This window comes from Panthera pardus, unplaced genomic scaffold, assembly GCF_024362965.1.
Source record: "Panthera pardus isolate Hobbes unplaced genomic scaffold, ASM2436296v1 HiC_scaffold_10, whole genome shotgun sequence".
NCBI classification, from domain to species: domain Eukaryota; kingdom Metazoa; phylum Chordata; class Mammalia; order Carnivora; family Felidae; genus Panthera; species Panthera pardus.
This window is the reverse complement of record NW_026526655.1, coordinates 68,879,076-68,951,164: the sequence shown is the minus strand read 5'-3', so window position 1 is coordinate 68,951,164 and position 72,089 is coordinate 68,879,076.

The following is a 72,089-nucleotide window of genomic DNA, read 5'->3' as shown; positions in this document are numbered from 1 at the left end:
TTTTTGCCTATTTTTTAGTAATGAAACTTTTATAGTATGTGAGCTCTGTAATATAATCATTTACTGTCTTGCTTTTTAAAATGATCTCTACAAGATTTATGTAAAATGGCATCTAACACAATTGAAAGGTTTTAGTCCCAAAGATAATAAGTAGATCTGTGTTTGGCCCCTTAAAAAAAGTAGAGAGATTATAGGTAACCTCTATGATCGTCCAAAAATGACATTGTTGATGGTTATTTCTAATTTGCCTTATCAAGAAAACCTTGAAACAATTCAATTTTAAGGTAATATTCTCCCTAAGAGAAAATTGGGGGCGAGGGAGAGGTACTCCTTGTCTTTAGACACAGTATGATTTTATTCTACCAGTGGAACCGCATTTTCTCAATTGTGTTTGGAGAACACATTAAAAAAGAAAAAGATTAGTATGCAATTTATGTTGGCTAAAATTGGAGTTCAGTTAGTATATATATACCATTTGTAACCATTTGCAAATATAAAGATAGATGGGGCAATAAATGTAGACAGAGCAGTTGCTACTTGTTGAGTTACTACAGAGGTAAGGAAGCATAGTGGTTCTGTGCACTTACCCTGGAATGAGCCTGCCTGTGTTTGAATATCACCTCCACCATTTACTGCTGTGTGATCCCGGGCAAATTGTTACCTGCTCTGTGCATTAGTAGTAATGTCAATGCCTACCTGTCAGAATTGCTTGGAAGATGATACAAGTTGATAAAGTAACTAACTAGTGGCTAGTGTCTAGTTACAATGAGTGCTACACAAGTGTGTGTTAAAAACAAAAAGCAAATAGTAAATTAAACCGGCAATGCAATCATCAATTTCCACGTGCTTTTTTTCCCTTTCTTTTTAAATTGCATACAGTAGAAAAAATGTCTATGTTTGGAGACTTTTAGAGTGGACCTTTTTACTCTGGTATACACTGTATCTAATCACTTTGTGTATTTTAGGTCTTGCTTCTTTTCATGTCTTCATTTCTAATGTTTTCACTCTTTTCTATCACATGGCCATTTTTCTAATGTGACTTTATGTTGACTTTGTTCTTTGGGATATTTTATGTCTTCCTGTGTCTACATTTAATTCTAAGTTGCAAGTTTCTCACTTTAAATTTTAATATACAGTTTTATTGAAAAAGTGGATCATGTGGCCATGTTTTGTACTTTAAAAAAAATTAGTAAATTTTAATCCAAATGAATAAAATTGAATTAGATCATAATTCTGATTCCGTTCGACTTAAATAATCATTGATGGCATATTTTTAAATTCTGCTTATACTTAAATTCACTTTAAGGGCATTTTTACATATGAAAGAAAGTAATTTCATCTTTCTCAGGCTCAAGCTAAATTTCAAACATTTTCTAAAAATATATTGTGGCAGGAAATTCCTACTGAGAATCCTTCATGCTCTGGTACATTCTAAAACTCATCAAATTTATTTTCCAAATAGTTAAAATGATAGAACAGATTTGAGCCGAAGAGAAAAATACTATTTTAGAGCCTTGAAAGTGGTTTGACACATCCTTGTTAAAATAAATTTAGCATATGGACAATGAATAATGTTTCTTCTTTTGATGTAACAAAAACATGAAATTTTTTTTTATCTGTATTATAATCACTACTATCCCATTTAAGCAAACAACTAATCAGGACAATACATACTTCAGACACTCAGAGAAAGAAGATCACCTTTGCTTATTTCCACTATGATCTAACATCCTTTCTAACTAGCTTCTCCAAAGCACTTCACAATAACTATCTATTTCTGCTATTTCCTACTGGAGCTTTCGTTCATAATGTTGTTTGGATTCCACAGATTTAAAAAAAAAAACAATGGCACTTTTGGCTTATTATCTGCCAACAAACATGCCTGTCAAACAACTAGGCAAACCAGTGACATTCTCCTCTGACATGCTTAGATTCAAATTGTTTGATATGGTTTATAACAAAGCCACTAAATATTCAATGTTGGATTACATTTGTAAATGGCCTATTAAAGTGACAGGAACATTCAATAAATAAAACCAATGAATTAGTAATATCCAATCTTCCAGTTCCTTTTCAAGTAATTCAAAGTGTTTACTTTGTCTAGTATTACTTACATGCTAAGAACTTCCTTTTATTCCATCCTTTGTTACAGACTAAGTATCCAGACACCTAGAGCAAGAGGACTGCATCAGGATTGTTCTGCACTTGAAGTCCATCAGCCCTCTCAAGGCAATGAGGCCACAAAAGGGGCCCATATCGTATGAAGCTTCCGGGAGGAAACTAAAGTGGCAGCGATGTGTCCCTGAGCCCACAGTAATGCAGCTGATTGGTTGCCATTGCTACTTTAGCCTATCTTTCTAGGCCTTGTCCTCCGATGGGCCAATGTAGCCACCGGGATGCATAGATATCCTGCTAACAAGTGTTCGAGTATCTAACTCAGTCATAATTAAACCCTTAATGGCAATCATGAAAATCTCCTTTCACTGGTTAGGTAATTGCAGACACAGAGAATCAAAGCTTAACTATAATTGTAGGCCTTGTTGCCAGCTGAATATTGAAATGTGTTAGTATCGTGATTACTTAATGTCCCAACGTGGCTTGTGGCCAATGCTTAAAGCACACTCTAGAAAACTATAACAAAAAGCATAAACAAAGCTTAATTCTCTAATAGCATCTTAATTCTGCTTACACTGAGCATATGTAAGCTTTGATATTCTGAACTTAAGCCATGGCACAGGGTAGATGCCTACAGAAACTAAGTTTGAACTAGAAATGATGTTATAAAGATTGCCCATCCGGAAATAAAATTGTCTGGTTATATATATCCTGGCTTTTGCCTTTGGCAAATAATTTTCATCGTAGTTCATTCTGTTTCCTGTTAAAGACTCTATCACTCCATGATTTCCACTTAAGAAAACATCCCAAAACTCAGTAACTTGAAACAGCCATCATTTATTCTTGTACGTGTATCTGCCATTTGGTTAGGATTTGGATGATCCTGGCTAGGCTCAGCTGGGCCGAGATAGCCTTGGTTCCAAGATGGAACGTGGGTCAAATTCTTCTCGTCCTTCTTGGAGTGGTGCGTTTCCTGGGGCATGTTTTTCTCACAGGAAATGCAAGAAGGACGATGGTAACCGCACCAACCATGCACATTTCAAGTCTTTGCTTCCTTCACATCTACTAAAATCCATTGGCCAAAGTCATTCATATGGCTGTACCTAATGTCAAGGCATGAAGAAATATATTTTGTCTCTAGCTGCAGGAACTACAAACTTACATGGAAATGAATATGAATTCAGGGATGTGTAAAGAATGAGAACCAACAACTGTCTACCATAAGCGCTTCCTTAGTGATTTTCAAATTGTATCTGTGTAGCTCTAGAGCTTTCTCAAACAATCCCTCTCTGTAGGCAGAGTTACACACATTCCAGAGAATATATGCTGTCATTTCTTAAATTAAGTCTCAATTTCCCACAGACTGACTATCCACTTTTCAGGTTCATTGTGGTGAAAATAATAAATGCACCCTTCTAAAAAAATTGAAAAAAATAAATGACAATAACTCAGTATCTAATGTAAGGATTCATGCATTGTACGGAACTGCAGTGTAACCAATAGTTGCCCTGTGGTGTCTGTGGCAACGTACAACTACCTCTTCCTCTGACCAAATGTATAAGCTGTTCCAAGTAATAATATCACCTCCCTCTGCCGACGCTTTACTTTGACAACAAAGTATGGCTCATGTCAAACAAAGGAGAGCTCAAGTGTTTCCAGATTCCAGGAACGTGATACTTGAACAATTAAATGTGGAAGGAATTTCTAGGAAAGTGGAGAGATGGAAGCATATCGCTGCTGCACTCCTTTTTGTTCCAGCCTAATATTAGAAGGGACTAGTGTGTTAGAAACAGGCGATAGGAACACACAACTTTTAACACATTTTTATCCTTTTGACACTCAATGTTTATCCTTTGTTGTTGTTATTGTTAAGTTGTTTGTAGGCTCGTGATAAAGCGGCAGTGTTCTTCTTCTTCCTGGGAACACATGTAGAACACAGTCCCCCGACTCTATTCTACATGTGTTCGATTGGTGTAATGGGGGTGATGGCTTTCTGGCCAGTAGATTGTGAGCAGAGGGGTTATGTATCACTTTTTAGACAAAGACAATTAAAATGTGTGTACTTTCTACTCACTTTCTCTTTCCTCATTCAGCTTCTTAATGTAGAAGAAAACAAAGTTCTAGAAAATGGTTGAGCCACATAAGAAAAAAACCTATTTCTGTGAAGTAGAGCTCCATTGCCGACCATACAAGATTTGGATGTCTGAAAAATAAATCTTTATTGATTTAAGATACCAAGAATTTGGAGTTGTTCATTCTAGCCATTAACAGATGCTGACCAAAAGATAAAATGATGCTGAGAAAGGGATGTTAATGTAAAAATATCCCAAAATATTCAGCAGGAGGCTAAGTAAGTGGGCCTTGTGTAATGAAGAACCAATCAATATTGGAGGCCAGTAGGCTGGAGGCTTTTCATAATCTTTGGCAAAATGTTTAGTAAAAATGCTGGCATGATACTTTGAAAGGCAGATCTTGTGCCATTGAGCAGGCAGCTTTAGAAAAGGTGGAAAGAAGCGTTGCATGAGCATATGTTAGAGGACTATTGGTGACTTTGGCAAGTTATTAAATGAAGTAGATGAGCTGGTTAACAAAAATAAATGAAACTGAACTAAGAAGATCAGAAGTTCTGGAACCCGCTTCTAGACATTAAATAGTAAGAGATGGTATGGAAACAGATTGAGGGATGGGGCCTTAAGGATAAGTATCACTAAGCCAAGTGGCAAAGGTGAGAGTTTTGTTCTAGATGGCCTCAAGTTAGCACCATTAATTTGAGGCAGAGAAGCGGGGGAGGGGGGGGTGGGTAGGAAGAAGCAAGAAATAAATCAAGCTTAAGAATTGTCTAGGTTACTGGCACATGGATTTTATTAAGGGTAGATATGTCTTATGCCTGTGATGTTTTTGCCAGTCTTTCAAAATATCATGAGCCCAGGCTTAACAAACACTTTCTTTGTTCAAGCTGTAAGCAAAGTTTGGGTCCTCGAGTTTACTTCATTAGAAGCAGTCTGCAATATATGCGTGGCCTCCAAGGAGGAAACAATCCCCAATGTCTACCTCAGATATGGTATAGAGAATAATTGACAAAAACAATGGGCAAATGAGTCCCTTCCAGAGAGCATCACTAGTGTCCAACTAAAGCAATTTTCTCAAATGCCTGGACAGATGACATTCAGTATGTCTGCCTATTGATTATGAGAAGATCAGGAAATGTATCTATTTATTTCATAGGTCCCTGTGCAATAAGGAGCCATAACTAGACGGACAGAGTACTATCCATTATTTGGATAGCATAAGCTTACATTGAATGCAAAGATTGGATTGAGTTCTTTCCTGGGGAGAGGTATGCGTGTGTTCTATACGTGGAGAAAAAGAAATAATATTTCATGATAAAAATGACTAACTGTGGTAGATGTTGCTAATTTTCACATGAAATAGATCCTCTTCTTCTTGGCATATCACTAGACTCTCTTTTCCTGATTCCCTTGCAGTTCTTTAGAACTACGCAACTGAGGCTAAGGAAAGTAAGAAGTGAAATGTTATCCCAAGATTTAGGTGGTTAAGAGAGAATGTGCCTTCTCCCTCATCTCTTTGCTGATCCATACCACTGAATGCAGAGAAAAATGAGGCCTTAGGAGATGTTGGATTACAGGAGGTAAGGGCCCTGAATCTCTCAATAATACCATGTGGCAAATGCAGATTGAACAATGACATGAGAGAACAATATATTTTAATTGTATTAAGACACTGAGAGTCTGGTTTCTAGTGTTAGGGTGGCTTGCCCCTCCTGCTTTAGTGCTTATAATCCATTATTTTTTATATTTTAGGTTGATATATTTAAAACTATGAATGTGTTTCAAATGTTGGATTTCATTTTAACTAAGCTGTGTTGCATTAAATCCATTTTGTAGCTTACTACTAGTTATGTTTATTTTACAACGTTATTTCTCCTTCTTCTTCTTCTTCTTCTTCTTCTTCTTCTTCTTCTTCTTCTTCTTCTTCTTGTTATTTATGGCTTCCTTCCCATCAAGTTAATTTCTGTATACTGGAATCCCATATGAGATATCCTGGGACCAAAGGGGTTATGTTACTGAAAACCAAACTAGTCAAATCTAGGATTCTAGTTTTATATATGGTGCATGGTGCCATTCCACTTGAAATTAGGTAATCTATATTTAGAAGGCATATATAATTTTTCATGCACAATAATTTCCATAAAATTCTGTGGAATATATTTTTAGCTAGGGAAGAAGTGCTAAAATTGAAGGGAGAGTGGTTAAACTAAGATGTTAAGTAGCCAGTGGGCAAAAATAATTATTTTTAATAACATCATTGCATTCACAATTTGGAATGGAACTCATTGACTATTCTAATGCCTTATGTGGTACAGCCTTTTTATTATTCAAATAAAAAAACTGAGCCATAGAGCAGTAAATTAATTTGCCCAGGTTCATAAAGGTAGAAAACTGAGACCCAGACCTGGGAACCAAACCTCCTACTACCTAACCCAGTGTTCTTTCCACTATAACACACTTTTCAATCCATTAGACATTGTATATCAGAGAAACTTACCAATTTTGACTTTTGTGAGATATGTTTATTAAAATAAAATATAATTTTCTTCCAAAATTAATATATATATTTAATGAAAATCCAATAAAAATCCCAAAGAGATTATTTTAGAATCTGATCTATTTTATTAGAAAGATTAAATAGACATCAATATTTAGGAAATGGTAAAAAAAAAAAAAAGACTAATAACAGGGTATCTGCCATACAAGATTTTAAACTTTACTATAAAATTATACAACTGAAACTGTGTGGTGGTATTATTAAGATAAACATCAGCTAAATAAGATAGTATAACATAACCTAGACACAGATTCTACAAAGAAGTCCATATATTGCAAGAACTGGCAGTATAAATAGGATGAAATAAACAGTCTGTGACTATCTTCTGCTTTTCGTAAGCAAGTCCAGCCAAGCCCTAGATGCTCCTTTTCTAGGTGATAGACTTAAATGAGGGAGGAGCAAACAACCTCTACAAAATCTTGCATTCAAATCTCTTTGTGTAGAAGTGCAAGTTATTCTCTTTGATTCTCTTAGAGGCTAGAGGAAACTGATTACACTCTACCGAGAAGTTCGGAATTTTCGTGAAATGTTACAACAGATTCCCCTTTTTGCTGTGACAGAGGTTCACATAAGAAGATCGGAATACTCCTCCCTCCAAAACATTGCTAAGGAATAAAGGAACAGTAAAACCTGCTTACTAGTCCTTAAGTGGGAGTTCAAAATATTCTCTCACAAGTACAATAGCCTAGAGAGAGAATTCATCCTTAATTTGCATAAGTCCTAAGACAAAGAAGTAGATATACTAAACTTATAAGAAAATGAAGAAATCACTGTAGAAATATCAATAGTTTTTAGAATATGATCACCAATCTTCTATTTACGAAAATGACATAAAAAGCAAACAATATAAAAAATACCAATATTTTTATTTAATACACAAAGTAAATGGTTAATATGAAAAAAGTTCATATAAAATCAACTAGAAAATATACATAGGCCAATAGGTGAGTAAAAAGGATGTGAAGGAGAAATTTACAAATGAATAAATATAAAGGTTATGTTACAGTAGAGAATGCACATATTTTCAAGATTTTAACAAAATATTTGAAATATGTATTGCAAGTTTTTAAAAGGTTGAAACACCTGACTATTAATTTGTTTTGGAATCTATCCCAAAGTAAAAATGCCTTAAAGAAAAAAAGATGTGCATAAAGAAAGAAAGAAAAAGAAAAAAGATATACACACATCATATTCTATCAGTAAAATTGAAATTTTAAATTAATTCAGACAGAAATCAGCCTGAATTAACCTGTATAGGAGAAATATTAAATAAATTTCAATGAAATATTATGTAATTAATAATATGGGAATTGGAAAAAGTTTTGAATAATCTTTATTTGTTTCAATTATATGGAATATATGGGAATATTGACAAAATATAGCACAGGTAAAAGCTGGAAAAATCATGTATTAGTATCTGAATTCTATAAAAGGATACATACATCTAGGAAAATATATCTGCCAACTATAACAAAGTCAATATTGCTAAACACTGTAATTATGAGTGGGTGGTAATTTCTTTTCTCTGTTTCTCCAAATTTTCAAAATATATATTGATTACTTTCAAATTCTGAACACTTTAATATCCTTGCCTTCCCCCATACAAGTCTATGCATAAATACTATCAGAGTTGAAAGCTACTTGACTAAATAAAGATAGCATGGAACTATATTCTACTGGCCATCTATTTTCAGAGTTATTAAGGAGATATCATAAAATTTATGAGTGATTTTCTACTTTTATGTCCTTAAATAATCTTTTTTAGATTAAACCAATTATTTGATTTTATAATTAAAATCCTTTTCTCTTTCTTTTCTTCTCCCATTAAACTAGCAGAACTCCTATTAAGATAGTGTTAATTGCCATCTTTTACATCTCACTGAAATAAAAAATTTGAATGTTTCACTTTGTGTGTCAAACTATGTATCTCAGAATACCCGGTGTTTTATTACCCCGTGGCAAAGCAGTACCAAAATTCAGTTAGAGTCCTACAGGAGATATGAAACATGTGTTTATCCAATCCCTGTTGATCTCTTCAATCTTTATCACATTGTTTCAAAGATGTTAAGATAACTGTACTTACCCATTATACTTATTGCTCTTCCAATTTCCTCAGGTTAGAGAGCTGATATGCAAAATCTCTAAATTGCACTGGCAACCCTCCAAGGAAATCTACTACAGACAACCAAAAGCTGGATGAGAAGAAACAGAAAGAAATTTTTCAAATAGGTATTTACAGAACTTTTAATAGCCAACATACCTTCGGTATTATTCCTAAGACCTCTTGCATGACATTGGGAGCAGTAAGAATTTCGAAGTCTAGAATAATTCACAGCTCAGTACAATCTCAAGGGCAGCTATCCTTTGTAAGATGTAATGTGGTTTTTACATATGTAAATTAAAGTTTTAAAAACTGCGTACCATAGAAAAAATAATTTGGTGAGATATGATCTGTTGCTTTGATGCAATGAAAAGGTGTTTTCTTTTGCTAGGTTAAACAAGAGTAGTAGTTGTTGCTAATTGCAAGAGTTTACAGAAATTTTAATAAGCTAATGCACATCCTAAACCTTTCCCAGATTTAACACATCATCCTCATCCTAAATTCTAATTAAAAAAAAAATGCCCCCATGTGTGTCCCCCTGAAAACGGTTAGGAAATACTTATCCTTGGCAATTCTTTTACTACCACTTTTAATGTAAAGAATCTTTTTTTTTTTTTTCCAAATTTACAACTTTTTTCAACAGTATGACTGCAAGTGATCTAGCCTGGACGACATCTACTCCCTCCACCAAAAATGATCAAAAGTATATATGGTGCGAGTTTTTCTATCTCCTAAGAGTCCTATACATTCTGGCTCTGGTTTCCTGAGACGAGAAATGGGGAAATGCCCACAAGCAAAGTGAGGCCTAACTTAAGTCACAGAGATGGAAATAACTTTCAACATATACCCACAAGGACACAGCCAGCCACCATGAAGAAGTGGATGATTGTTTAGAGTAAAAACAGTTCTAGAGAACCGAGTTGTGCCCTCAGCACACGTCACCTCCTCCTCTCTGCTTTAGTGTTCCACATGACGCCAACTCAGTCACTCTCTCTCTGCATCTACAGCTCCTGCTGTCACTTGCAAGCTGGTCCTCATTATTCTCTTCTCTATTGAGGCGTTTTCTTAACCCTGAGTCCTACATCCCCATAGTTTCTGCTTACTGCTTCCTTTCTGTGTTTCTCTCAGCAACTTTAACCACCCTATTGTCTTCAGCCTTTCTTTGAATGTCCCATTCAAACTTCACAAAGGACATGAAAATCTGATTGGGTCTGTCAGTCTCATCCATTTTAAGGCAGCTGAGTTGGCGAAAGTGCTCTCGCCAGGAAAATGTACACTCTGCTGGCCAGACGCCATGTGGGTGCCTTTGTGTCTAGCACGCACTCTGGGACCAATTGTATATGGTAAGAGTGGTGATGTCCCCCACATAAGGAGCCCCTCTGAGGGAATTTGGGAACAACAGACACCTTGGAATCTCCAAGGAAAACCACGAAACTGACAGATGGCTTAGGATGCCCCCTTTTGGTATTATTTATGTCCTCTTTTGTGCTGTCTTTAGTACATCCCTTAAACGTTTATGTTGTTCTGTGTATATCCTCATGAGGAATTAAAAAGAAAAGTTCCCGCTTAAATGTGTATAGAGTATTGGTAAATGCCTAAGAGGAGAATGAGCACAGTAGATGAAATCCTCATTGAAGCCTTAGTAAAAAATGTGCAACTAATTTGAGACACCTCCTGTAAAAGAAATTAAAGGTGTTTCTGAGGAAGATCCAGCTTAGTGAACAAACGTGAGCCATGAAATTGGATGATCAACCAGTTGCTTGAAATAATGCATTGATTAGGTACTCTTATTAATAAGGCAGGAGGTCTCATACCTCCAGTAGTATTTTTGCTGCTACGAATTGGAGATGTGGAAAGCAACGTCTGGGACTGAGGAAGATCATTTCTTTCCTTAATCCTTACAGAAGAGTAGACCAGAGATGTTGAGGCTGAGAAGATACATTACCCTCCAACGCAGGACGTCAATAAGGCGTATGCACTGAAATGGGTTGGAAACCATCTAAGGCCAAGAAAATGACAAGCAGGGAATGTTAAGAGCCTTGTGCTCTGTCATCAATAGTTTGAATGCTCGAGAGAGGTCAAGACCCATAAGATTAGCCCCTTCTTCTGTCACACAAAAATTGAAAGGCTGGTTTAAACTGTGCTTTTATAATAGCACTATAAAGTAAGGTCATTCTTCCATGTATGCCAATAAGAACATTCGCATCTGCAGCAATTTGTGCTATGGTAAGCCATAAAAGCAAAAGAGCACTTGGCCATATATATTCTGAGAGAACCCGAGTGCCTGGAATCAATGAAACAGGAAAGTCACCGAGTGAGCAAGAACGCATCTTGAAAAAGTGGCCGTGGCACGGGAATCGTGTTAATTGAGTTCCTTCTCAGGCTCAATTTGTACCACTGGTGGCAACATTTCCTCTGAGGGGGCCGGTGATCGATAACGTGACTGACAATGGTAAAGTAAAAGGAAGGAAGTGTTCTCTTCCATGGGCAGTACAGGTGTGTCCATGGTGTTGATGTTTACAGAGCCCATTTCTCTTACGCCAGCCAATCCCACACAGCCTCTGTCCTGAACATCTGGGCACTATACACACCCTGATGTGAACTTAAAAAGGTAAAGATTCACACCAGTCTACCATCTTCACCCACCGAGATCAAATCAATATTCATGTAAAACGAAAAGTGAATGTTAATGCAACTCTAAGCAATCATAGTTCCAAATGCAATCACCTTGGTTTCTAAATTTGGCAATTTATTTACACGTCAGCCAATGGAGGAATGGACTTGAATATTTCTCAAAACATTTAATACTTCTCAATATCAGGCTTATTTGGTTTTATTCTGTATTTGTGACATACCTGACAGACTGTTCAGTGCCTAAATTAACTAACATGTGTTCAGATGCCAAGACTTCTTACACATAAACCTAGGATGAAAGACACAAAATATTCTTTCGGGGGCTGAGAAGGAGTTTTCCACAAATTTATGTAAGACATAAAAAGTCTTTGATAAGATCTTTAACTTAAGACAACTTATCTGAAACGGCTTCCACGTGAGGAATATATGAGAAACGTTAGAAGCCTAACAAGTTATTCTCATTACATTTGCTCATATGGGAGTCATAGTAGAGTGAAGTTTATAAAGGAAGCAAAAAGGTGACATTTTCAAATTGTTTTCCAGATGACTCTTTATAAAGTGAGTTGGCAGCTTTAGCATAATTTGAGCTCAACAGGTATGAAGAGCACAAAACAATCCCAAACAAGCAGCATTGTTCCCTGGGATAACAGTCTTTTAACAAAGTAAAAGCGGTTCTGAATGAATTGTAAAGAAAAAAAAAATCTGTCCAGTGATCAGAACACAGAGGGTTGTGGTTCACTGGCTCTGTCTCAAAGGACCCAGGAAACTGGGAGGGGCAACCACTTTCCACACTCCACAGGCCACATGGAAGCTTGGCGGATGAAGAAAAAATCCCCAGGGCTGGTGACTGGTCAATTACGAATTGTAATTCAACTGTCCCTACAGTTGCCAGAGAAACCAACTTGGGAACTGTGGTACCTTTTGAGACACGACTAAAGAATGGCCATGGCTGGTTAGAATACAGTACTAACAACAGTGTTTGATCCATGTGCTGAACAGTACAATACGGACAATTCCTTGCACTTACCAACTGCCTTATTAGTAAAAAAGGGAGCAAAAACATGTGGCTATATCAACATGCCATGGTTCCCTCGTCCACAACTGACTGCATCTGGTGTTAAACTGAAAAACTGATACTTCAGAGACATGAATCTGCCACATTTCAAGGATATGACATCAATGAGAACAAAAATGTGAAAACAAAAAACAATTCCATAGAGCAGGTAAACACCTTGACAAATATGAAGACTTTCAATCATGTCAAACTGTTTTAAAAATGCCCACTTTGCCATCCCTCTCCAGATACTTAACGCTTCCTAACACAAGAATAGAATAAATACAGGAGAGAAATCAATACTCTGCACGTCTAAACTGTTCAAGCCTGCCAGTGCAATCAAACTTTCTTCTTTTTCTCTGCAAAGAGCTCAGAGGTAGTTTCTCAGTTCAAGGATGAAACATTCTCACTGCTCCTTCTCTAAATATAAATATAGATAACAGAGACATTAATTTCCTGAGAATTTAGCTGAAGAATTGTTTTTAGTTGTGTTCTCAGCAGCAGTTTTCTCTGGCTAGATTGAATGATTCTTTTACAAATGACCTTGTCAGTAAAGCTCCTAATAATTGCTAACTTTTTAATACTTTGTAATTGGTAGAAAAGGCTTTTCTCCTGATTTAGTGAGAAATAACTTAATGTTCCTTTTTAAAAAGGGATTATTTTCCTTGAACTTTAATATGGAAGCTGTTAAATTAGCAGCCCTGGAGGCTGGAAACTTCCATTGAGCCACAAAACCCGTAGAGCAGGAAGCTTTCGTACAAGCCTTGGAAATGGCAATGAAGAGCCTGTAATCTCCATCCCCAACTGATGTAGGCAGGAGGGTTTTGACAGATCCAGTTGGGGCAATAATTTGAAGTTTGGAAAGGAAACATACCTGTCCAGAATAAGGGCCATCCACTAATGTATTTCCAAGAGACTGTCTAATTATCGTCGGGTACCAAGTAATCTTCTGAATAGACTGGGGCCCTCCTCCTCCAACCTGCTTCCCGAGTCACTGATGTTTCCACATTCCTTGCCTTTCCTGCACTTTAGACAGATTTCATTAAAATCAAGCTGGGTTCTTTTTCTCTCTTTGATGATCAGTGCTTCTTAGCATAATATTCAGGGCCTTTGTCCTCAGACACCCTTGCAGGACCATTCCCTCCCAGAACTCTCATGAATTCCATGGCTGGCTCCAGAAGGCTGGAACTTCTGAAGACAGTCTTCATGGTTGGATGGCCTGAAACTGTTAGTCTTTTTGAAAAGAAATTTCTTAATATTTATGGATTTCTAACAATGTGATATGTGCCAAAAAGTAGGCCAGGGATATCAGCAATTTGGTTTTTGATGGGGAAATAAACCCCAGAATTCAATGTATAAAGACTCAGATTATCAGTTTTTGGTATCAAAAATTGAGAAAATTTTTCTTTGGCTGATTTACAACACGTGGGCACTTTTTTTTCCTGAATATTTATTATTCTGAAGAAATGGATCATGAAATCATATTTTTAGCAAACTTATTAATGTAAGAGGAAAACAACTTTTTATATTATCAGCTATATTAAATAACTCCTTGATTCTGTTTCTGGGGTTATACATGACATGTGCAATTTTGAGGTCATAAGACATAATATATATTCTACCATTCTTGAAAAAAAATACTATGTGCCTTCCTATTGCCTTCATTGAGTTAAAGGTTTGGATGTTTTAATTTTCCTTTAAAATATTCTCCACTAAAAACTATTTCTCCTGTAAATAAAGAATACGAAGATTTGTTATTTATTTAAATATTTTTAATGAGTGACTCTATTTAATCAGATTTCTCTAAGAAAATGAAATACAATTGAGGAAAATATGTTGAACTGATTTATTCTGTTGCTCACCTATATCCACATGATATTTTCCAATTTCCATACCAAGATACCAGAAGGCGGGTGTTATTCTTATTTAATTATTTATAATTATACATTTTCTTTGAATACGTAGTCTTCCCCCTCTCTCCCTACCTGTGGTAAAGTCTTGTATGCATATTGCAGGGAGAGTGATGGTGATAATAATTATAAGTAGGACCTAGACAGAACATTTGGTGTAATGAATATTGAAAGGGTTCACACATATTAAGATCTAGGATGGTTATTCTTTCCTTAGTTTGAAAATTACTTTAAAAGCAAAAACTAAACAAAACAAAACAAAAGCTTTCCCTTTTTTCCTCTATTTTTTTCAGGTTTATATTGTATATTTAGAATCCCAAATCAAATTTTCTTATGAAAAGAACTTAAGATACACTCTGGTAAGTAGTGAGAAGTGGCTGGAGAAGCAGAAAGAACCTAGTATACTGGGTTAAGGGGTTTCTGTTACATCTCATTAGCCATCATGAAATATTGGGCAAAAACCCTGCATATTCACATTTTCACTTTAGAAATATGATTCTTGAGTCAATTTGGAAGGATGATTAGAATGAGAGACAACAGGAAGTAGAAGTTTTTCTACCACAGAAGATAATAATCTATATCATACACTGTAGACTATACTAATTATAGACTAATCTAAGCAGGAGATGGTGAAGGTTAGGTATAGAGAGAGAGCACTGAGATATTTGAGAAGAGTCACCAGACTTGATGACCCAACAGATGTGGGGTGGGAATGAAAGGATGACCAAAGCTAATCTCAGCTAATCTCAGGTTTTGACTTGAGTGATTGGATGGAGGAACATGCTATGCAGTAAGATGAGGAAACTGGAAAGAGGAGTAGACTCATTTGGGGAAGACAACATCACTATATGGAGGTTTCAGTTGTGAGGTACCAGGTAGGATATCCCGATGAAAGCCAATAAAAGCTATTGAGTGAAGCCTTCCTTCCCTCCTCATTTGAAAATGTACACATTATTAGGAAGTGCTTCACTGAAATGTTTTGCCATGAGAGTTCGATATTCCTCCAGCTTTGTATTGGCAGAGTAAGAACTCAACAAGTGTACATTAAATTGAGAAAATAAATGAATGCGTGAAGGAATGAATATTCTCACTTTGTCATCTCCCACACTAACTGTAATTATTTCCTCATGTTCATATCTCCCAATAGCTGTGAATTTCTAGAGATGACATCCTTATAAGCTCCAAAATTTAGCAAGTGACCAGAAGATAGAGAACATTCAATTAGTGCTTATTTGTTGACAGTATGAATTAATTCGTGAATTACTGAAGGAGTTAATCAGCCAGCTTGTCTCAGAGTTTACTATTTGTAAGGGGGAGTAGTAGACAAAACCATTTAGGGAAGACATTATCTCTTTCCAATCACTGGTGTACTTGACTAGTTTGCTGAAGCTGGCATAACAAAGAATTACCGACTGGATGACTTAAATCAACAGAAATTATTCTCTCAGGATTATGGAAGCTAGAAGTCTGAGATTAAGGTATTGGTAGGGTTGTTTTCTTCTGAGGCCTCTCTTCTTTGCTTACAGATGGCTGTCTCCTTCCTGGGTGTTCACATGGTCTTCCCTTTGTATGTGATTGTGTCCAAATATCCTCTGTTTCTAAGGACACCAGTCATTGAATTAAAGTCCATCCTAACAACTCATTTTAATTTAACTACTTTGTTAAGACCCTATCTCCAAATACAGTCACATTCTGAGGTGGTAAGGGTTAATACTTAAACATAAAGATACAATTCACTCCCTAACAGATACCATTTGGAATTCCGGGAATCTATATGGCCTGTCTAGCAATTTAAAGACAGCTGACTCTATCAGACATTACCAAACAACCTAACTCTAATTCACCTTAATGTTTATATCCTTAAAATACCCTACTTCCTTGGTATTCTATCAGTATATCAGTCAATTGGAGAACCTAAAATAGTATATTGAGATGACTGCATGAATTTCTAAATACTTTTCTAAGTACCTAAAGATGAGAAATGTATATTGTGAATAATGTATATTTGAATATTTTGAAGAATCATAAATATCATGTGGATAATTGGGATTTTTCAGAGTCACTACAATTATTAGACTCGTTTTCTATATTTCAGTAAGGAAATAACTCATACTTTTTAAACAATAAATATAGAGCAATTAAAAATATTTCTATGATCAGTGATCTCATTTAGTGATAAATCATGATTGAGGCAGCAAGGGTTTATTCTGAAGAACTCATGCCATTTTTTAATGCCATTTTTTTTTAACACTGACCTCAGGGCAGACATTTCTAGTTAAGTGCAAGTGTCAGATGCAGAGCTGTTGTACTGATTATAAAACAAAGGTGAGGCAAAGGAGGAAGAGGAAAAGCTCAGTGTACTGGGGGAAGGCAGGAAGCCAAAGGAGGGAGATGCCAGACTGGGTGAGCCTGCTCATCTCACTAGTCACATCTTGCACTGTGGACAATGTTCCACTTCTCAGCAGAAGCAACCTGTGGGACTCAGGAGAGTCATGAAATTTAATCTGCAATTCCTTAAGTCCCATTTTGTCCTTAGTTGCTGATGATTCTACTTTTTCCCCCCTCAAATTAAGCAGTGTAGGCTCTTGGAACCCAGAATTTTTTTCCTATTAAAGAAATTATTCTACTGTAACATGTAAATTCCTTATATCTCTGTAATGAAGAGCTCAAACTTAATTTTTCGTTAATGTAAGATTTTTTTTTGCATCTAATTTGATGAATAATGTAAGCTTTGGAGACATATTCTCTTATTCTCGTTTAACCCCCTCATTGGGCCGACCTAATTTTTTTTTCCAATCCTTACCCATTTTACATAAACTACACTCCATGTAACAGCAAGATGGATCTAAAATCAGCATGGATGTCAGATAGGAGAATATCCATGTAGAGTAATTTATTCAGAGAGCCAATTTAAATGCCTCATTTAAATTTCATGGAAATGGTCTTGCTTGTCCAGCAACTGGCTGTGGAATAGGTTAGGAGGAGCTTATTTTCTGGCCCCTCATTTTCTCTATCTCTTTGCCACTGTCTAAAATCCAGCTTCTAGGACTCTATCCAAACAACACACACACACACACACACAAATCATTTTTAGGCTTGGGTAATTCCTTCAAGCCAATACATTTCCCTTGCAAGTTTGCAAGTTAACTGCCATTTGCTAGAGTAGATCCGGTCTAATATGCCTCAAGTCAACTTGTGTGTGGTTCAAATGGGGGTTCATATTTCTGTTCCGTGTCTACGTGCATTGTCTGTTAGGAATTCTGTCTGCTGGTTGCACAGCAACCTAACCAGCAGAAATTAGGTTGGACACCAAGGCACTGATTAGAGTTATAAAAAGCATGGATTTATTTCTGTTTATCTTAGACTTTATTTGGCTCTAAAAATCCAGTCGACTGAAGCAGAGGTTCATTTAAGTTCCTTCAGTGTGCAAATCTTATCACCAGTTTTACAGCTTAATAACTGACGATTTTCTCCTTTTGTCTTTAAATTTCCCATATTCACACATCTCTTTGAAATGGACATTTTGAAATCTTTCAAAAAGGGTGAAACATAAACCCTCTTAATGACTAACTTTATAAAGCAGAGGACAACCTTGGCTTTGCCCAACATAGATCATAGAGACCTGTGGTATGCAGAGAAGAGGTAGATAACTGGCCTTCAGCTCCTGGGAAAATGGACTCATTGGGAAGTCCCTCTGACTTCTGAGACCCAATCAAAAATGCAACTCACTGCTGAATTGGAAAACCTCAGCCAGGTCATCCTCCTGTTGTAATAAGGAAGTCTTTATATTCTGATGACCATGGTGTTAAACCTTGTTTGTACTTGGTCTTCCTTGCAACATTTTCACAGTTCATCTTATTAAATGGTTGGGCCACATTTAACTCTACACCCACTTTCTCCAGACCACAGTGTTTGATCATAGATTTATAGATCATTTAACACGAGCAACAGCTATTTCACCAACAGTCTTGCTGTCGTTAAGCAGCAGCTACTGTCAAAGTTCAGGAACAGGCCCAGCAGGATGATGAAAAGAATCAAGACACAGTGCCTTTCCAACTGTCACAACAGCAGAGAGAAGCATCTGGTGCCCAGGACAGCCAGTAGAAAGGGCGCCAGCAATGGGGGCTCTGATTCTGCAGGCTTTTAGGAGAAGTTCCCATCTCTATCTCAATGGACAAGGCAAGGAACCCCATCAAATTCCACAAAGGACAGATTAGAAAGTTATTGTGCCAGAAATCCCCTGGAATCATCAATCTCAAAACCAGAGGAGATTTTCCTGAAAACTGAAAATAAACAAACAAAACTTATTAATGAATATAGACTGAGAGAACAAAAATTGTTCACACACAAAAAATTTAATTTAAAACATCTTTGCTTCTTGGAATCCATATTTATGGCAGAAATTAATAAACCTCTTTTATTACATATTCATGTATTATCTGGTTTGCATCATTTCTTGGTATAGCTGTGTCCTCATCTCTGACACTCTTTCCTATCATTGTGATATTGTGAGAACTAAATTAGAAAGTGCATGGAAAGTGTCTTGACTGGAGCCTAGAACCAAATAAATTTTCCATAAGTGGGAAGATTTTTGTTTTAAGCTGTTTTAATTCCAAAGAGCAAGGAATTATTTCCCATAAATTTAATTAAATGGTCCTACATTAGCAAGTACTAAACTTCTAGAAAATACAGTAATTATTCCTACCGAAGACATAGATTGGACTCCCAAAATTTGTTTATGAGTCAAATGGAATAGATTATTTCACAAAATGTTATAGGTAGTCATAAAGGCTCGAGGCCAGCCTGTAAAATCATTAGTTTTTGTAAATTTAAGCTAGTATAATCTTCCAGGGACAGAAATACATCCCTCTTAAAGATATCACATTTTTAAAATATAATTGATTGAAAGGAAATATTGTTGTTAGTATTATGTATTTTTAATTTTGGTTCTTCAGTAAAGCAAAAAGTTTAATGAAAAGCAACTCAGAAGAAAGTGAGGTCTTCTGTGAAACTTTTACATGAAATACATTTAAGGGCTTTGGGGATATATTATTTTTATTTTGTTTTATTTTAACAATGATAAATTATTATCCTGCTTCATATATTTCTTTTGCTTTAATCTAATCCTTGTGTTTCCTCAATAACATAAATGAGTCATTTAATAAAGATAAGAGTCATATCTTGATTATAATGTGTTTTATTTAATTTCTTAATTCCAGCGTTAGCACATAACTGTAGATGTTATATATATGTATATGTGTATATACATATATATAAAAAGTATACACATTTTATATGTTTTATATATATATGGTTATATGTAATATACACACACATATATGTGGTGATATCTAATAAACTAAATCAATCAAAGAAGCTTTTTTCCCTCTGGAAAACAGGCAGGGACAAAAGACAATAGAGAAGGAAAGCTAATATTATATGAAAAACTAAGAAATGGAAGTGTAGAATTTATTTTATTTTAATATGAAGAAATTAAAGAAGTATTAAGAGTCATAGTATCATATATTAGGCAACAGAGACCATAGGACCTTGACAATTTAGCAATTCTATCTTGCAACTGCAAGTAACACCATGACCACCTGACAATGACTTAAACCAGAGCTTCTTAAATTTTGATATTCTTTTTAATTGACTTTATCTTGTTAAAATGCCTATCTGATTGGATAGGTCTCAGGTGAGTCCTGAGATTCCACATTTTACAACTTCCCAGATGATGCTGATCATGACCACACTTTGAGTAGCAAGGGTTTGAGACACATTGTAGTAGCATTGTATTATTGTAATTAACATTGTATTAGCCAATATTTGACATTTATTGTTGACTAGATGAGAAATCTATAGTCATGGTTAGTGGTTAGTTCATGAGCTCAATGTTATCATCAAGAAACTGGAGAATTCTCATTCTCTGCTTTAATATTTCAGCATTTATTGTCATATTAATTATTGATCTCACATGGCTGCTACAATTCCAGTCATTATGTTCTCACACAACCACATCCAAAGGCGGAAGCTTGCATAAGAACTTTACAGTAGTATCTCTCTTTTCTTACCATGTTACAAAACTTATTTCAGAAGGTTCAGAACAGGTTCCCCCTAATAGCTCATTGGCAGGAACTGGATCATATGGCGGTTTCTACCTGCAGGAGAGGGAAAGGAAGTGCTAGACTTTTTAGCCCCTGGAGTGAAGGTTGGATGAGGGAGGAGGGGGTTGAGAATGGCTATTAGGTAGCCAAGAAAACAGTCATGTATAGGAGGTTTCATTATGATTGCCTTCTGGGTGGAGTAGATCATCTTCCTTCCTGGAGTGCAGGAAAGAAAGGGAGACCACAAACTAATGGATTCTATAGATACATTTTCATTAGTCCATTCTTCATATTTCAAGAAATGTCTGAAGCATATCTGGCAGAAGGTGTCAGGTTATTTAAAATCCTTTATTTTCAATTGCAATGTTTAACACAGTATAGGTTTAACTGAGGTTTGTATAAAATAAATTGGATCTTTTTGGCTTTTAGCTAATAGGTCTCCATTCCTCCAGCTCAAGGCTTACGCATTTGACACGGTTGTACATGTGAGTATGAGCCATCCTATAGCTTTTTATTCACAACACACATAACAAAATTTAAAATCAAAGCATGTTAAAGATGCACAATTGTTAAAGGGCACCTGGGTGGTTCAGTTGGTTAAGCTTCTTACTCTTGATCTCAGCTCAGGTCATGATCTCACAGTTCTTGAGTTGGAGTCCCATGTCTGTGCGGCTCTGCCCTGACAGTGTGGAAGCTGCTTGGGATTCTGTCTGTCTCTCTCTTTCTGCTCTTCCCCGACTTGCTCTCTCTCTCTCTCTCTCTCTCTCTCTCCAAATGACTAAGTAAACTTAAATTTTTTTCTTAAATGCACAATTGTTGAAATAAATAGAGCAGATGGGTAGAACAAATTACTTGCTATTTCAGGTAATTTTAACTCTTTAGGTATTTTTAAGGGAAAATATACAAAGCCCAAAATGTTTCAAATGGTTTATTTAATTTTGTATTTAATTTTGTGGTCAAAAAGTTTTTTATTAAAAAGGGGAAAATTCAAAGACAATAACTTTATACATGATTGATATATTTCAGGGAGAAGCATAAAGGAAAAAAAACACTAAATGCTCTAAGAAAAAGTGGTAAAAACTTCAACTCATAATAAAGTGTCATTTTTTTACATAAACAATTTAAAATGAATAGTTTCAGATAATAGTTTTACATAACATTGACCCAGATTATTGACCTTTAACATATGCATTTAATACTGTAAACTTCTCTTAGCCCTGGTTTCATTCATCTCACAAATTTTGTTTGGTTGTATTTATTTTTATTTGGTTAAAGATATTTTTTTTGACATTTTTTCATTTGTGAGAGAGACAGGGAGACAGAGTGTGAGCGGGGGAGGGGAAGAGAGAGGAAGGAGACACAGAATCCAAAGCCGGTTCCAGGTTCTGAGCTGTCAGCACAGAATCCAATGTGGGGCTCGAACCAACAAACTGTGAGATCATGACCTGAGCCGAAGTTGGAGGCTTAACCGACTGAGCCACCCAGGTGCCCCTGGTTAAAAATATTTTAAAATTCCTTTTCAGATTTCATCTTTGACCCATGTGTTATTTAGAAGTGTGCTATTTAATCTCTATGCATTTTTTAATTTTCCATGTATCTTTCTGTTGTTATCGATTTCTAAGTTAATTCCATTGTGGTGTGAAAGCAGACATTGTACAATTTCTTTATTTTGTTTTTTGTTTGTTTGTTTGTTTTCTTCCATGTTTTTACTTAAATTCCAGTTAACATACAGTGTAGTATTAATTTTAGGCATAGAATTTAGCGATTCATCAGTTACATACAACACCTGGTGCTCATCAAAACAAGTGCACTCTTGGGTTCTGTGTTGGGCATGGAACCTACTTAAAACACAAACAAACAAACAAACAAGCAAACAAAACAAATGCACTCGTTAATCCTCATCACCTATTTAACCCCGCACCTTGTCCACCTCTCCTCTGGTAACTATCAGCTTGTTCTCTATAGTTAAGAATCTATCTCTTCGTTTTTCTTCTCTTTCATTTGTTTTGTTTCTTAAATTCCACATGTGAGTGAAATCATATGGTAGTTGTCTTTCTCTATGACTATTTCATTTAGCATAATACTCTCTAGCTCCATCCACATCATTGTAAATGCAAATTTTCATTCTTTTTTATGGCTGAGTAATAGTCCATTGTATGTATATGTGTATATACATCTTCTTTATCCATCATCAGTCGATGGACATTTGGGCTCTTTCATAATTTGGCTATTGTTGATAATGCTGCTATAAACTTTGGGGTGCATATAACCCTTTGAATTAGTATTTTTTATCGTTTGTGTAAATACCTAGTGGTGCAATTACTGAGTCATGGGGTACTTCTATTTTTAAATTTTGAGGAACCTTCAGACTTGTTTTCCAGAGTGACTGTTCCAGTTTGCATTTCCACCAACAGTGTAAGATGTTCCCCTTTCCCTACAACGTCATTAACACCTGTCGTTTCCTGTGTTGTTGATTTTAACCATTCTGATTGATGTGAGGTGATATTTCATCATAGTTTTGATCTGTATTTTCTTGATGATGAGAGATGTTGAGCATCTTTTTACGTGTGTGTTGGCCATCTGTATGTCTTTTTTTTGTTTTTCATTTATGAAGATGTGCTTTATGGTCCAGAATGTGGTCTATTTTTTTGAATTTCTATGTGAGTTTGAGAAAAAATATGTAGTCTGCAATTTTCACTACCCACATCTCTCAATTTTCATTGGCCAAAGTGAGTCACAGGGTCATGCTTGATCTCAGCAGAAAAGGGAAATATAATATTTATATATGAAGGAAATAAATTCTGGTGAATAATATATCCTCAAAATAAACCCTCAAAAAAAAGTTGTTTTAATTCCAAAGAGCAAGGAATTTGAGGATTTTTTTAAAAATTCTTGACTGAAATCTGCCAACAATTTTCTCATTCATTTTATGATTAATTTACTAAATAAATATTGATTAATCATTATTCCAACTACCATGCTGAACATAGGGTTATAGGCTTAGCCTTTAACTTTTTGGAGCATATAGACTATCAACTTGAAATCTTTGCAGCCAAGAGACATAGATGTGGCCACTGCTTCATAACAGAAGAAGTCATATACATAGCACATTACCATTAGTAATCATCAGCATAATAATTTATTAATGTAAGAAATATCAATGGATGATCAATTGGTAAAACTTAAATGTGAAACAAGGTATTTACATAGTTTAATATTATATCCTCACAGCATACTTGTTGATTACAAAGAGAAAAATAATAATTTCACATTGGAGAAATATGATCCTTAACCAAATGATCCAAGTTAACATCATAGTAATTGGACAATTAGCATCATATGCCTCCTGACAGGATGCACTAAAGAAAAACATCACTTCTTTGGTATTACGACAAAATTTTATAATATGATTATAGCTATGTGGACATATCAAACAAGCCCAAATTGATATCACTCTTTAAAATGACTGACTTAGGGGTGCCTGTGTGGCTCACTCAGTTAAGTGTTTGACTCTTGATTTAAGCTCAGGTCATCATCTCATGGTTCATGAGTTTGAGCCCTGCATTGGGCTCTGTACTGACTATGCAGTGCAGAGCCTGTTTGGGATTCTCTCTCTCTCCCTCTCTGTCCCTTCTCCATGTGCTCTCTTTCTCTCAAAATATATGAATAAACTTAAAAAAAATAAAATGACTGGCTTAAAGTCTTAAAACATGAATAGGTTAAAACATCAAGGAGAGATAGAGACACATTCAGAATGGCAGAGAAAGAACCTTCAAAAATCTGCTCCTCAATGAAGTCAATGAGAAGACTGACAAAAAATGTGAAAATCAAACAGTGGGCACCTGGGTGGCTCAGTCGTTTAAGCATCCGACTTCAGGCTAAAGGTCATGATCTCACGGTTTGTGAGTTCGATCCCCATGTCAGGCTCTGGGCTGACAGCTATGAGCCCTCTTCAGATTCTGTGTCTCCCTCTCTCTCTGCCCCTCCTCCACTTGCACTCTGTCTCTTTCTCAAAAATAACTAAACTTTAAAATAATTTTTTTAAATATAAAAAAAATCTGTTCCTCAATAGAGTCAATGGGAAGACTGACAAAAACTGTGAAAATCAAACAGAATAAAACTCTAAATGCAAAAGGTAAAACTATAAAATTCTGAGCAAAACAAAATAGGTCCTCACAGCCCTGGATCTGGCAACGGGTAATTAGATATGACACCATAAACAACAGTAACAAAAGAAAAAAATAAATAAACTTTATCAAAATTAAAAAACTTTGTACATCAGAGAGCATAACCAAGAAAGTGAAAAGACAACCATGGAAGAAATATTTGCAAGTCATATCTGACAAAGAACTAGTATCCAAAATATATGAAGAACTCTTAAATTCAACCATAAAAGTCAACCCAATTAATAACTGGGCAAAGAACTTGAATAGATATTGCTCCAAAGGAGATACACAAATAGACATTAAGCACGTGAAAAGACACTCGATATCATTAGTTAGAAAAATGTAAGTCAAAATCACAAGAAAATACCACTTCACACTAATCATAATTCAGAAAATAAAAGGTGTTGGTAAGAATGTAGAGAAATAAGAAATTCTTTACATAACTGGTGGCAATATAAAATGATGCAGCCACTGTGAAAAACATTTTACTGGTTTCTCATATAGTTACACATCGTATACCACCTGACCCAGATATTCCATTCCTATGTATATAAGTAGAATAATTAAAAACAGGGACTCAAAAAACTGCGTTCACATAAAACACAGTACTCAAGTGCACAAGATGATCATAGTAACATATTCATGTTAGCCAAAAGATAGAAAAATCCCAAATGTCCATGAATGGATGAATAGATCAACAGAATATGGTATATACATACAGTGGACTATGATTCAGTCATAAAAAGGAATGAAGTACTAAAAAGGTCTATGACATAAACAAACCTTGAAAACACCATGCTACATGAAAGAAACCAGACACAAAGGTCACGTATTGTATCATTCCATTTATATGAAATAGGGAAATCAATATAAACACAATACGGATTAGTGATTGTGGGGGGCTAGAAGTGTGGGAAAATAAGTATTAACTACTTAGTGGGAAATAATAGCCTGTAGGCACTATACCATTAGTTGTATGTGATGTTCATGCCGACACATGGTTCCACAAGGCTGCATCCAGCCAGTGACTGAGTAAGGCAACATTACCAGAACCAGACCATTTTTGCTCACTGAAAGATTTTTTACATGAACAAGAACCCACTGACAGAAAAAGTGCCTGGGTATCTAGGAGGAAGGACATTGTAGCAGAGGAACCTTATAAAGGAGGTGTTATTAATACCCCCCATTGTAGAGATGAGGGAACAGTCTTAGAACATCTGATCACTATGCCCTGTAAGTAAGAAGCAGTTTATGGGAATCTTCTCCACATCTTCACCAACACTTGTTGTTTCTTGAGTTTCTGATTTTAGCCATTCTGACAAGTGTGAGGTGATATCTCATTGTAGTTTTGGTTTGCAGTTCTCTGATGATGAGTGTTGTTGAGCATCTTTTCATATGTCTGTTGGCCTTCTGGATGTCTTGTTTGGAGACATGTCTTCTGCCCATTTTTTAAATTGAGTTATTTGATTTTTGGGTGTTGAGTTGTAGAAGTTCTTTGTATATTTTGGATACTAAGCCTTTATCAGATATGTCATTTGCAAATATCTTCTCCATTGAGTAGGTTTACTTTTAGTTTTATTGGTTGTTTCCTTCACTGTGCAGAAGCTGTTTACTTTTATGTAGTCCCAATATTTTATTTTTGCTTTTATTTCCCTTGCGTCAGAAGATATATCTAGAAAACTTTTGCTATAGCTAATGTCAGAGAAATTACTGCCTGTGTTCTCTTCTAATATTTTCATGGTTTCAGGTCTCACATTAGGTCCTTAAAACATCTTGAATTTATTTTTGTGTATGGTGAAGGAAAGTCCAGTTTCTTTCTTTTGCATGTAGGTGTCCAGTTTTCCCAGTTCCATTTGTTGAAAAGATCATCCTTTTCCCATTGAACATTCTTTCTGGCTTTGTCAAAGATTAATTCACCATATAATTATGGGTTTATTTCTGGGATTTCTTTTCTGTTCTATTGATCTATGTGTTTCTTACTGTGCCAGAACTGTGCTGTTTTGATTACTACAGCTTTGAAATATAATGTGAAGTCTGGAATTGTGAACATATCTCTTACTTTAAACCAAAAGCTAGAAATGATTATGCTTAGTGAAGAAGACGTGTTGAAAGCCAAAAGAGGCTGAAAGCTAAGCCTCTTATATAAAGTTAGCTAAATTACAAATGCAAAGGGAAAGATCTTGAAGGAAATTAAAAGTGCTACTCCAGTGAATACACAAATGATAAGAAAGCAAAACAGCCTTATCGCTCATATTTGAAAGAAGTTCTATTATGGATAAAATGATATCAAACATCATTACATGCTACAGAGAAGTTATTTGTGAAAGGAAGAATCGATCAGTGCAGCAAACTTCATTGTTGTATTAAGAAATTGGCACAGCCACCCCATCCTTCAGCAACTACCATCCTGATCAGTCAGCAACTATCAATATCAAAGAGTGACCAGGGGCGCCTGGGTGGGTCAGTCAGTTGAGTGACCGGCTTTGGCTCAGGTCATGATCTCGCGGTCTGTGAGTTCAAGCCCCGCGTCGGGCTCTGTGCTGACAGCTCGGAGCCTGGAGCCTGCTTCATATTCTGTGTCTCCCTCTCTCTCTCTGCCCCTCCCCCACTCATGCTCTGTCTCTCTCTGTCTCAGAAATAAATAAACATTAAATTTTGTTTTTAAAAAAGCATGACCTTCCACCAGCAAAAAAAAATGATGACTCTGGAAGCTCAGAAGATGGTTAGTATGTTTTAGCATAAAGTATTTTCAAAATAAGATACATATATATTTTTTTAGGTATAAGGCTATCATATACTTAATAGACTACAGTATAATGTAAACATAACTTTTAAATGCACTGGGAAACGAAAAATTCATTTGACTTGCTTTATTGCAACATTTGCTTTTATTGCAGTGGTCTGGAACCAAACCCACAAATTCTCCTAGGTAGGCCTGTACTTCCCACCATTTTAGGCTTCTTGCCAGAAACACTTCTTGATCCATTTCTGAAGAAAAATGGGAGAGGAAAGAAGTAAAGCAAAACTCAGAGTGGCGTGGAAAATAGAATGAAAAGTACAAACTTGGGGCAAACACAGCATTCTTGTAGTAAGGACCACTGGGTAATAGAGGAAACAAGCCAGGAAAAATGTAGTCTTCATTTCTGTTGTGATCAATGCATCCTTTGTTTGGCACCTGCTCACTCATCAGTGTTAGGTCTTCTCAGACTATAGATGCTCATCACCCCATGCAGATACTCATCAGAACCACCTTCTTCCTTCTAACTTCTACTTCCAAACATCACTGTCAGACCACTTTCTATATGATCTTTCATTTACCTATTGAAATCAATGTCTGAATAGCTTGTAAGATACTAGAGGGCAGGCCCTGGGCTGTTGTGAATAGAATCTAAAACTCTACCACAATCTGTACAGACAGACAAACATTTTACATGCACATGCAAATACATAATTACAAATGTAAGTTATATGGATTGTTTTAAAACAATGTCATATACATTGTCGCATTTATCATTGTTACCCAGCATACCTCCAATACTATTTTGTTCTGTTTCCTAAACCCTACACCTTCATTCATAGGATATTAGAAATCCTGACCTTGCAAACATTCAACAACTTAATTATTTCAAAACTTTGTTTATGGTTTTATCTTGGCTTTGAACACCCCACCAGTGTTCTTCAAATTTTATATTTCCACTTATCCTCCAAACTCAGACCTCTAAATCTTTTCTTATCTTCCTCAACCATAATAGTTCAGTCCCTTTCTGCAGAATATCCATACATTACTTTGTTTATATTGATTATGGTAACTAACACACTGACTTCCATTGAAGTTACTGCTTTGCCAAATCTTTGTCCTCAGTTTTCTTATTTATTCAACAAATACTATATGACATTTCTTGAGGGCGGTGACTTTAATTTTACCTAGTTATGTGATTCTTTTCAGCTTTTAGCTCCATGAAACTATGAACTCTTTTTTTTTAACCTTTTTACTACTACCTGACACATTAAAATATTAATTAGAATAACAATATCTGAGATGTTTTAGCAATCTTATTTCAATATTTCTTAAGAAATGTTTGGAGTGATTATTACTAAATTTACTTTATAGGAAAAAAGAGAAGTTCTAGGGTGGATTAATACATCTAAATCCATGCAGGAATTACATCTCAGATCTGGGATTTGAATCCAGTTATGTTTGAGAGGAAGTTCTCTATTTTTAACCGTTTTGTGCATGGTCTCCCAAAAGCAAGTACTCAGAAAGTGGGGAATTTAACTGAATGTTGACCATTTGATAAATGATAATTTGCTATTAAAGAATTTCATGAATTATGATGAATAAAATACTATTTCTGGTGCTAATGATGGTGGAAGAAATATTCAATTCCATCTAAATTTATTAAGATTTATTACATAAATAGTCAACCTTTAAAACCAAAGCACTTTTTATAAACTAGATATAGTATATTATTATTACTTCTTGACTTTGGAATCACTTTAAGACAATATTCTAAATATTCACTTGGAAATGAGAAGACAAAAAGATAATAATGAAGAAATTGGGGAACAGTAAGTTAAATTGTTAGAAAATAGGTTATACAATCCATACAAAGACCTCATCAAAAGGCAGAGAAACCACTCAAGGATTACATTAAGTAATAGGGTTAAGAAGAATATGGTCTGAAAAAATTGAGTATCTTCTAATAACTGTAAGTACATGAGTTTCTAAAATGCCATACATAATATCCATGAAATTATGTTGCATAATGTAATAACACGTTATGCTACCATTAACGCATTATAACTATGTCATTTGGAAGGCTAATTTTTTTTGTGTAAAACCACTTAACTACATAAAATTGAAAATAATGATTATTGTAACTACTTTCACTTTTCATCTTTAGAAGTTCAGGATTAAATACTCCATACGCAGTTATTTTATGGTGATGTGTATTTTTATGGAGTGGTCATAGAGTATTCTAAGTAATAATTGTCTTAAAATTCCCAAATACATAAATCATAAGATCTTTTTACATATTATCATTATGAAGAGTCAAGGTAAGTCACTTAACACCTACTTAACAATGCATATAGAGTTGAACATAAAATTTGGATAAAATCTAAAAAGAAAACTACAAGTTTTAAGAAGAGGAAGGGAGGTAAAATTTTATGGGCTAAACACTGTATTTTATATACAGGATTTATTCCCAATCCATGTAAAATAGGATATTATTTTCTCCAGTTTTTAAATTTTCTCCATTTTTAGGAATAAGAAGAATGAGGCTCAGAAAGTTAAAAGTCTTTTCAATATCACAGAACTAATATGTAGCCAAAAGAAGTTTCCCAAATATCATGTAACATGTATTCATCCAGTTAACTTTACTTGAACATTTATTAGATATCAAACATGGCTCTAGATGTTGAAAATTATAAAGATGTTTAAGATATGGTTTCTGCCCTTAAGGATCTCACCACATAGTGAAGAGGCACAGATAAATAAACATATACTGTAATGATAAATAGTGTAAAGGATCTATTTGTAAGACACTATAAAAGTTGAATCTATGAAGTGTTCCTGCAATTGGATATCATGACGAGGAGAACAATAGATTATGGAGAATAAGAAAAGAAAGAACTGCGTTTTCATTTAAAGTTTGTCTGCCATTTTTCCTCATCTCCCTTCTAATTTATGGCTATTTAGGTTTGAATATACGATAAAAAACTACTCTTTGTTAGCAAAGAACCTTGAGAGTGTGCCTGATAAATACTACACAATACATTTCACATTCAAAAGGCTAACAAATTAGGATTTTTTTTAAATCCCAATTGTCTGCCTTAAAGAATAGGTAAAGACAATGTAAAGGCTGGCAGTAGAGTTTTCAGATGGAGATTAAGTAGAAGAAAGCTTAAATATGATTTAGTTTGATAAATACTCTTACTCTGGTTATCATATTCATCTCCCCAAATCTCAAACTCCAAGATTTCCTATATCTTTTGTGTTAGGGCTTTATTTTTCTTGAGTAAAATCATTGATTATCCATATGTTTATGATATGAATGCATTACAGATGGCATATTTAAGCTTATAATATTTATATTACCAGCTACAATTTAAATGTTTAAAATTATTTGTTAATATATTCTTTTCATTGATTTATGATTAGGATTCTTTATTCTTTCATTTTCCTCTATCATATTTGTCATTGCTTTCTTGTTTTCTTATAGTCTGAACATATATCAACCCAATCTATTTTTCCTTTTATTATTTCTCTTTCTTTCTTCTTTTTCTCTTTCTTTATTTTTTGCATCAGAGTTGGCAACATTTCCCAATTATTATCAGCTGCAAATTTAATTAACATGCTGTTTATTTCTTCTTCCAGATAATTAATAAAGTTGTTAGAGAAAACTTGGATGAACACCAAACACCCCACCAGACAGCTCCCCTAAGTCGGATGCTCTGCCATTTATAATTACCTTTTTCTTATGGTCCTTAAGCAAATTTTCAGTGCTCATTCCAGAGCCAATTTAAATTAATTTGGAGGGAACTACTTTAAGAAATACACCAACTGTTTCATAAGTCCTTTCTTAGAACTTTGATTCTGTAAAATATTTATACTTTATTACTCATGCCAAAACCATATTAATGAAATTGAACATTTAAGCACAAGGAGAGCAAAGTCTGAAAGTTCTCAATGAGAGAGCGTGGTCTCAATAAACATTTAAGACAAAGCTCTAATTGCATTATTTATGAGTTAAATGAGAACATGAAAGAGGCATTTACTTTTCACCTTTTGTGCCACTGATTTCCCATTTCACTTAATGAAATTACTAGCTGATTTCAACTTTTATTAATCATTTTTGGCATTTAATATATCTATAGTAATACATTGAAAAGTCATTAACTTTTTGCCAAAATTGAAGAAGAGTATTTCAAGAAAGCTTTACATTAATATCATTTCAATAGCTCCCAAGTGTAAAATTTTAGCACTAAACCAGGGTTATTCTCATAATTTTAAACTTATGTAAGTCAACACATCCAAATTTAAATATCTTTCTTAGGTTTTTACATTATGTGTTAATACATAAGTATATTATTATTGTACATGTTACCATCTTTGATTCCTATAATCACGGAATTTTAAAGCTAAGAGGTATGCAAAATAATAATACAATTCTCTTGTTTCATAGGTGAAAAAAAGATACTGAACTTAGAAATGATAACTAGCCCAGGTTGATCAATCTGGTACTGTGATCATAGAACCATTCTCTCTGAACCAAAACTTTAGAGACTCAGATCTCTTAGATATCTAAAAGTTTTCATTTTCTGAACATGTTGATTGTGGCAGCAATCCAGAAGAAAATTGTGTATGTACGTGTGGATTAAGTAATCAACTTACATATTTTCCAGAAGCCAAAGAGACATCACAATCAGAAGATAGCATTGTAAATAAGGGGCAGTAATATAATTAGATTGTTATAACACTACAAATCTATAGTACATGGAGGTATAGAATGCCTGCTCAATTACTGGAAATAGACAGATATGCCAATGGTCATTTGTCATTGTTAAGTTCAAGCTAAGTGTACTTATTAAAAGAGGAAAAGTTCCAGGAACTCAAGAAGCAGGGCCGATAAAGAATCTTAATAGCCAATAATTCCTTCTTGTGTCTAATCACAATAGGCAACCAAACATAATTTAGAAGTTTTAGTTAAGTCTTCTCTTGTCTTAACTCACTAAGCAGTTATAGTTACTTAAATATCCATAATAGACTAAAAGATTTCCAAAGGAAATAGCTTTGATTTTCTATTATTAAATTTAACACACTATGTTTAAAACACATCTATTCCTTCATTTTCCCACATGAGAGCCCAATGTCATACATTTAAATGAACTACATAAGACTTTGATATTAGACAGTTTTCCTTAAGTGTGAGAATCACTTGCCAAACTCTTCTCCTTCATCCCACCTTTCCCAAGAAGGTATTGATTTTGAGGTCATAAGATGTGTTATAGATAATTTTCACTTGCAGCTGTATCCTGGAATATGCATATAATATTATTAGCCACAAATCTGGTAATTCAAACTGTGTTCCTCACAATTACTTAATACCATACCAGAGATCTATTTTTTTAAGTGAGAAATCTTCCCAAAAGTCAGAATTTAAATTGTTTTTGACGAAGTTATTAAGATGCAAACCAACCATAGGATTCAAGACAGAGAGCTAAGCACACACTGTAATTTCTTTCATTAAGACTCATTGAAATGAATATAAAGTAGTACAGAGATGAAAAACTACTTTAAAATTCTGAGGTATAAGCTATAGAAAAAAGGAGGACAAGAAGATCAGAGGACTAATCATTTTGCATAATTTCTTAAAAGCGAAAGCATACTGGGGCGCCTGGGTGGCTCAGTCGGTTAAGGGTCCGACTTCAGCTCAGGTCATGATCTCGCGGTCCGTGAGTTCGAGCCCCGCGTCGGCTCTGGGCTGATGGCTCAGAGCCTGGAGCCTGCTTCCGATTCTGTGTCTCCCTCTCTCCCTGCCCCTCCCCCATTCATGCTCTGTCTCTCCGTCTCAAAAATAAATAAATGTTAAAAAAAATTAAAAAAAAAGTGAAAGCATACAGAATCAAACCTATGATAAAGAAGGTCCAGCTAATTCATAAATATTATTCAAATCTATCTTCTATCTATCCATCCATCTATCTATCATCTCTCTGTATACATCCTAGAATAGAATATTGATTTTCCAGGTTAGAACTTTTTAGAATTGATAGGTAGAATGCAGTGTGGTGTGGCAAGTGGTTTGTCTGCTACACCAAAAAGAAGTCTTCCAGTTATTAACAAGCTATCCACTCACATAGGTTTTGTGGTCAGTACTCTTAAGTCAGGTGAAGGGCCAGTAGTAGTAAGAGAAGCCCACATCAACTATCTATATTAATCAAATTAGTTCTCCACTCATAAATGAAAAATAATCACTAAAGAATCATAAGACCTAGGAATTATCAATAGTTGGAAAGAAGAAGACTGAGATAAAGAAATAGAAATACTAGGATCAGTAGGAGCAGAGAAAATGGAAAGAAAAGGATGTTAAAAGAATTCCAAAGTTACCTCTCGAAGAGCATTGAGATAACATTACATCATTATACAAAAAACTGCTTCTATGGAAGAGGAACAGAGAAGAGGAAATAGTTCTGAAATTGAACTGATGGCTGAAATAATAATAATAATAATAATAGTAATAATAATAAATTTACTAAATTTACTGAAAAATTCTCTGAACATAGAATAAAACATCAAAAAGATTGAACACTTATACAAAAAAGATTGAATACTAGAACAAAAAATAAAAACTCACATAAAATAAATCTAGAAGGGCAAATGTTCTTCAACAGAATTTAATTAATTTATTAGCCAACTATATATATTGAGTGCTTACTATGTACTACATATTGTCCTCATGGATTTTGTCATGGTAATGAATGAGAATCTTTGCCTTCATGGAGTAACTAAGACTCAAGACATTCTAAAAAGAAAAAAAAAAAACTATATACAGGAGAACAGAAGAAATATGTAACCAATAGAAAAATGTTTTCCAGAGCTTCTCAATATATAGGGAAAGTAATTTTGAATTGAAAATTCTATACCCAACCTGGTGAGTGAAGTGGTATGCAGAAAAAAGCTTAACAAACAGTACTCAAAATAAATAAATAAATGAATAAATAAATAAATAAGCCCCAAACTTAACAACCAGTACTGTAAATAAATAAATAAGTAAATACATACATACATACATACATACATACATACATACATACATAAGCCAAACACTCCTATCATGGGAAATTTCAAGCTACCAAAGCGAGGTCACAGGGTTCGGAAGAGATGCTAAACAGTCAGCATTTGTGAGCTGCTACGAGTCAATTCTGGCATACCACTGGGGGCGCAGTAAAATAAACACCACTTTTTTGGAAACGCAAGTTCCCAGAAATTTACTACTCATCCACTCTTTAAAAAAATATTCCTAGACAATGAAAATGAAATTTAAGAAAGAGGAAGATATGAGATCTGAAATATATTGGTCTTATCTAGGAGTGCTTTGAGTCCCTTAAAGAAGTGTCTTCAAATTTCACCACTCATCCGGTAGTGCAAAGAGTATATATTTCTATTTTTTAAAAATTTTTGAGCTTATTTATTTACTTTGAAATAGAGAAAAACAGAACACATGAGTGGGGAAGGGACAGAGAGAGAAGGAGAGAGAGAGAACCCCAAGCAGCCTCCGTGCTATCGATGTGGGGCTGAAACTCACAAAACGTGAGATCATGACCTGAGCTGAAGTCAAGAGTCTGATGCTTAACCAACTGAGACACCCAGGCGCCCCTATATTTCTATTTTCAATGTTAATGGTAAAACCATAGGATTAAAAACTCTTGCTATCCAGGAAAGTCGTAGCTCCAAAGTTTTGGGGTATAAGAAAATAAAACATGTTTGACTTTGACATTTAGCTTACCCTCTCTAAAAAAAATAGATTTAGCTCAAAAAACTGTACCAGCTTCTTTATGGAACCAATATTTACTGTATTCTGTACTCTATAGTACTCCCTATTATTTTAATAATAACAATATTTCAAAAACTATTCATTACCAGATCTCAGAATTAAGTAGATATGAAGTATAGAAAACTAAATTACACTATATAAATATACATAAAATATATTTTTTGTTGTACTATACTATATATATATATATATATATATATATATATATATATATATATAAATCATGAAATAAATGTACAACTGGCGACATCATACTCATGACAGAGCTAACAAAAATTGGGAGGGGTTAGAGAAACGATGATGGAGAATGAGATGGAGTGTTAATGTCTTCTTATGCATAGGGGAGTTATATATAACACCAAAAAGCTATGGATCAAGAAGTAAAAGTTTAAGTTTTTATGCTGTAATCTATATAGCTAAAAAGAAAAATATTTCACAAACTTTGGAGTTTAAGAAAAAGATAATTTAGCAAGCTGAATTCCTTACCTTTCTTAATGAGAAGATAGTAGAAGTCATTTTTTGTTGATAGATAACTAGAAAGTTTAGTATTTAGTTTTATGGAAGAAAGCAGCCGGAGTTAATAGGAAACTCACTTTTATGTGAGTTTAATTTCATGTCTTTCTGTACTTTCAAATATTTCTTTTTGATGTGTAGATACGTACATAGGAGACACATTTTCAGGGCAAATAAAAGCTACATGGACAAGATGGCAGCCAGTCTCGTGGAATTTTCTACTCATTAGCAGCAGTATCCTATGTTGATGGTTCACTGCATTGTTCCTTTGCAGAATATTACCAATTTCAGCATGTACAATTTGTTGTCTGCATCATGCTGCTTGACAGTTTCAAAAATATTCCATATGCTCAAAATAGCTTGTGTATGGTATATAGAAAGTACATAGTAAAAAACAGATCAAACAATTGATTTCCCCATTTATTAATACTGTATAAAATATTTCTAAAACACAAGCTTCCTACTTTATGTTATCCTGTACACACACACACACACACACACACACACACACACACACACACATTGAGTTTGTTTAAAATAATAGCCCATAACTTGTACCAGGAGTTATACCCAAGAAAACAAAGGAAATAAATTGTGTTTTATTTTGATATATGCTGCTTCATTATTTAACCATTTGGAATTTAGACTACATGATTTAAAAGGAAGAACAAAACATAAGTATTTGGAATCATAGACAAAAAAGAGTTGGAAAAACACAAGTTGAATGCTCAACCTCTAGAGTGTGGTCAAAAATGAGCACTATGAAACAATTACACATCATATAAGTCTGACTTAGTTTTAGAGTTAAACGTTACACGTCATGCTGTTTTTGAAAAAAACAACTTTTAACTTTCTTAAAAAACATTTGATGCACTCAGATAAATTGTATTATCAGGAGTCCAGGAAACTAGGTAAAGAAGATGGCCTTGGGCTAACTACATACACTAAGATATCGAATTGGTCCTTTCACATAATTACTGTTATGCTTAACTTTCAGATATCTCCTCTACAAACCTCTAAGTTCCCAGGAAACAAGCAATGACATCTTATTCATTTTCTAAGAACCTCAATAACTAGCAGATATGTACATAAAATACAGTTAATAAATATTTATTAAATAATAATTGAGTTCCACACTATGTTGGGTCATATAGGAAATATAAAAGAAAATTAAACCATTTCCAGAACTTGATACAAATTAGAAAAAAGAGAAATCACATTACATATATTTTAAAATTAGAAAATATTTCTAAGAAAAGAATAGAATATGAGTAAGAATGGCCAGGTATATCTCAGGCTATATTTCAGTATAATAAGAAATTTATATTAGAGAAAAATAATCATCAAATGTGTTACTCTGTTAAGATTTTGTGGAAGAGGGGGACTAGCCTGTATCTTACAGGTGAGCAGAATTGGTTGTGAACGTGTGGGACTGGGGGAAAACCTCATAGAAAAGCCCTCCAGGCAGGAAAAAGTGTATGTGATTGGCTGGGGAGGGGGTTCCATGTCAAGAAACAATGAGAAATCATTTTTAAGACAAAGTTTGTGTATTTTCTATTTTCTTTCTTTATTAAATACAAGGACTCATTTTCTGCAGACTCAGCGTTGCATGGATTCTCATGAAACACAGGACGTAACTTGGTTATAAAACCAAATTGTTGTTGGTCTGTGGAACGATGTGTGCTTACCTGGGAGGTATTGCAGCAAAGTTACATACTGTGTCTTCAATATTTATAACATCTAAACAACATGTTCGTAAGTATACATTTTCTTTGTTCACTTTGAATTATTAAAGTCACCTCAAATTTCGGAAGAATAATTTTTAAGATGTTTATTCCAGAAAGGAAATACATGTTAATGTTTAAAGCTTAGGCTGTTGATCAAAATTCCAGCCACTGGCTATGTGACCTATGGCAAATAAATTATTTGTGCCTCAGTTTCTAATCTAGAAAATAAGAATAATAGTATTCAATTCAAGGGGTGAGTTAATTAGGGTAAAGTACTTAGAACCCTACCTGCCATACAGTATAAGCAAATCATAAGAATAAGCTATTTTAATGTTTATTTTAAAATAATAATTGTACGCAGATAACAAACTATTAGATAGACATTGAAAAATAACTGTCCCATCTCTGAATTGCTTCTCCCAGAGGCAACACTGTTTGAAAATCCACAGGTATCTGTAGTCCTATCCAGGAACCAAGTAGCTCTTTCCACTTTTCCAGTTTTCTTTTTTATGTCCTTCAGAACGTGTTACAATATTATAAATATAGGTCTTGCACAATTCTCTTTAGGTTTTATTCTCAGTATTATGTCTTGTTGTAAATATGAAAAAAGACAACTTAGTCATTATTTTCTAATCCAATATATCCTCAGTATGTGAGAAATCTATTGACTTCTATATACCAATTTTATGACCAGCCAATGTACTGAATTCTCCTAATGCTTGTGACCATGTTCATTTATTCAATGCTATTTTTATGTTTGATATGATTGCTTTAGCCTCAACTAAAATTCTATTCAGACACCTGTCTTCCTAATCATCCCACCCCATCCCGTGGCTGTTCAGAATGGCGGTCTCCAAAGTGGACAAGCCATTCTAAGGATATAGAAAAATATCAAGTCTTGTAATGAAATTTATTTTCATCTAATAAACCAAAGGAAATTATGCTTTTCTAAAGATTAACACTGGTCCAAAGAGAGGGGTTTATTCCTATGCATTCCATCCTGGGGAAAGAATGAGTTTCCACAATGTAGTTGAAAGAGATGGCCTCACACCGCTGTTTGCCTTCAGTGTATTATAACAAATCACAGCTTTCATACTGTAAGATTTTTTTAAAAAATGGAGTTTATTCTCATATAAACAATCCATTTAAAAGGTAGAATCTTTATAGTAATTTTGAATGACATGACGAATGCCATGAAAATGTTCACTGGTTATCTTATGAAAAAGCTCCTAGAAAAAATGTACTATATGTCTTTATTTTATAAAAGAGGTAAGTATTCCAAATTCATTGATGATGACAAGTGGCTCCAATGGTGTGATAATTAGCTGGCTTTTTTCCCCCAAAAGAATAAAAAACACTCATTTTATCTCTTTTTTTTTTTTAAATGTGTATTTATTTATTTGAGCGAGAGTGCAATTGTGGGAGGGGCAGAGAGAAAGAGAAAGAGAATCCCAAGCAGGCTCTGAGCTGCCAGCGCAGAGCTGGATGTAGGGAGCCCCAATCATGAGATCATGAGATCATGACCTGAGAGTCATGAAATCAAGAGTTGGACACTTAACCAACTGAGCCAGCCAGGTGCCCATAATTATATCTTTTAAAATAAAGATGTTTTAATTTTTAAAAATCTTCATTTTTATAAAAATATATAAAAAATAAATTTTGAAAATAGGCATTTGGAGATAATATGTAATTTTGGGATTTTGTGGCCAAAGTGATATATCCTTTCTAAAGATGCATCTTTTTCCACTTGAAAAGAAAATAATCTTAAGAAGAAAATTGCTAACATGTTTTGAACTTTCCTAAAGCATTTCAGCAATATTGAAGCTATTCATTAAAAATATTAAAGTATGGGGCACCTGGGTGCCTCGGTCAGTTAAGAATCTGACGTAGGCTCAGGTCATGATCTCATGATCTCATGGTTTGTGAATTCAAGCTCACATCGGGCTCTGTGCTGACAGTGCGGAGCCTGCCTGGGATTCTCTCTCCCTCTCTCTGTCCTTCCCTGCCTTGCTCTCTCTCTCTCTCTCTCTCTCTCTCTCTCTCTCTCAAAATAAATAACTAAACTTAAAACAATATGTTAAAAGGCTACTCAATCCAACTAAATGCAAAAGGAATTGTCATCAAACAGATGGAAATTTATTATCAACATTTAAATTAAAATATTGGTGTATTTTGGGATGGAATTTGAAAATCAGTATAACGATTTCATAAAAGCATTTCTTTTATAATAACTTTGTGAGGTATTATTTCCAGCTATAGTAACAATTAAAACCAAGTATCAAAATAAACTGAATCTAGGGCCAGTTTTTGGACTTAGTGTAAACTAAGACTTTAAACAAGATTTCCAAAAATAAGGAAGCATATCCAGTTATGTAAAATTCACTAAAATAGTATAATCAATATTATTACTAGAAGCAAAGTATGTTTTTCCCTGTGAATAAATAAGACATTAATATATTTTCTTTATTTTCTCTCATCCTTAGTATCCTCTTTATGTGTATCTTAGAATATTTTCTGAGTAGAGTAGATACACATATATAGATAGATAGATAGATAGATATAGATATAGATATATAAAATTTATCTATAAATGCAAATATATTAAGGATGCTTGGCCAAGTGGTTTTACTGATAGAAGTGGGAAAAATAAAAATTCAAACTGAGTGGAAAGCACCAGTCAGTGTGATATATATATATATATATATATATATATATATATATATGTATTTAATGGGACCCTAGTGGCTCAAGAGTGAAAGTCTCTTTCCAAGGACCTAACTTACTGTCAGGAAATCCCCTTGCTTAGAGAAGAATACAGCTTATCTATTGATAGGCTAAGATAACATTGTGCTTTACTTGCTTTTCTCCAAAAGCTCAGATTCTGAAGAAAATAAAGAGAAAAGAAGGGAGGTCTTCTTACAGTTTTGGTTTGATAATTCATTTGTTAGACATTTATTTAGGTTCTGAAATATTTGGCCACTGAGTGGCACAGAATATTTTAAGTCAGATTGATCTAAAATAAGAGAAAATTTAAAGAAAATTGGATATATTTTGACAAATGACTGACAATAAAAAAAAAAAAACTTGATGCTAAAACAAAATTTTACATATGAAATGTAGAGTTCCAAAGGACAATGACAATATTATATCCGCCGTGCCCCTGGGTATCTCAGCAAGAGATATAGATACAGAGCATTCCATAGTATTTCAAGATCACTTCTTAATAAGAAAATAATATAGTAGTTAAGAATTTATTTTTCTATTAGGTGTGAATATACAAGGACAGAATTCCACAAACAGCATGATAAAAAGAGACATTTTATTCAATGTTCTATCACTACAGATAGTAAAATTCTCAAAAGATAACTTTTAACAGTAGCAGGTTATATTCATGATGAGCATGTCATTTATGTTGGTGAGCTTAACTATATTTTTCTCTTTCCTCTTAGATTCTAAGTTTCCTGAGAGTAAGAAGGTGATTTTTGCATGTTGGGTAGCTCTCTACTGAGTTGAGATTGACTCAAAAACCTTAATTGGTTAACCCCTACTTTTGCTTTTACTCTTGTGGCAACTTGATTATCAAATAAAGAAATTAAAAAAAAATGTACTTTGGAGTACCAAGTTTGAGAAGATAAGGATTTCTTGGTGACAAAGTTCCAGATCAGACCTGTTATAATACAACTGTTACCTCAAACATTTATTATATTATTTATATTTCTGTTTTTCTTCACTCTTTTTTTAAGAAGTATTTATGTCCAGCCCCCTTTTATGAGAATTCAGAACTTTCCTAACAGGAAACTCCAACTCGCTCCCCGCGTTGTCAGAAACGGGTTCAGAATTCAAGCTCTCTTCTTGCACCATATCCAATAGCAAGAAGGGTTCAGGGGCTGATATGCAGGTAGATGCTCCCCTGATTTGCACTGTGCTAGTTGTGAAGTTAGGCTAATACCTATCTCACGGGGGTATCCAGAGGATTAAAAAAATAGATTTCTATAAAGCTCTTTGGAGATGCTTGGATAAAAGGGGCCGCCGAGGCACACGAGGTTCTTATCTCCCCAGTTGCCACGGAGCTTGCGATTTCCCATGGCATGTTGTATCAACCTGAGAAAAAGCAAGGGTGAGCTGTGGAAAATAGGAACATTGGCAACTGGAAGGGACAGATAGCACTAGCCCATCTGAACTGCATGGGCTGCCTCCTGGGATGCTAGAAGATAGTCAGGATTGTAATTAATGGACAGGGATGTTGATCCTCTTTCTGGGATAACTGTGGCATTGCAAATTGGTGAAATTACACAGTGTGTATTCTGTAATTTTGTTTGACTAAAAAAAAAAAATTAACTAGTAAAATAGCCTCTAGGAAAACTCAAAGGAAGCATAGCATCAAAACCTGTAATGTGAACAGCTTAGCATTGAACTTGAAAGGTATCCTGCAGTTAACTATTTCATTTATGGGCCAGGAATTTCTACAAACCAAGTTAAGTAAGCGTTCTTTATAAAGATCTTGCTGGGTTTTGCTATGGATAAAGATGTTGAACAGGCATTGCTAGAGAGAGAAAAGTCTTTAAGTTATGCTGTATATTGTTTTAAGTGTCAAAATACATGCCATATTTTGAATCCCTTTAATTCAAATAAGCCATATTTTGGTTTTTAAAAAGCTATTGATTTCAATTGCCTCATTTTATAAATATCACCTCTGAAAAGCACATATTTCTCTCTCCTACAGAAAAATTAATTAGGTATTCCATATTGCTATTATATGACATGATGACATTAATTTCTCATATATATGTGGGTGGGGGAGGAAGGCGATAGAAAGAATAATTCTTATTTTTTTCTCTGATGGTGCTAGAAATCACTGAAGGAAAGTAAAATGCAGGGGCTAAATAAAAATATGGGGGTAGAGAGGGAAAATCAATAAATATCTAAATTATTTAAAGAAAAGCTACTACCGGGTGTCTTACTGTCATGCATCATACCCTGGATCTGAAAGCAGACAGGTGAATTGTCTCCAGCCTGCATTGGTTTGGACACTCTCTCCAGCATGCTCATTAGCAGCTCCAAGTCTAGGCTCCCTGTTAGTAGAAAGGCAGGGATCACAGCAGGGAAGTTATATCTCAGGCTTCTCACATTCCTGCTCTATCTTAGCAAAGCTTTACAAAGCCTTTTCTGGCAGCTCATTAGTAGGTGCACTGATGCATAAGAGACAGTCATTAGAAGTGTTTTTCAACATTGGCTTTTGATCAGGTGACTAGTAGCATCGTGGAGACATTTACTTACATTGTTTTCCATAAGAGATTCTGTTGCTATATTGAGAATGACATACATAAAAATGTTGAAAACTAGCTTGACCTTTCTATGACAAAAGGGGAGAAGAAAAAGAAACTCCATTAGTTCCCTGAATCTTGCCTTTATACTGTCAACTATGACGTAATAGATGCGTGGACAGCTCCCTCAGTAACTGCTGTCTTGTAGCTTTAATAATCTAAGCCAAGTTCAAATCTACCATTTGATTTAGGGTTATGACAAGGGGACACTAGTGTGAGCAAATACAAATAAAATATCACAAGCTTTATAGAGTCTCTTCGAACGCTAGGCATTTGTTTTTTCACCACAAAAGCTGACTTTCCAAATAAGGGCAAAATCCACCATACGCAGCCTAATACAGCTTTGTAAAAAAAGTTAGCAGACAAAATTCAGATGGCTGGTTAGTCTCTAAAGAGAGCTTCCATTGTAAAAATTTGTTAAGGCTCCAGGAACCATTTTTCATAAGTAAAAGGATAAGACACCACACGTGGAGAAAGTGTATACGGTCAAGTGAACCCCCCCCTTACAAAATAAGACTGAATTTGCCATTCCTTTAAGAGTGCTCTGTTTATAAAATAAAGCAGGCTATCATGGGTAATTGTACTTTTGCTCATACATTTTCGTTTCATTGATGATTATCTTTTACCATCAATATTGTCTTCCCTTTTCCCCAAAACACTGATTTTGTCAGGCCTTTATTTGGTGACAATTTTTATTTCATCAGCTCACAGAGTACACTTTTGGCCTTTGGTTCCTTATGAACAGAAGAAAATCATGGTAAGTACATACCCCGACATGTAACTCAAAAGGAGGAGAAGCTTTCTTTGTCAAACTTTACTGAAACAAAGTGCATCAGCTTAATCAGGTCTGTTCTTGGCAATGTAGGAACATGACATGCCAATTACATAAACTTTCAAGTAAGTGAAGACTCCTGCTGACTAATTCAGTGTTGATTGTTTTCCGCTACTTGGCTTTGACTGCTTGTTAGGACTTAAGGGAAAAAAAAGAGAGAGAGAGAGGGGATGGGAGAGAGGGTAAAAATCGTAGGAATTCTCTCCTTCCGTCAAACATTCTTATGATTGCCAGCAATTAGTTAAGCTTCTTGGCGGTAAAATGACAAGATGGAACTTGACCAAATACAATGTGTGGAACTCACAGGCATCTGCCCCAGCTGAAAGACATTACAATGTTTGTTAACCTTACGGGTCATTCCTGATTCACTTCTGCAGACAGAAAACAAGATTTATATAACACAGATCAATACTGCCCTAAGACTTTCACCATTGAGGATGCTGGATTGAGGCACTTCTCTTTATCAGTTTACCATGACACTAATGTATTTTGCCTGTTTTGCCTGGGCAGTGATGAATCTGTTGGCAAGAGAAAACAAATAAGTTTTGTTGTTGAGAGACATGTTGTCCACGATTTGTCTCAGCAGACATGCCAGCTTGCTGGCCAATTCATTTCCTATTTAATTTAAGTGGCGTATCTGTCTTCCCCTTTCAGGTATGTCTTTTGTCTACTGCACAACCACACTGACGGTACACTCAGAGAGTTTGCAGTAGATCTCTGCAAGTAGATGGACGCAGCAGAGCCAGGAACCCAATCTATAATTTTCAGAAGAATCTCTCTGAAATATAGAGCCACCATCTAATCTAGCGTCTGGCGTGAAAACTACCATTTTACTCGGTGTCTGGCATGAAAGAGTATTTTAGCACCATTTTACCAGTAGTTCATGAATCTGATGATTCTTCCAAATTGTAAATACACGGCAAGTATTCTTTTAAAAATCGTAGTTTAAGGGGCACCTGGGTGGCTCAGTCCGTTAAGTGTCCCACTTTGGCTCAGGTCATCATCTCATGGTTTGTGAGTTCGAGCCCCTTGTTGGGCTCTGTGCTGACGGCTCGGAGCCTGGAGCCTGCTTTGGATTCTGTCTGTCTGTCTGTCTCTCTCTCTGTTTCTCCCCCACTTGCTCTCTGTCTCTCTCTCCCTCTCCCTCAAAAAATAAATAAACATTTAAAACAATTTAAAAATCAGAGTTTATTTCCTAATGGAGAAGTATTTTATTTACTTTGAGAGACCACGTAACTTTAATTGTGAAATATATGTGGAAAAATATGAAAATACTCGGGTGTGTTACATGAGGATATGGTTCCTAATTTCTTCATTACCTCAATTAGTTTTACTCAGCGCTCTCACCTTTAAGACATAGGATACTATTTAAACAGCAGAGAAACAAAACACAAGGTCATTCATTTTAAAAGCAATGTTTCTATAGTTTAATTGTAAGTGAAGCTGCTTTGAAAAGGAAGATAACATACCCTATCACCAGACACCCATGACACCTAACTAAACATTAATAGGAAAGCCAAGGAAGAAATGACGTTAAATTTCAAATCATGAAAAAGCTGACGCTCTCGGAAAATGTGTCCGGTGGTGGAACCATAGCACAGGAACTCCTAACTCTGACAGTCCTTAAGCAATGGAACAGTTAACAGAGCACAGCACGGTCCACAAATGTGCCAGCTAAATCTCTGTGTCAGAACACATTAATTATAGCAGTCAGTTTACCTTTCTCCCTCATAACATTTTTGATTAAAATTTCACACATTACAATGATATGTGTCTTTTCTACAAGCTGTGAAATTTACTCAGCCATCAATAGGTTTGGATTTTGTTCCTAAGAAGCTTATAGTACATAAAAAGTTGACTTATGATCTCTGAATAGTGAAATCAAGGACAGTTTCTTTTGGATAGGCTCAGAATTTTATACCAGCAGTGGTGTCGCAGAGCAAAACATTCATTAGTAATATTGTACCCCCAAAAGCAATAACTTCTCTCTTAATATGTTGGCTCAAAATTTATAACTGCAAGGCTTAATTAAGCTGTAGATTATGTTTTGAAAGGTATAGTCAACGTAATGAATCCCTGAAGGTAAAATATAAACAATAAAAGATAATCAAAACATTTATCTATTTAATGGATTTATATAGTTGTGTTGTAAATGTTATTTAACAGATGTGCAAAGATTAGTAAAATAATGCAATGATAATTGTGAACACATTCAAATCATTACTATCTAAATTGACATGCAATACTTCTGTGTTAACTCTTAAAACTGCAGAATACAAGTTCATAAGTCTGTCAGTTTGAAATCCAATTATTTTTAAAGGTGGAGCACTATAGTTTAGATTCTATACTTGTCCGATTAGTTATCTAACACAAGACTGTTCTCTACTTAAAAATTGAGGATTTAAGAAAGTAACCTTGAATGAAGATTTCTCCAGTGTTCCATCATTTATCAGATCTTAAGATTTCCTCTACATCAATCATGTCCTGGAATTACTCTTCTTATGAGATTCCTTTTTTTAAAAATGTTTATTTATTTTTGAGAGGGAGGGAGAGAGAGAGAGAGAGAAGAGAGAGAGACAGAGTGCGAGTGGGTTAGGAGCAGAGAGAGCAGGAGACACAGAATCCAAAACAGGCTGCAGGCTCTGAGCTGTCAGCACAGAGACCAACACGGGGCTTGAACCCACGAGCTGTGAGATCATGACCTGAGATGAAGTCGGATGCTTAACCGACTGAGCCACCCAAGTGCCCCACGAGATTCTTTTTTTAAAATAATCATTTATATAGGAAATAAGAGCATGCAGTGTGCATTCATAAATACACGTAAACACATACCTAGCCCCCCTCCTGCATACACAGATAATATAATATGTCATACTACCTGGAATTGCTAGAGAAATCGCACGTTAATTTTTTTTCACTTTAAAACACAATAAATGACAAATATTTTTCTTATTGAATGAAATTTCATATTGATGTATTAAACCCCTAACTCCTTTATTATATAAAAAACAGTTGAAATATAAGCACCATATTTCAAATCTTCTCTTGAGTTTAAAAGTTCTATGGATTTGAATGCCAGTGAGGATCTGTAGATCCTCCTCTCAGACATGAATGTTCGAAACCTTTCCTTCATAAGAAGAGCACTTCTTTTGATAAAAGAGCTAATTGGACCCTAATCAATTTCCTTAGATCTCACTTACAGTTTTACAAAATTCAATAGTTTGCCTTTAAAAAAGGAAAATTTCTCAAAGAGAGAATATACCATATTTCAAATAATCTATATTTGGAAATGGGGTGAATTATACTGGTTAAATTCTTTTAAAAAATGAAGATTTGGCTAACTGTAGGTCATTGATTCTAAGGCTTTGTAAATTATAGACTGTAAATACCTTTTTAGCATCCATGAATAACCGAAGTTGAACCATTTGTGAAGTAAAACTGGTCCCTTCTCATGACACCTCGCCATATTTCTAAGTGTGGGAATCCACAGCAATATTCCCACTCCTGGACCAGGGATGATAAGGCTCTGGCTTCCTTCTCTTCAACTCACTGCCCAATTTTCCACTGAAGAAGTCCAATTCCATTCATGATGAGGCATGTCTGTGTTAATCCTTATTCCAAGAAGGTTGTTCTAGTTAACCTATATCCTACCCACTGTCATTTAAACTTATCCTTTTCATTCTTGCCATTGAAGGGGATAAACTACTAACGACTATTTTTCATAAACTTGAGGGAAAGTGGTAGGCTGCCTTTCAGTCTTTCCTTCTCTAAATTATTTAATCTGAATTTCCTTATTTTTCCTCTATTAGCCTGCTTTGCAATCTTATGGTTATTTCTACTTATTTCCTCCTTCACATCATCTTCAATTTCCCACATTTAGCTTAATGTGAGGATCCCAAATGCTAATGCAGTCCCAAGTTTAATGCCCCAGTGTACAAACATCAAATTGGCCATGGAATGACTGAGTTTAAACATGTTAACTGAGTTTAAACACGTTAACAAACACACTAGTAAATACAAATAAACTTCCATTATATCCAATTTGCATGTACTTTCCAAATAAAATAGAGATTGCTATTTATCTAAGAGTCAATATTTATTAAGAATGTTGGAAGTCACCATTCACAGAGGTCACACCAGGACTTTCACCAAGCAATATAACCAATATCAGGAATAATATAAGTGATGTTCTTTCCCAAGGAAATGATACATTTGAGTATCATTGAGATGGGCTGGGGAAAGAAGCTGTGCATCATCAAGACCTTTCTTTCTCCATCCAGACAGCACTGCAGAGGTCATTTGGGAGAGACCCACTTTCCCCATCACTAACTTAGCTTTGCCCTCCTTGGGAGATGTGTATAGGCTTCCGCTCTTCCTTACCCTCGCTGGGTTATGCAGAACCTGGTGCTTTCCAATGTGCTATTCCTAGAAATCCTGAGTTCCTCCTCCTATTGCTCTGGCACTCAGAAGCTTGGACAATGTAACTCAGATCCTCAATTTTAGATGCTCTAAAAACAGAAATAGGCAGGCTTTGGTACAACAGAAATTTAAAGGCTAGATTAATTCTAGAACTTTCACTTTAAATCAAAAGCATTCTTAGTTTATCCAAAGAGATCACGGTGGGCCAGAGGTTCCAAAACTTTACATGTCAGAATCACCTGGAAGGTTTGTTAAAATACATATTACTGAGCCCTGAGTGCAGAGCTTCTGATTCAGTAGATGTGTGATGAGGCTTAAGAATTTTTCTTCTTCACAGCAAAGGAAATAATCAGCAAAATGAAAAGGCAACCTCCTGAATGGGAGAAAATACTTGCAAATTACATATCTGATAAGGGGTCAAATATCTAAAATATATAAAGAACTCATACAACTCAGTGGCAAAAAACACAATCTGAGTTTTAAAAATGGGCAGAGGATCTGAATAGACATCTTTCCAAAAAAGACAAATTAACCAACAGATAATGAAAAGGGGCTGACTGTCACTAATATCAGGGAAATGAAAATCAAAACTACAATAAGATATCACCTCATCTTAGAATGCTGTTATAAAAAAGACAAGAAATAACAAGTGTTGACAAGATGTGGAGAAAAGGGAACACTGTTGGTGAGAATGTAAATTGGTGCAGCTACTGTGGAAAGCAGTTTGGGGTTTCCTCAAAACATTTTAAAATGGAACTACCATATGTTCTATCAACCCTCTTGTGTATATCTATCCAAAGAAAGTTAAAACGATATATGCACCCCCATGTTCATTGTCGCATCTTTTAAGATATCCAAGACATGAAAAATATCCAAGACATCAAAATATCCATTGATGGCAATGGTTAAAGAAGATATATATACATATCTATCTATCTATCTATCTATCTATCTATCTATCTATCTAATGGAATATTATTCAGCCATAGAAAAGAATGAAATCTTGCCAATTATGACAACATGGATGGACCTTGAGGACATTATTCTGAGTGAAATAAGTCATACAGAAAAACATAAATATCATATGATCTCACTTATATGTGAAACCTAAAAACAAAACAAAACAAGCTCATGGATATAGAGAACAGACCATTGGTTGTGTAAAGCAGTGCATTGGGGGGGTCCATGAAATGAGTGAAGGGATCAAAAGGTACAAATTTCCAACTTTAGAATGAGTAAGCCATGGGGATGCAATTCACATCTTGGTGACTATAGTTAACAATACTGTATTGCATATTTGAAAGTAGCTAGATGGATGGATCTTGAAAGTTCTCATCACAAGAAAAAAAATGGTAACTGTATGGTGAGGGATATTAACTGGATCTCTTTGGTGATCATTTTGCAATATATATAAACATTTATTTTTTTTAAAAAAAGTAATTTCCACTTCTAACAGCTCTCAGATAATGATAATACTTGTGGCTGAGGACCACAAGTTTGAGAGTCACTGGTGTAAGCTATGCTTACACAGGCAAATTCTAGAAGAGATGAAATTTCTAGGACTTCATAAAACTCTCTCTCTCACACACACACACACACACACACACACACACACACAGTGAAAATACTGGGAATGAACTGAGTCCTTTTTCTCCTTCATTATCTTACTTTTTTTAACCTAGGCTTGGAAAATAATTTGGTCACTAGGGACTCAGAATTTTGTTTGTTTCCTTGTCTTCCTCAGAGCTATGTTTTTGTAGGCAAAGGTTAGTACAGGCAAGGACCTAGTTTTAGCTGATACTATCTGCGCCTTCCACTGCCTCTCCTCCCCTGGTTTCATGTCACACCCTTACTCTCATAGAAACACAGAGGAAGCAAGAACTCTGTAGCAGCATTGCCCATGTGTGCCTATGAGAACAGTAAACCTGGCTTTTAGTTCTGAAAATATTTTACATATCCAAGTAAGCATCAGAGTTCTAGCGTTTTTCCACAGACATTTATTAAATTCCTCCTCTAGTTTATAATACGGCAAATTATAATGGGTACAAAGACAAATTTGGGGGTCTTTGAATAACTTCCACTTGTATCACTTTACTATTAAAAACTATTTTTGCCTGTATTATCAGGTGTGATTCTGTGAGGTAAAGATGAAATTTAAGTAATTCCTGGGATTTGTACATCTTGATTTAGTTTCACCAAATAGACTCCAAGACAAGGATTTGAGAGCAAATAACTTATTCGGAAAGTCATCCCGAAAGTACTGGTGAAGGAGTGGAAATGTGAGACAGAGACGGGAGGAAAAGCCAATAAATTAAATGCGCATAGATGAACAAGCTCACAATAAAATCCACAATCTATATATTAATCGGTCAAGGAAAGATGACAAGACTTTATCAGCCAGGAGACATTTGTGTGCATTAGTGCATTTTTTTTAACCACGACAAAGATTTTGAACATTTCTTAAATGCCTCAATAAGACTACTTTTGAAAATGAATGATAGTTTCCCCTGCCAAGTTTTGCATCAAAGCTGACCATGCTGCTCCTACTTTGGAATTTTAAACAAAATCTAATTAAATCAACAAAGTTCGCGGGATGGGGTTAGGCTGTTTCCTGAGTGCACATGACTCTCCAGCTCTGCCTGGAAGAGCGTTCAGCCTTGTTTTCAGCTGACTTTGTCTTCTGGCTGGCCCTTGATCACTCTTAATGATCCCCAGCTGTACCAGTTCCCTGCCTGCTTTAACCTCAATTGGCCTGGCCTCACATCTCCGCAGCGTCTGGAGGACAAATGAAGCCAAGCTGACCAGCACCTCCTTAATGTAGTCCCAGATAATAGGTGCTAATAGACATTTAAATCATTCCTTTTGTTCTTCTATACGTGCTGTGAAAATTAATATGGGCATTGTTTTTTTTTTTTTTTTAAATCAGGGATAAACGATAATCAGGTGGTGTGACTGTCAATCTGGTTTCCACCTCTCTCACCTACTTCGTTATTTTAAAGATGTTTACAAACCTGCCAGCATAGCACAGAGGCTATGACTGAAAGGCCATAGAAATGTGTTCAGAACTGGCCACAGATGGGCTACGGCCCTAGGGCCTGAGTGTACCACTGTCTATATCCTACCTCGTTCTAAAACTGACCCTTTCCCCAGGATGCCTTTTTATGAAAATCATAGATCATATAATAATAGTAGTAGTAGTCGACTCTATTGGCTTATTTTAAATTAAAGATTAAGAAAGCATCACAAAATCAAGCGTTAGACATGAAGATTGGCAGGGGGTAAGTTTGTCATATTTGGCTATTACCTCATTAACAGAAAGGAATCCGGACCCTCTGTTCTCTACAGAGATATTAACAGATGTAACTTAGCTAAAGGCACGGAGGTTATATGCAGTCCAGAAACGATTCCTAATGAGTAGTCAAAATGCACACAGGCACACCTTGAATGCTGTATGTTCCAGGTCATGTCAATCAATTGCCTAACTTTGTTCAAATTACTAGTTTATATGTACACACCCTCCCAGAACCCAGTGTAGGTCCTTATTAGGAATTGTTGTTTTATTTTTATCTCTTATTTTTGTTGTTATTTTAAGATCCAATTATTTTTCTGAAAACAGCAACAACACAGAAGAAATCAACATCCTCGGTCACTCTCCTCAGCTCGGGAGAGAATTTTGAATTGCCAACATCTTCTTCATGGCTACTATCATCATCAGCCACAAAGTCAGCTTCTTCACGCTGTGCTCTAGACACAGCATTAGAATATATTGACAAAGAAAGGAGAAACCACGGACTTGAAGAGAACTATTATCAAATGTCATCCAGTAATTTTCCTAAGAACTTTTGTCACTATGGACAATGGTAATATAATGAACAAAGCTTTCTTGAAAAAATGTACCTGGCAGTTTTTCTTTAGACAACTGAGGATAGATTGCTTGCAAAGTTGAAGATACATTTGTGTTTGTCAAATTCAAGTTTCACCTACATTTATGCTTTTATTCTACAGGAAGCCATCCTGGTATATATATGTATACACTTTACACATGGGTACATGTGGAGTATATGCATCTCTGTCATTGTGGTGTATTTTGAAAAATGAGTGTGTAGGTATATACATAAATGTATGTAGTATGCGACCACATTATTCTAGTTGAAACTGAGTTCCAAAGTGTTACCTGTTCATACTCTGAAAAAATTTTAGAGATAATCACCCTGTGAACAATGGTTCTAGATGGATTTACACTGATTTTATAATTTTTCTGTGAATTTATTTTTGGTCTTGTGAGTTGTGTGAAAGAAATATAGAACTGTTAAATAATGTTATTTAATGTGAGTTTAATCATCCCACTCCCTTTCGTATGGCAACCAGGTTTTTATTTCATGTACTTATGCTCCAAACTCAATTCTGCACTTGGACATTCATGCCATGAAACTCCTCGGAGAATCAAACCAAAATCACCAAGAATGTAATTCAAGTTGAAGATTTTACATAGCTGGCTGGCAGAAAATTTGCCTATAATCATATGCTTGTGATATCATAGTTGGCTTCTTGGTGAATAATCTTCCTGTCAACACTGAATGGGTGCCGTGTGTGTGTGTGTGTGTGTGCGCGCGCGTGTGTGTGTGTTTGTGGTGTGGTTAGTACCATGAGTTGCTTTGCCCCAGCCCCTGACATTGTTTACTTCTACCTACTTTAGTCAAGTGTACTATGTAATGCACTTTAAAGCTAAAATGCAAAACACTATGTAAATGCAAGATTTATTCACCTTCCATAAGCTGATGAAGGCAACGTCTGAACTTGCCTTACCGAAAGGATTTTTGCAGCAAATGGTTCAGAAAACCCTTCATTCAGGTCTGCTGGGAATAATGTGTCCAAAGTAAATACCCAAAAGGCCTTCGTTCTACTAAGTTCACCACCTGAATTATCCTTTCTCTGTGAAGGATTAATTTTCTAAATGCCTATGAATTTCAAACTAGAAACTGCATGGTACAAATTAATAAAGAGTTTAGCTGTAGGGCAATCAGTGGCACTTTTTCTAATCAAACACAATATACCCAATGTACTCTTTTAAGATTCTAATAGTTCACCAAATATATTCGAAGCGACATGGGCATGTCATCACACAAATAGCCTTATTAGAAAAACAATTTCCGAATTAATAAAATCCGAGACTATCATTGCCAGGATGTAAGGAGCATTTGACGAGTGAGAACCAGCAGTGTGTCTGTGGAAAGCGTCAGTTAAACTCTCCAAATGCACTGGCATCTGAGAACACTGACTTCACTCTTGCTTTGAGTTTAAGACTTACCTAAAATTACATCCTTAGTGATTCAGGAAGACTAAGATTAGCATGTTTGCTTGAGCCTCTCCTCTTGTCTTTCATCTGCCTCTTCTTTCCTCCTCCTCCATTTTCTTTTCTTGTATAACCTCAGATGCAAAAAACAAGTTAAATCCGTCAGCTCATGGCACCTGATCCTATCCCATTTCTTCAATGTGTGTTGCTGTTTTATTTTGGTTTTAGTGGTTCTCCATCATCCCTATTTTTCTTTCCCTTTTCCTCTTCCTACTATGTACACACTCCCATTAAAAGTAAATTTGTAAGGATATGTAAGAATACTTAGAAAGATCTCTAGGTATATATTGGAATTTTTACTTTTATGTAATACCTATTATACTATTGTCCTTGCTTTTTATTTTTCTGGGTTTTGCCTTTTTAAAAAAAAATTTAATGTTTATTTTTGAGAGAGAAAAGAGAGACAGAGTGTGAGTGTGGGAGGGGCAGCGAGAGAGGGAGACACAGAATCTGAAGGAGGCTCCAGGCTCTGAGCCATTAGCACAGAGACCACCATGGGGCTCAAACTCGCAAACTGTTAAATCATGACCTGAGCCGAAGTCAGATGTTTAACTGACTAAGCCACCCAAGTGCCCCAACGTTTTGTATTCTTGTTTGTTTTCCTTTTTTCACTCAGCAATAAGTTTTAAGATTTCCTCTTCCTCTATGTACTTCTAGTTTATTGCTTATGAGTATCCCCACTTTTCTTGCCCATCTTCCTACTGATGGACCCTTAGATTGCTTCCAATTCACACACACATACTCACTCATACACACATATGCGCGCGCGCGCACACACACACACACACACACACACACACACACAGTGTTGAAGTAAGCATTCTTGTATTACATACCCTATTAGGAACCTAAGCAAGAGTTTCTCTGGATGGCATACGTACTCAGGAATAGAACTGTAGACCCATATGGTAGAACTGTAGACCCATATCTGCACATTAAATTTCACTGAGTACTGTAACCTATCACTGTAGGTACAGTGTTGCTATTTTAATTTGCTTTTCTCTCTTTACTAGTAGTACTACTAATATCTCCTTGCCCATTTTTCTAGTTTTCCTTTCTCTTTTTATTTTACAAAAGTTCTTTAACTGATGTAAACTACAGCCCTGTTTTGCATTTTTGGAATGTGTGTGTATAAGAAAACCTTATGCACTTTAATATCACAATATCATTAACATTTACATAGAATTTGCAAGATCGACATACCTAGTTGATAGTGTCTTAATACTCTTATTTGAAACCTTGGAAATTTTATTGTAAATATTCTCTGCCTTATTTATATATTATTATTGAGTCTGCAGCTATTATTAGTTTTTACATTTGGAGATGTCCGTTCTAGTAGTGACTGCCTTTTAAAATTTTATTAACATCTGAAAAATGGATATACTTAGAGGCAAACTTTTAGAAAATGAAATCCAGTGGAATAGATATTAGTTCTAAACTCTATAAAATATCTTCCTTCATGTTGTTGGTTTTCTGTTTACCTTTTCAAAAGTAAATATTTCCAAGTTCTAAATATATATATTCTAAATATATTTTTTCTCTGTGTTTATATATATATGTATCTATATCTATATCATCTATATCTATATCTATATCTATATCTATAGCTATAGCTATAGCTATATCTATGTCTATATCATCTATATCTATATCTATTTCTATATCCAGAGATTACATCTTAGAGACTGGAAGGGAGTAGATGTTGAAAATAAGCACAGTTTTATTAAATGACTTCATAAATACTGGAAAGGAAATTTTATTTTTGACTCTTACAATTTCCTTCATTTTGGATGAGAAATTCCTGGGCTTGAGTTTTTGACTCTTGATTTGAGATATTTTGTGTTCTTAAGTAAAACTCAGAATCCATACAGAAAGGCTGGAAGAACAGGATTTAGGACAGTTAATTCTGACTGTTACATGCATTCCTTCATAACCATGGGTATAGCCGGATGGCAGAACATAATTAGGAAGGGGTTCTCTTCCCCAAAGGAAAAATCCCGTTATTACCTTGTTGTGAGGGGTACAGGAGAGTGTGGAGAACATGTGAACATAAAGCATACAACAGCAGGAATCCTGGGTGAGGAAGATGGTGACTCAGCCTTGTGGAGACATGGCCTTTGAGTGATTTTCCCACCCGTGCATAAGGATTTGCTTTGATCCTCCCAAAATCCAGCAAATGGATCTCTCTTGTGACAAGTAACATACATGTGCAAGAAAGTTATTTGTGATGAAGGGTGTGATCCATAACCCTTGACTACAACAAAGCAAACAATTGCACCCAGTAGTGAACTCATGACCTTAGATTCATTAGCTGAGTGTTCTCACCAATTGCACAACCAGCCATGAATATATACAGGAAATGGGTCCTGCTGAACTTCAATGCCACTTCATAGTCAGAACTCAACTGTAGAAATTACCCAGACAATCTGTACACCAAAGAGCATGAAAGAGGGATTGCAGTACAAGAAAATTAGGGTCTAATCACTCTCAAAAATTTCAGTTCATGAATATGACACTGACTACTAGCAGATTCAACTCTTAGAATATAAAATAATTTGTGGTTTGTGAGTCCTTAATTTATTTAAATTGATATGTAATTTCAGATTTAGTGTTATTCATAAATCATAAATGAAAACTTATCAAGAGAAGAAATTTTATTAAGAACCAAGAAAACTCTTTATGGATAGTTTTGTTTACAACCCTAAACTGTTTCTTAAACTATAAAGAAATAATCAATGTAAAATATTATTTATTATGCTATTTTACATGTTATAAATATTATATAATGTAATTTGATTTTATTGAAAATAAAATATATTTATTGAAATGTAAAATACTATCACTGTCAATATCATCTCTTCTTGTAAATTAAATTGAATTAATGACAGTATAAAAGAAAATCACAATAAAATATGTATCTATAAAACCAATTGTTGAACATCAGAATATCTTCTACAAGAGAATAACATGTCAATCATTAAAAATTCAATAAACTACATTTTTATAGTGATTTAAAGAACAGTGTTATATTTGGAAATAGAATATGCTTTTCAAATTTTCCAAGGAAAAATTGGCATCTTAACATTAATAGTCATGAAAATTTGAGGGCTTTTGGGAGATCTTAAATTATATTATTATGCCTCCGTTAACTGCGATGTACAGGATGAGTAATTCTGATTCAGACCTAAATCTGGTTCGATCATATTAAATAAACATGTACATAAGACAAAAATAGTCAAATATTGGAGATTTCACATGGTTCAACATAGCAATTTTGTCTTTGATTTTTGTTGGCTGTTGGTCACTTTCCTGTTACATAAGCATAACTTCTCAATTAAGAAAACTTGTTTCCTGGGGCACCTGGGTGGCTCAGTCGGTTAAGAGTCTGACTTCGGCTCAGGTCATGATCTCATGGTTCATGAGTTCAAGCCCTGCATCGGGTTCTGTGCTGACAGCTTGGAGCCTGGAGCCTGCTTCGGATTCTGTGTCTCCTTCTCTCTCTGCCCCTCCCCCACTTGTGCTCTGTCTCTCTATAAATAAACGTAAAATAAATAAACGTAAAATAAATAAACGTAAAATAAATAAACGTAAAAAATTCTTTATAAAAAAGATATTTAAAGAAAACTTGTTTCCTTTTCATATGTCTCTTTCTTTAAAAATCAAATATAAAAGAGTAGCTCCCAGTTAGTGAAGGTGTGTGAACCAATGGATTCTAACAACGTATTCAAATATAGATAGAAACTAAAGAAAGCCTTTTAGACATTTTCAAAACTGCATAACAAATATAGAGAGCTGGGTATTGGTATTTGATTTGAAATTTTTTACTCAATTATCTTAAAAGTTTGAATATTAGGAATTCTAGACTTCCAGAATATTAAGAATTCTAATTTTGATATTAAATTTAAAAGTAGCTATACACATAACATAGTTGACAGCTGTATTAAAATATTTCATTTTATTTGTGTGCACATAACTGATTAGGATACATAAGTTTATAGAGAGAGTATATATGATAAGGTTGTTGGTCAGGCAATGTAAACAGAGGAAGGTGGAAAAAATAAGAATCAATGGTTTTCAAAATGGGACGGTTTGCATTATAGTGAATACTGTTCTCTTCCACATGCTTTTTGTTGTCGTTTATTTGTTGCTTTTGAGCCTTGGAGGTTTGAGACAAGAAAGATCATGAAATAGAGGTGTGAAAATTCAGATGGCAGTTAATTAGTTTAGTTAGACTGTTAACACGCACATAATGGATTTTCAGTTTTTTCTCTTTTTTATCCTCTGACTTCAGGCAATTATACACCAGCGCTTCTTGAATAAGTTATTGTACATGATTTCAGAAAATAGACTGCTTGCACACTTAAGCCCCACCTAATTAATTCAATTTATTGAAACTGTTTATTCATCTTAAGTCCGGTTGAGTCTACAATGACCACCATTGAGCTCATTCATATAGTGTTATCTTTGATGGTGAAGTAAGTCACCTTTTTTCTTTCCATTGCTCCTGAGGAAATATTGTATATTGAGCAGTTTACAATTTAAAAACACTAACTTTACCAAAGAGAGATTATGTTTATTGATTCTTACATAAATGTGTCTGAGAAATGAGCCACATTTGGGTCTTGAATTTTACATGAGTATTTTAAATTTTGTCTTGACATTTTATAATTTACCTTTTATTTTTCTAACACATTGGAAAAATCCAAAAATGGGAATTGAGTAAAACAATCTAAAGTTTTCAAAAATAAGACCATAAGGATGGGGACTTTGAGAAGTGGTTTTATTTTCTCATATTATGGGAATATGTACAGAAGTTTTCCTGATTCAACATAAGGGACTCTCTTGTTTCCAAGAGTGATAGCTCTCATTGTAACTTTTCCTTTGTGTTTCTGAATTACAAAACACTGCTCCACTCAAATTCTTCTGCATCATCCAAAAGGCTATTGTTATAACCCATTCCTAGGGTTGGGTATGAAAGACAGACCCCAGGAGCCTCAATTTGGGGGGAGTCTAAGATTTCTGCAACAATCAGGTTTGACATCACTCATTTATTCAACTTTTTAAGTAATTATCTAAACTTTTTAGAGTTTGGTTTCAGAAAATAGAAAGCATCTAAAATATCCTTCACACTATATAAATGAATTAAAAAAATGAACAGTCTTACTGGGGGATATGGGCATAACATTTAAGTAAAGACAATGATAATCTGACCATTCTACAATTGTCACATAACAAAAAAGCACACCATCCTCTACATTTTGTAATGATTGTATGATACAGGGATATATATATAGGGAAAGATAGAATAAAGATATAGGGAAAGATAGAATAAAGTAGGCAGAGAGGGAAAGGTTAGGACCCAAGGAGTCTGGGTGGGGTGCAGAAAAACACATATTTTGAAACAATGCTTGGAGCATTTGACTACAATCAAAGCCCAAACCCCCTCGGTCATAACGTTCCTGATCAACCCCCCTGGGTTGTAAGGTTCCTTTTAAGAATGTAACAGACACCGCCTACTCCCCCACAGCTCCCCCCAGGAATTTGACAATCAAAATGCCTAACTAAAATAAGTAAACTGTAAAACTTATGTTAAACAAGGGACAGTATAACCATGGCCTGATTCCTCACACAATGGAATGGAGCGAATTAAGAACGGAAAACCCATCCCCTAGAGTTATCAAGCCAATAAGGGTAGAACCTGAGAAGCAGCGATGGGGAAGGGGAGGGTGCCACCAAAACCCTATAAAGCAAAGCCCCTTGCCTATAGTCCGGAGGTATTCACTTTCGAATGGCCCCTCTCTGTAAAGAGAGCTTTTATACTATTCTTATTTTCTAATCTTATACTCTAATAAACGTTTGCCTGCTGCTCATTTTATTCTCTGTCCACCTCTTCATTCTTCAAAGTGGTGAGACAATGAAGCTGGGCATTGAAGTAAAGAATCCTGCAACAACTGCATCAGTAAACTTGAAACAACTAAAAATTTGTGGCCAACCAGAAGATGAAAAACATAAATATCTACAAATGAAGACATTCATTACTTTAGGAAGGGGTAACTTTCTTGACTCAAATCATGGACTAGTCAAATCTTGGACTATTTTCAAAATAGACAACAAGCCTACCATGGATGGCCCCAATTTTTTTAACATAATATAAATGGTGTAATAATCAAAGGAACTTTGATGAAAGGAAAAAAAAATATTCTCATGTATTCTCAGAGTTCCAAAGAAAGTATTTTATAACATGATTAGAGTCCCTGAATGAATCACATTTCTTACTTGGAAAAGAAATGGGGACCTGGGTTAGGAAGGAAGCAGGAAGATTGAAAAGGGGGAACATGTTTTTTTTGTTTTTAGTTTTTTTAAATGTTTTGTTTTATTTTTGAGAGAGTGAGACAGAATGTGAGCAGGAGAGGGGCAGAGAGAGACAGAGACACAGAATTCAAAGCAGGCTCCAAGCTCCACGCTGTTAGCACAGAGCCTGATGTGGGCATCAAACCCAGAAACCACGAGATAATGACCTGACCCAATGTCAGATGCTTAACCAACTGAGCCACCCAGGCAATGTTTTAAGAAACATTATAAAGAAACTACGGGATCTGGTGATTCACCAAGTAACATGTAAGAGATGACAAAGAAGGACATATTACAGGTCACTCTAAATTTTCTCCTACTCAAGCATGTTTATAACCATTTTATCTCTTTTCCTTCCTCATTTTGTACCAAGCAGTGAAATGCAGATTACATGTAAATTTCGTCTGATAATGTGCAATGGCATTTCCACTGATTTCTTAAAGAAAGTCTCCAAAGTTTACTTAATGTTTGTTGAATTTGGGACGATGTTGCTAACACCAGGTAAAGATGTCTAGCAGGCAGGACTGATGCTCAGGAGACATTATGTGTTCACTTATCAGGTGGACTTAATAAGAGAACAGATGTAACTAGATATGGTGCCTAAGTTTACTTTTAGAGCTATTAGTTACCGATTTCAAGCCTTCTCCTTGGATTAATTTCATGCCAGAGACTAACATATTACTAAAATATCTTTTTTTTTAAGTTTTGTTTTTTTTTTTAAGGAAAATAATGTATCATTAAATACTTGACTTCTGGAAACACCTTTGTCCATACTCCTATTCTCAAAAGCCAGGAAAGACACAATTTGGGAGAGCGTTGATAGTGACAAATTCAGTTATCTCGAAGACATATACAGGCTGCCCAGGTCTTGCAATCTATTCCCACATAGCATAATGCTGTCTACATTGACTGGGCCAGAAATACTTCATTTCACTGGATCACAATCTTATAAGACAGCCTTGTCATTTTAATTTGTCACTCTTTGTCTCCTATTTCTCATTGAAGTCTCATCTCTTCAGCCAAGTGCCATAGGCTACTTTTCCCAGGGAAAAAAAAAATGCTATCACACTGAATAGAAAAAGGAAAGTCACTAACAGAAAGTTTGTGTCTAAAGACACTACTATAGATTCCATTCCCACAGACATAGCAGGTGGTATAAATACAATCTAAACTGAGACAGAAAAATGAATTGTTGCTTCTATTCCCTGTCTCCAGTGTTTCTCGGAATGTTATATCTGCTTCTTCTACACAGTTATTGATTTGGTATCCCTTATCATCCACAGAGCAAAAAGGAAGGGGGGAAAGGAAATAGAGGATGGGAGGGTTAATGTCTGATGCATGGTCTGAGTCTGAAAAAATATAGCAATTTTGAATTATTAAGAACCATAAGCTTATCTCATTCAGAAATCCTTCCTGCTGATTTAGAAAATAGGTCCCATTTTTATTAAAGCTCCACCCTGTATAAAGAAATAGTGTACAGATAGGAGACACTTTTATTATGTTTTGTCCTCTTTTTTAATTTGATCTAAAAATTTGTGACATCGATTACATGCAATATAAAGGTCATATGTATACTAATGGTATATATATCACTCTTTTCACTTATTTAAAAAAAAGTAATTAAAGAATTTTTCTGATTAATAAAAATGCCCTCCTTCTCCTTATTACACCTTGGAACAACAAACACGATGCCGACTGAGCTTCCCATAATTCTTTAAAAAGTATCCACTGGTTTTATAACTAAAGACTGAAAGATCTATATGTCTAACATATGTTCTTTACATAGCAACTCATCCCTTCTGTTGGGCTTTGTTTAAGGACACTTTGCCTTTGTAAGAAAAGGATTTAATTAATGGCAGCATTTTACATTTTTTCCTGCAGTGGAGAAGATAACTACAGAATTAGTACTTACCCTACCTGGGTTTTAAGACACAGGACTTCCAACCCCAGCGCAGGCACCTGAGGATTTGGCAGGGTTGTTAATTCCGGTTGGCCTTCTAATTCAAAACTAAAAAAAAAAAAAAAAAAAATCTTCAAAATCAAAGCAAAACAGACAAAAAATGGAAGCCTAACTTTTACACTCTCTATGTAAATTACTTTGCATCGTGCCTTACTTTTCTTCATATTTCTTCAAAAAAAAATGCTGAGAAATTCTTATAAGGAGCTATATAAGAGTGAATGAAGACTAATGTGAAATGAAATGGCCCAAAATTGTGTGAATGCCCATTACCATCTTCATAAAATATTAATGACAAATAAGCATATTTTTTTAATTTTTTTTTAACATTTATTTATTTTTGAGACAGAGAGAAACAGAGCATGAACGGGGGAGGGTCACAGAGAGACGGAGACACAGAATCTGAAACAGGCTCCAGGCTCTGAGCTGTCAGCACAGAGTCGGACGCGGGGCTTGAACCCACGGACCGTAAGATAATGACCTGAGCCGAAGTCGGATGCTTAACCGACCGAGCCACCCAGGCGCCCCACAAATAAGCATATTTTTAAGAACTAAGGTATAATATTAGACTCATAGGTATTTAGTTGTTCATATGCCTTTCATGTATGTGTTCCTTGTTTGAAATTATTTGCTTTAAGGTCAAAGACCACATAAATGTAAGCAATCCTGCATGCTATTAGGTACAGGTAAGATACAAAAAAGAGTTTTTATGTGATAATCTGATATTAAAAGTAAAGTGTGTGCAATAAGTCAGAGAGAAAAAGGAATAAGTTCGAGCTGGATATTAAAGACTAGAATACAGGATTTAATTCTAGTCACACTTAAGACAAGGAATTTAACTTTGATTTGGGGGCTTCCTCTCATGTATTCCCTTTCTGTGGCTCTGCACCTGATTGTATTCCAACACTGTGGACACTTCTCTAATTTATGATGCTAGAATGTTGCATGAGAAAGTGCTGTTATATCACTTTTTTACCCTCCAAGGATGTAAAACACAAAATGAACAAATTTAGTATTTAATAGAAATGTGCACAGGTGGACATTAAACAAATGTTTCCTGATAAAGATAGCTATACATCTGTGTGTTCACCTGCTCAAAGAACTACCAAAGCATCAGGAAACACTAGAGTGTGAACTATGTTTCTAAAAATGATGGCATCAATGGGTTGTCTAAGAATGTAGTTTGAAAAAAAAACACATAAAATTTGTTTTTTTAAGTTAAGTTTTGCTGAACATATGCACTTATCTAGTGACTCTTTTCACTTGAGAACAATAGCATAAGCAATTTGCATCACGAGGTATAGGAAATAAAACAAGATGAATGAGTAGCCATCAAAATCCTGGATCAACACATACTGTGGTGAGCATTGAGCAATGTATAGTATTGTCTTTGTTTTGCACTTGAAACCAGTGTAACATTGTGTGTCAACTATATTTTAATAGCGGAAAGGAGAAAAGAAAGAAAGAAAGAAAGAAAGAAAGAAAGAAAGAGAAAGAAAGAAAGGGAAGGAAGGAAGGAAGGAAGGAAGGAAGGAAGGAAGGAAGAGGGGTTATGTTATCATGTCAATTACTTTTCCTTTGTAACTTGGCTTTTATAGTTGCATAATAGTCTATTTTATGGATTTACCATATTCTACTTACCCAATTATCTACAGATATGTGATCAGGTTATTTACAATATTTTAATATTGGAAATAATATAGTGATGAAAATCATGTACATTCTCTTTTGTATACATTTCAGTGTTTTTTAGGAAAATTTCGAAGAAATAAGCTAACAGATAAAATTTAAACACATTTTTTTGATGTTTATTTATTTTTGAGAGACAGAGAATGACCAGAAGAGGGGCAGAGAGAGAGGGAGACACAGAATCTGAAGCAGGCTCCAGGCTCTGAGCGGTCAACACAGAGTCCAACGCGGGGCTTTGAACTCACGAACTATGAGATCATGACCTGAGCCAAAGTCAAATGCTTAACCCACTGAGCCACCCAGGCATCCTGGTTATCCACATTTCTTAGGCTTTTGTTACATATTGCCAAATTGCCTTCCAAACAAGATGTACTAATTTTCCTCCTAAAATCTATAGACAAAGGGTGCCTATTTTCCTAGATTATCATTTACATTGGGTGTTAATTGGGAATTTTTGAAGAATGATTCTCTTTTTCACATCTCTGTAGTTGGCATTGTTATAATGTGAATAATGTGAAATAATGTGAAAAGATGACTGACAATGCCTATTTAAACATGCATAAATACTCAAAGAGAGAACATATAAAAGCCCTGGACATCTGCATGCTATAGTACATATGATATTAAGTGCTTAACCATTTATTTGTCCATTTATAAAACATGTTGTAGTAGGATTAAACTGCATCCCCAAAGAGACATTAACTTGTATTATACTGAAGTATTTATTATTGCAGCATATGTAACAGATAATATTTGTTTACATTTTTAATTACTTACATTTTCAGCCAAGAAAATCTCTGAGGATAATGCTTCATTTACAAGAGTGTCCTGGCAAAAGACAACATAATGTAATCACATATTACCAACAATTCCATGACAACGATGCAGTGGTTTTAAAATGACTTCCAAATAAAAGCTTAATTATAGCAAGCTATAAAAAAATTAAACAGAAGATACAATAACGGCACTAAAATTAAATTAAGAAAAAATCACACAGTCCATAAAGATGTGAATAGAAATGAAGATAGTGAAACTAAATACCTGGCATATTGTCCATTATGTTCTGGAATCCCATTGTTCAAGTCTAATTGCTCCTTCCTCAGAACTCACAATGCTGGATACAAATGAGCCATAGGGCTATACTCAATAATCAGAACTGATGCAATGTTTGGAGGAAATAAGGTACTTTTTATTGAAAGTCATTTCTGCTTTTTCTATTCTAGTGAGATTGGGGGTGGGGTGGGGGTTGGAAGCTGGGGGAGCAGAATTACATTATTATGAAGGACAGGGACTATATCATTACCCATTTTTTAATTTAAAAATGCACTGCATTCAAGGTTGGGGGGGATGGGTGAAATAGGTGAAGGAAATTAAGAGTACACTTGTCATAATGAGCACTGAGTAATGTATAGAATTGTTGAATCACTATATTGTAGACCTGGAATTAATATAACACTGTATGTGAGATATGCAGGAATTAAAATAAAAAAAAATGAACAAAATCAATGTTTAAAATGCATAGCATTCAGTAAGTAGGCTGAAAATATCTAAATTGTAATCTTTCATATTGGGTTAGGAACATATTTGTATTGAATATTTTCATATATTTGTATCTGGTGCTTCATAGCTCTAAAATTTTAAGGATAGTGAAAGAGCCATAGTGAAAATTTCAACTCATAAGAATTTGGTAAAGTATAATCAGGAATATATAACAGAAGAAATAGAAAGCCTGTATCTTTCTGTTAGTGGCTATAGCTTTTTCCCCTTTAATATGCATGATGTATTTCTGATTTATGAATTGCAGAAACTTAGTAGAGTTTGTCTCTTCACAAAGATGTGAAAAAATGAAAGAATACAAACTTTGCTCTTCACATTGGATTCAACCACCTTCTAATATATGAGATATGAACTGATTGATCTGGCTGCACTTTATTTATGAGATCACTCTCCATATGGCACACATCTTCCAGGTAATGTATTTATTGCAATAGTATCTCTGAGGTGATAAAAGGAGGTCTGGGACAATGTGAGAGAAGTTCTGGAAAAGGAAATTGTGCTGTGATTCAAGAAAGGGTTATTGATCTGGCTAGATGCATTTGGAGGACATAACCAAAATCAAACACCAAAAGGAGAGCCATAATCATACTTTAGGAAATTATTTGGCTTCAATTGGGTGTGCTATCTCTTTACAAAATGCTCAGTGGTATTTTGTACACATTTTTCTTCACTTGTTGATGACAAAGAACCAGCATGATTATCTGAGTAAAACAAAAGAGAATGAAGTACAAATGACTTTCTTGAGGTTTTTTTTTTATTTTAATCAGATCGGAACTAGAAAATATATTAGATTTTATTTTAGTACATGATGTCATAGATTTGTGTTTCCTAGATTTCCCTAGGATCTGTGAGGACCCATTTGGAACTCCAGAGTTTATAGAAAGATTATTTTAGGCTGAAGACATTTGAGGTTCAACAGATGCAGAGAGAAACCTTCTCAGAGCTTCCCTTATCTGACAAAAAGCAGAAACTTCTGAGAAATGAGGATTGCCATAATTTGCCTTTTTGAGGTACATTCTACTCCCTAGGGAGAGATCAGGAGTAAACCTACCATAAATCCCCTCACTGGGGGATTTTTATGGCTCAGAAGAAGACACAAAGACCACTCATAGCTGCATAGACAAACATTATCACAACTTTTCTTATCTCTCATCAGTTCTGCTAAGGGAAAAAGAAAATCCCTATATCTTTCCTAAAGAAACCAATTTGTTCTCCCCACTGGAGTCTTTCTTCTTCCTTTCCTTCCTCTACTAAGGTATATAAGTCCCAAATTCTAATCACCTCTTTGAGTTACTCATCACTGAGCATTCCTACCTGTATGTGTGTTGCATACATAAATAAACCATTTTTCTCCTGTTAATCTGTCTTTTATCAGTTTAATTAGCAACTTCCAGGTCATAAACATAAGAGTGTAGACGAAAAGGTTCTTTTCTTCAACTGGCACTTATTGAAATTCACTTTTAACTGAAATAGGTCTATTGAATCAGAATCTCTAAGAAAAGGTTCTTCGAATAAGCTTTTTAAACAAAAATCTAAGTGACTTTTATCAAGAAGTTATGGCAGCTTTGCACTGTGAGCCTACTGCCATGGACCAATGGATTCATCATAAAGGGGAGTAAGCTGAGAACCAAAATGTACAATTTCCAATTTGACACAGGAAAATAAGAAGAAACAAGGTATAGGTTTTATTACTAATAAGATCTTCATCTTTAATTCAATCCACAAGTCAAATTTTACAAATTTTGTCTGCCCTGACTTAGTCAGTTCTGCCTATGCAAACAGATCTAACCAGAAGAACATAATTTCTTCCCACTTTATCAGGAAGAACAATACTATCATCATTTATTGAATGCACATTATATGTAGGTTATCATTTCATTAAGCTCATTTAATAACTTAACAACCCTATAAGGTAGGAGAGTTATTAACCCCATAAGGAAACTGAGATACAAGTATATTAAGTAATTTTCCCAAGATCATAACAGTAATAAGTGCCCCCAAAGCAATTTGAACCAAAAGAGACGGGTGCCAAAGACATGCTTCTGCTTAAAATTATGATCTTCTGTGCACCCAAAGAGCCAAAATTTTCTTGAGAGAAACAAATTCATTTCCATTTCTCACAATATGAAGCTATAAATGTGCAAAGGAATATGTCCCAGTAGAGAAAAAAAAAAGTTTGATAAAATAATCAAAAATAAAAGGATAATTGAGGAGGAGGAGGAAGAGGAGGAAGAGGGGGACAGGGAGAAAGAGGTGAAGACGGTATAATAGTGGGAAAATAAGAGATTTCCTAAGAAGCAAGAAACCATAAGAAGCCAGTCTACAGTAGTAAGGAAGCCTTGAAGCCTTTTGTCTTCAGGGCATTTGCTGACACCTCTGGCCAAAGGCACCATCTTGGGAAAGCAGGACAGCACAAAGCTAGGACCAAAGGTAGCTGGAGGTCAGATACTATCCTCAAAAAGCCAGGCTGTCAAAAGTATAAGGCCTTCTATTCACGACCTAAGAAACAATTTATCACTTTAAAGAACACTTATCTGTTTGGGCTTTGCTCCTCACAAAATTCAGAGAAAATCTGGGGGAGAGTTTCCCTGAAAATTTCTAATTATCCCTTTACATTTATATGGTTTGGGAACTGGAATTCAAATTCTTATTTGGTCACCCCAAATCCCAAGCCAAATGTTTAGTTCAAAATGTTACTCAGTGAATAATTCCCCCTACCTCCTAGGAGAAGCATATATACATTTTCTATGAAAGGTCTGTCTTTAACCCAGTCCTCAAAGAATTCTCACGGATAAAGTTTATAGACACAGTCTCATAACTAAAAAGGTCACTAAAACATGTAGAAAGAAGACATTAGAAATGAGTATAAGCATAAACAAACAACAAAAAAAAAAACCCTTTCAGAATCAAATTCATAAAGACTGCAGATATTTGAACTAATAGATATAGAATATAAAATACAAATATTTAGCATTTTTAAAAACAAACCACAGAATTATTTAAGTGATGAGGAATTAACGACTGGGAAATTTGAAAAAGCATGAAGTAGAATTTCTGGAAAAGATAAAAATAATAAATGTTATTAGAAGTTCATAAAATAACTAAGAAGAACATTTAGACAAAGCTAAAGGAAAAATCATTAAATTGACTGATATTAAAAGAAGCCAGGGATAACAGAAGCTAGCTACCAAGACATAATAATGGCACAGATAAGTGGCTTCTCAACAAGAACAACAGAGGAAAAGAAAGAGGTCAAATAATTTCTCCAAACAGTAAAAAACTGTAAGTAACAAATTGCATGTTCAGAAAATTAAAAAAAAAAAAAATTCAAAGAAGATAAAAATAAAGATTTTTTTTACATTAAGAGAACTGAAAGACTCCAGAAACCGATGTTGCATTGTAAGTTAACTATATAAAATTTAAATGAAAAAAAAGAGAGAGAGTCCTGAGACAGGTTGAAATTAAAAGACTTTCATTAAAGGAAATCCTGCAGGATGTACTTGTTTCAAGAAGAAAGGAGTTGAAAAAATAAATAACATTGCAGAAAATGTTAAACTAGACATTTATTTTGTAAAGCTGTAATATAGTAGGTACCTCATGGGTTGGTATAAAATCAAGACAGACTAAAAATCATGTACAATAGACTATTAAGCAGTGAGTGATCAGAGTTTCAACATGCTAAATGCTAGCATTATTCAGGAGAAGGGGGAAGATTTTTATTAACTTTAGATTTTGTTAAACTTTATATGTATGTTAAAATTCCTAAATTAATGAAAATATAACATATTACAATTTGGTAGAGACAATATTAAAGTTATTATTTGTAAATTATATGATTTTCTACAAAAAAAAAAATCCATGACACATTATAGACAAATTATTGGGATTTAAGAAAGAATTTTCTTAGGTTAAAAAATATTAGGCAATTCAATACATGAAGGTATAGAGACCACTGCTCTAACCCCTGAGCTATTGAACCAACCGCATGAAGGTATATGAAGTACAAATATATAAGAGAATGACTTAGAAAATGTCATTAATATAAAAATAAATTTACAAAAGCATTAAAAAATAACGTACTATCAATTAACCCAAAAACAATGTACAAGGACTTTATGTACAAAACTATAAAATATTATTGAAAGATATTTAAGACCCAACTAACTGAAGAAGTGGACCATGTATATGGATAGAAAAAATAAATTCCATAAAAAATATGAATTCTTGCCAAATCGATCTATAGAGTCAATGCCAAAATCACAACAGGATTTTATTTTATTTTTATTATTTTTTTTAATTTTTTTTTAACATTTTTATTTATTTTTGAGACAGGGAGAGACAGAGCATGAACAGGGGAGGGTCAGAGAGAGGGAGACACAGAATCCGAAACAGGCTCCAGGCTCTGAGCCGTCAGCACAGAGCCTGAGGCGGGGCTGGAACTCAAAGACCGTGAGATCATGACCGGAGCCGAAGTCGGCCGCTTAACCGACTGAGCCACCCAGGCGCCCCAGGATTTTATTTTTAAATGAATGTTGGTGATATGATTCTATGATACAAGATTAAAGACAAAGAATACCCAAGAGGTATTCTAAGAGAACAAGTTGAATGGCTTCGTTATTAAATACCAACATTGATTACAAGGTTAACATTTAAAACAGTGTCATAGTGGTGCAGGAATAAATAGACCAAGGTAATAGTTTGAGAGCGCTCAAAAATCTCCTGAATATGTGGCGACTTAAATGAGAGAGGTGGATATTCACATCGGTAGAGAAAGAATGGACTCTTTAGTAAACAGTGCAGTTCTAATTGGTTATCCTCTCAGAAATAAAAATGAAAAATAAATGCTACTCTAAACCATACACAAAGTCAATGACAGGAGGACATACATTGCCAAAATGTTTTTAGAGGAAACTATCATCTAGTTAGGCAACATGTTTTAAGTAAAACATACAAACACAAAACTTAAAGAAAACAAGTTTTGACTTTGTTAAAATTGAAACTTTATATTCAATGAATGACATAACAAGGTAGAGAAAATACAAACTACAACTAGGGCTGGAGAAAAGATCATTGTACAACACACAAAAGACAAAGGATTAGCATTCATAATATATAAAAAATTCCTACAAGTCAATAACAAATAAAAAGATCAACATCTCAATAGAAAAAAATGGATAAATGACATAAACAAGCACTTCAAAGAAGATAAAAAACAAGTGGCATATGAATACATTAAAAAGTTATTCAACATCTGTAGTAATCCAATAAAGGCAAATTAAACATAATGATATCTCACCCATGGTATTGATAATAATTAAAACATTAGTGCATTCTAAATCTTGACCTTGATTTGGAGTAATGAATTCTCACATATGGATGGAATTTTTAAAAAACACAACTTTGCAAAAACAAGTTGTGTTATCTAATAAATTTGAATATATACATATCCTTTGATTTAGCAATTTCAATTCTAGATATATAGCTTAGAGATATCCACAAAAATGTTCATAGCAATACAGTAATACGAAAAACAAACAAAATTTTAAAACCTGAAAACAATCCAGATGATATTTGCCAAGAGTATAAAAAATTAGATAATGTATCTTGAAACAACATATCTTAAAAATCAGACTACTATTTGAAGCAAAAGTGAATGATGTACAAACTGATAAATCTTTAAAAGTCATAAAGTTGAATGAAAAAGAGTAATTCATCAAAAGATACAGACATTATGATTTCATGTATATAAAGCTCAAAAACATTTATGGTGACTATACATATGATGAAACTGTAAGACAAGTGAATGGTTTCTACACATTTTATGTATTTTATGTGTGATTATGTTTCACACCAAAAATCAAAACCAATGCAAAAAAAAGGATGCCCTGCAAGTAAAATATTTATTGCCTAATGATCATTCTATCCTGCCTGCCATGCTCTTTAAGCTGTAGAATTTCTACATATGATTCTTTCAGCTCAGCCTGCTACAAGAAAATTGTAATCGGTTATCATAACATTTCATTTCCTCTGATGAGTCTTACCAATGTCATGTAAGGACACAATACTTATGTATTTGAGATGTAAGAAGATGTGGCTTGAGGGTCCCCACTGCTTGTATTGTATTATGTTATTTTAAATAGTAAACATAACTCCAAAATTTAAATAGCTGCTTAAAGAGAAAAATCACAACGGAGACTGTAATGCTATGCACATACTATTAGCCCTTCCTGCAATAATCAAACCAATGTTTTGTTTCCTGTCACTTTATTTTATTGTTTTTTAGAAGGTATAAAGATGACAATCCAAACCTTTTAAACAACTCGTGAGACAAAATTTGAAGAGAATATAAAGCCAGTTTCCAATTTTTGTTACTAAAATACATTACCATCTGCTTGGAACAATTAACAAGTGACAGTTTTCCTTTTAAAATATTTTTCGGCTTCTTTTAAAATTTTCTCATGAATAGAAAATCTAACAGAATCAGAAAGACAACCAAAATAGTAAAGGAAACATCCTGTACCCCAGTAAATACTCAAATTACATTGGACTCACAAAAAAACCCAATATCCAGATAAGGATTATATTTGACTAAGTAATGAAATTACTTTTATTTAATGAGTTAATACTGATGGTCTTCCCCTGACTCTTATTTTCAGCATGATAATTTACTTTAGTTCCTATTGCATGCATACATGCATATAGAAATGCATGAATACATACACAAATACATATGAACTATCAAATAAAAGTTTAGGTAAGGCTATAACTAATCTAGTAGTTGAGATGAACATAAAGCAAAAATCATGTGCTTGTAAAGAATTCTAAGACCTTGACTTCACAGTGCAACTGAACTTTTAAGAAGCCCCAAGCCCTAATAAAGCAAGGATTCATTATCAAAAGTTTCTATGAAAAAGAAAAAAAAAGTTTCTATGAAGAGGAAAAACAGAAATATATCAGTGACATGAACGACTAAAAATAAAATGACCTCAATCTTTAAAAGGAGAACATAGAATTAAGGAAGGATCTGGTAAAGACCCATCTAATACCACATACCCTGAGAAATAACTGTTGCCTTCAGAAATTACCGGTCCTGGCCACTTA